We start from the raw sequence: 72,089 nt of genomic DNA, 5'->3' as shown, positions 1-72,089 counted from the left end.
AAGCTGACTGTAAGGCAAGACATCACAGTTCTACCCTACTCTACTGCCGATAAGATGCAAAGATGAAAGTAGGAGTGCAGAAGCTCACAGCTTCTGGGATTTCTTCCTACATTGGGTGGTTGGATCATGTAGGTACATGGGAGTAAAACATCTGCAAGAAAAGTGACTATCATTACTCCAAGCGGATTCGCTGTGCAGGTGCTCCTACTCTTCAGTAAGTGTCAGGTGGCTTAAGAAGTCCATCACCAAGGTAAACTGAATGATAGAAGACAGGTTTACACTGAGTGAAGATTACTGATGGAAGACTTTGCACTGATACCGTTAACTTGCTTTCAAACTAATTTAAAGTAAAGCTTGTGCTGAATGTTGCTCTTGGGTGCCCCTCTTACAGGGAAGGATGATGGTATTGGGTCTGGAGGGAGACAGCTGGACTGCTAAGTGAAATTTAACCAAGTGCTGATCTCACGGGCTAACATGAAAAAAGTAATTTAGAATGGGGTCAATGAGCTCTGTAAAACAGATTAATGCTTTTGAGATTCCTTTCTCTGAATGCGACTTTCCAAATTGTTCAAAAAACTGTAAATAAAAATAAGACCTTAACTGTCGTATGGCCATAAGCAGTCCATTAGGTTTTGTGACTCAATTATTCTTTCAGTAAAATGGTGTTGATTGTACCTACTTGCCTCACTGAAGGGTTGTGAGAATAAATTATTGCTCATAATCACTTTGCAGGCTGGAAAAGGATGCCTTTTAAACATTCAAAAAGGGAAGAGAACAGTTAATGTTAACATTCACAAAAAAAAGAGCAGAGGGAGGAAAAGGTCACAGTTAAAACTTGCTTCCCCAGGTGCGCTTTCTACTGTTTCTTCACCCAGTGTAGTAATCACTTCAAAACAAGCCAGGCACAGGAAAACACTGCTAAGACACTCCTGGCAGAATTTCCAGCGCAGGCCAGCACTGCCGCAAGGTCTGCTCATGGGCTTGTCAGGATCACTATGGGAAATGCTCACAAGAGCGGGGGTTGTTATTCAAGTGAAGGAAGAGAAGGCAACTCATCTGTTTTCTGTTGCTTAACGTGGGTTTGGGCAGTATTCTTCCCAAGCCTTTTTGAACACACCCTGGTACCTGGGTACTTTCATACGGAGCAGTTATGAGATACTGTGGTCGATATAGTTCTGCTACAGCTGTAGCAATATTTATAAACTGCAGAGCTCTATAGGTAGTAATATACTTGGTAACAGGAAATGGGACGTGGTTGCTTCACCTGTGCAATTAGTGAAGCAAGTTTCTGCATGTTCATACGCCCTTATACAAGCAAGAAATGGATAGAAAGATCCTATTGTCACAGGGACATCAAAATGCCATAGAGACAGTAAAGCGTCACAAGGCACTGGGCAAGATAAAAGAGCATAAAATGCACTACCTTCTTACAGTCAAATTCTCTGATACCTGTTTTGCCGTGTAAATAATTACAGCGCTGACAATGCTTGGCTGTTGGCGTGGATGGTATCAGTTTAAGGCACTTCTATCTGTATGGGAACATATATTATTCTCAAGTTGAGATTGCTTTTTGCATCCATACAGAAAGGTTTTCACTTTCTAAAACGTACGTCTCTTCCTCAAGCTGAGGTGCTCTGGGAATGCTGGGCCTCCACCTACAATCAAAATCCAATAATGCCAAATAGATGTAGAATAGTAGAGAGAAGTTAAAATCTTGGTCAGGGCATCTTGTGTCAATGTTTTGCTCATGTCCATCAGCCAAACAGTTGTCATTTCATTTTTCCCAGGCACTGAGTTAAACTGCTTGTGAACAGCATTTCCCCTGTTCCTTCTCCCCTCTGCTAGAGCCAAGGAATTTAATCTGCTTGGAATCAAAATTCACGGTCTCACTGGCCATAAACTTCAGATCAGTGTGGTCAAGTTTTGCTTAAGTACTACCAAATTTCACACCATTCGAATTCATGTTCTCTGACAGTGATGCAAATTAGCTTTTTTCTACAAGCTAAGATTGCAAAATATGTTGCATAAATATGATCAACTTACTTTTAAGAAGGTTTGTCAGAAATCAACTATGTATATAGAAGAGGAAGGCAATGGTTTGCCTTCCACTTATCATCTGGGGCGGGGCTTAGCACGCAGTGAAAAAGCAAGGTCTGGGCATAAATTTGGAAAGCTTTCTTAAAGATATTTGAAGGCATGACTCTAAAGACACACAGACCACATAATTCTAGGACTCAGGTTAATGTTTGTAATGGGGAAAAGCTTCTGTGGGAAAAGCAACTATGGTCTTGGTGATAGAAACACAAAATTCTGTCCTAACAGGAGGATTGGAAACAAAACCCTACTCCATTCTGAACTGGCTGCAAACCAGTACAGCATTTTAGTCCTGTCCGTTGTGCAAAAATGAGTTTTTTCTAGATCTGGTACACTTTAAAAAGACAGAATGAAAATAAAAAAAACCATAAATGAATACAAGTTGGAAGAAAAAGTAGGAAAAACATGTTGAACCTTGGGGAAGGAGGGAGAGGTTTGTTTTCTGCCCCGTGTATTGCTGATGGCATGGTTGGCACTGCGTGCATCGTAATCACAGCCATTAGAGATACGCAAGTGTATGCTGCAGATACTCTCAGTAAAGCTCTTAGCCAGTAATGACTCCTAGTGCTGCACTTCATTACATATCAGCAGAAATATGTAATTCTGTGGGCCAAACATTTCTGCACATTGCTGTGCCAGCAGGCCACTCATTCATTTCGGTGAGAAATCCAGCTTGCAGAACAGTGATCAGGATTTCTCTGTTTGGTAAGCTGCACACACAGTGCTTATTGCAAGCCAGACACACACATGGGCTTTGTAAAAATGACGTGCCCCAAACCCGTACAGCACGTGGCTATATTTCCAAACAATCTTGCCACATATTTTTCTGAATGACATTCTTACAACATATTCTGGTGACTGTCAAAGTTTATGAAGGCTTGCACCTCCCTGACTTGATCCACTTTTCCTGTTGCCTACCCAAGCTGGTTCTGTAACAACAAACATTTTTGGCTTTTTTTTTTTTCAAATCACAACCTCTGCTTTTTGTTTTCACACTTTACCACCCTTTCATTTCATCCTAATTTTTGGTACGGGATCCCTCTTCTGTTCTCAGCTGTGAGGGGTGAGATCTTTGCACCTTTACAGCAGATCTAAGGCAAGAGTGGTAAAAAAAGGACTTGAAAAACTCCTGTATCTAGCCAAGAGAGGATTTCTTTCATGCAGGCACTTCAGAAGACAGATCTCTGAGCCACGGAGCTCCTCAGAAACCCTGCCCTGCAGCAGACCAAGGCTGGGGATGGGGAGGAAGCTGGGACAAGCTGCATGTGCTGAGGAGGGTCTAAGCAGACCTGTAGTATGTAGGAACATGCCAGGAGGCTTTTTGGACTTCAGCTAGTCCTCCAGGGCTAAGTACCTGGAGAGTTTACAGCTTCTCCTTGACCTTCTTTTTGCCTGGCCCAGATGTATGGCAGACAATCTTAAACCCTGTATTTTAAGTATGACTTATGATGTGCTTCATTTTACTGTAATTTTTATCACTAAGGCTGGAGTGCCTTGGCTAGCTCTCTTTAAAAATCAAGGGCCTGCAAAGGGATCTCAAATGGGAAGTAAGAGAGATTAAGTTGGACTGAAATGGAAAAATTACTGGGTCATGTAACAAAGTTTAGCCAGTGCGTGCTCAGGAACACAGCACGAAGCGACTGGACTGCTGGAAATTTCAGCATCAAGCTACAGTGAGCAACGTGAGCACAAGAGTCTATGTGCCGTGTAAACACACATGTAAGGTTCTAAAAGTGAATGTTGGCAATAAGAGAGGTGCTTAGACAGCAGGGTCACTGAGGAGAGGTAGGTCTCGAGGTCCTCCAGGTTCTGAAGGTCAAGTTAGCTGTTTGAAAACTTTGCTCTTCATTCTGATCTCACTGCTCAAGGTATCTACATCAAACACGTCAAACAAACTATGCCAAGCCTCTCTTGCTGACTTTTGGAGTATTCAGGCTCATGTTTTAAAGCAGGCATCTCCTTCCCTCTTATTTCAAGCTTGCTTCTGCCCAGTTCCCCAGGAATAGATCTCCTTCAGCTGTGAGATGGGAGTGACCTTCTGAGGGGAGAGACAGAGGAGCAGGTTCAGAGCATGGTGTCCACCACAGGGCAGATGTGGGGCTGCGCAGCCAGGGGTAGGAAAGCCCTTCCAAGATACACCCACATGTGAAAGGATTGAGGTTCATGAAAAAGAGAATTAGGAGGAGTGCACAGATAGTACAGCACACAAAAAAGAGCAAAGTGTTTGGGGAACACTTATTTTGCTCAGGACATCCCAGATATTAAGGGTAGGGAAGCCAAAAGTTGAACCCAGGGACAGTAATCTATGTATGGCACAAAAAAAAGATGTGTGGCATTTGTGATATCAGTATCTCCTCTCATATTCCCTCTCTACTTTGGGGATGCTTTCCTGGTGTCCCTTTGGCACTGAATATGAGCACGATTCTTGGGTGGAAGGGGTTTTTTAAATGTTGTTTCCTTTGCGGTTCCAAAGAGGATACACAATGGCTCTGAATCTCTGTACATTAGATAGATCTGCTGCGTCACGAGAATGGGGAAGCTGGCTGTTAGACAGGTTCCCATTCAGTAAAATGGGTGGATTAGAAAAGTAGGAGAAGTGCAGCAAGCTTTGGGACTAAAGGGGGAAAGTGCTTGAGATATCTTATGTATATCAGAAAATAACTGCAGTATTTAGGTACTAAACTAAGAAGCAGACCTCAATATAATAGAAGAAAATTGTTCTTCATGGTTTTTTTCACGTCAGCAACTTTCTTAGAAAGTATAATGAAGAGATTCTCTTTTAATGAAAACATTTTGCAAAACACCTCAATAACCTTCAGAATCAGTAAGCAGCTTTGTCTGTTGTAACAAGTATTTAATATTCCTTATGTCTGGAAACTGTTGCTTTGCTGTTTACAAAGTTCTGTGAAGCTGCTGAGAATCATTTCACTGGTCAATCAATGCATCTACTGAAACTGCATTTGCTTTTCAGTTGGGAACAAACAGAAGAGCCCAGTAATGTGCCCAGTGCAAATGGACACAGAAGTTGCTTTCTTAAGAAGGGCATGATTTAAAATTAAGCCCTAATTTAATAGTATGCTAGAAAGTGATTTTGTACCTCTACTACAAAAATACTTTTATAGTTTTGTATGATTTGTATTTCTGAGTATGCTGCTACTACTTCATTCTTACTTGGCTTACTTCAGAATTATCATAACAAAACTGATTCAGCTACTGTGCTTAACATGTGTTTTAAGATATGCTCTTGTATTTTATATTGGTTACATTGCTGTAGAGAAACTATGAAATGGATTTCTGATGGCGTCTCTATACACCACTGTATTAAAACTAACTATAAGTTAGTTATAACCTTAATTTCCCTTATTTATCTCCCCCTCTTTGTTTATTGTCTTTATAGTATCATGGCTAAAATCTGACCAGAAGCTCCTTGAGAAAGAGTCTGGTCTCTTTGTAGTACCACAGACTATGCAACATACTTAGAGTAGAAGTGAAACAAAATTATAATAAAGAATCTAGAAGATTTTGCATGTAAGTAGCTACATGAATTATAACACGATTAGATCACATTGCACATTTGTAAATTGCGTTAATTGGAAATGGTAGCCTTGGGAATGATTTTCCTAGCCCTCAGAAACGTAGATAAAAACTAGGAACAGTATATATAAGGAAGGCTGTTGGTGTTCATTGTGTTTAAGAAAATAATAATCTGTTGAGCAAAGGTTCAGTTCCATGTGTATAGGTAAAGTGGGAAAAGATTACAAACATAAATGAATTCAGCATGATCAGATGTGAAACATCCTATATTTCAGATACTACAGTGAGATTTATGAGAGCAGAATATGGTTTTGTTCTGTTTCAGTCTTTGCACAAGAAGGTACACTGAATTTTCTTTAAAACTTCAGAAAATTTCTAGGATAAATGATGAAAATCTCAGTAACACCTTGGACATGCAGCATGGACTTATTTTACTATCAGGGTTTTTTTTTTAATGTTGGGCCAAGCTTTAGGCTGGTATGGCTGAACATAGCTCCGTTGCAGTCAGGGTTCAATATTCCCCAACAACTGATGGTGTGTTGCTTCAGTTTGGAAACACATTTTGGGACACCAATTACAGCGGGTGCTGACATGCTGCTCACTCTTTTGCTTTAGTCATACTTGGCCTATTCTATATTTAATGCATAATAGCACATATGAACATATCATAGCATCCTATCCACCCCTGAGCCCAGGACCTAGTTAATTGTGCTGATATCTGTCCTTTAAATCAGAAGATATTAACAGATGTGGTAAAACATAGTGGAGTAATTTATTTTGCTTTTCCCAGAATTAGTTAAATGCTGTGAAAGTATTCACAACCATAATTTAACATTCCTTAACCAATCGACTTTGATTGTCACACCTGTTTCACGCTGCCTTGACATTTAACTGCCTCCATAGAAGGTAGAATACCTGTAGGCAACAGATCCAGAAGAATAGTTGGGAGTTGTCTTGCTGGAGCCTTGATGCTAACATAGCTACAACCAGCCAGTCTCTCAGAGGGCAAACTCGTACCCCTGTGCCAAACCCTGCCTGTAGGACACCAGTGGCCTGTGCTCTTACCCCTTACTAATAGGTTTCCCTAAAGATGCTCGGGGAGGTTGCATTCAGACCCTGCCTGCAGGATCTGGCACCTGCTCCCTATTCCCTAGGGATGGAGAGAAGCACTGTGGTCAATCCATCCCAACCTCTTCGGCCACTCGGCCTCTAACCAAAGAGTAAGTTGCCAGAGAACAACTCTGAGAACCAGCCAGAGAAGACTGAGTTTTTCTTTTTGCCTCTTGGGAAAACCGATTGCTTCATGCCATGCGTAGCTTTATTGCCCAATGAGAGTTTGTTTACAGCTCCACTCTCATGAGTAGATAACCGTGAAAAGACTCAGTGGCGAATAAGTTCCTGTTGGAAATAGTCTGGAGTTTCTTTTGAAGCCACACCTGTTCATATGATATAAGCCTCTTAGGTGAGCCTCCTGCTCTCTCATGGCATTGAGAAACAGAGTATGTCACACCCCGGTGAAAAGTAAGGTAAGGCTGTATGGAGCACGCAAACACACATGAAAGAAAACTAATGTCTTTGGACTGCCAAGCAACATTGTCCATTTACCCACATCCAATGTTTGCACTCACACACACACACACACAAAATATTTGTGGCCTGAGTAATATTTCTTTTTGCTTGAGAGGGAAAAAGAAAGAAAGGGCAAAGGCAAGGTTTCCAGGAGGGGGTACATAAAACATTTTTGATTCAACTGTGATGGAGTCAGCTGAAGACAAAACATCTACTGGTTTCTAGAGATGCCCAGGTCCTTAAGGTGTGATACACAGAAAGAGAATATAGTATTTCCATATCCAACTTACCACAATTACATGCCTGAAAAGAACCTTTAACTGCAATAAAAACCAGAGTAAGTCACTAAGAAATGGATGAGAATATACAGTCTTGTAATAGCCCCTTTTGGAGGATGCAGTAATTTGTAGACACTTGCTTCCTACTTATCAAAATTAACCGTCACACCTTACACTGACACCATGGGGTTGGAATACATGACGCAATGCAATGATGACTCACAATGACGAGTACGCAGAATGAACCTGTCCCCTGTATTTCAAGTAATCCACCCAGTTATGATACACTGGTGAGGGACTGAACTTCTTGCCCTTAGGCAAAGGGCACAGCAGCTGTGTCTCCCAGACACGGTGCCAATGCTTCCACAACATCTCCAAGCTCACTCAAGGGAAGACCCATTCAAGAGCAGTTTTGTCTGCCACAGGGCTTTTTGGCACAGACGGATGAGCAGAAGGACAAAATCAAGTGCTAACCCTGTGGCTTTCGCTTTCACGCTCTGGGCTGAACTCTCAAACTTAAAAAGAAGTGGGGGAAATTGCTCAGTCATCTGTTTGTTCACTTTTTTTAATATATGAAACAGATCACGCTCCTGAACAAGGTGAAATTTTGATGCATCCTGCAGCTGTTCCCACTGTTTCTTTCCTGATGTCCAGGTTGATAACACCAACATTGACACAGCAAGCACTTTGTTGTGGTTTAACCCCAGCCAGCAACTCAGCCTCACAAGGCTGCTCGCTCACTCCCCCCTGGTGGGGTGGGGGAGAGAATCAGAAGGGTAAAAGTGAGAAAACTCGTGGGTCGAGATAAAGACAGTTTAATAGGGAAAGGAAAAGCTGCGCACGCAAGCAAAGCAAAACAAGGAATTCATTCCCTACTTCCCATCGGCAGGCAGGTGTTCAGCCATCTCCAGGAAAGCAGGGCTCCATCACGTGTAGCGGTTACTCAGGAAGACAAAAAGCCATTGCTTCGAATGTCCCCTTTCCTTCTTCTTCCCCCAGCTTTATATGCTGAGCATGATGTCATATGGTATAGGATATCCCTTTGGTCATTTCGGGTCAGCTGTCCCGGCTATGTCCCCTCCCAAACTCTTGTGCCCCCCCAGCCTCCTCGCTGGTGGGGTGAGGTGAGGAGCAGAAAAGGCCTTGGCTCTGTGTAAGCACTGCTCAGCCGTAACGAAAACATCCCCGTGTTATCAACACTGTTTTCAGCACAAATCCAACACAGCCCCATACCAGCTACTGTGAAGAAAATTAACTCTACCCCAGCCAAAACCAGCACAGCTGCTTCTACTTCTGTTCCTGGCAAGACTCAGCTCTTACAAATGTAAGCATGTCTGATGACAGACACTGATGGTTGTCAAGGGCAGTTGATTCCAGAGGCAAGCAAGTATATTTTGGGGCATAATTTTGGACACCATTCTGCCATTCATCCATACCAAACAAAATTCATTCCTGTCTGTACATCTTTGTATAACAGTCACTCTCTGGGACAATGTCAAGAACTGAACCAGGAAAAAAACTCCTGATTAAAAGCAGAAGTCACTACATGAAAAGACCATGATGCTAAGAGCTCTAGTAATCCCACATCTCTTCTAACTAGTAGTCCCCAGTATGCACCCAGTTCATACAACACCCAAGAACTTTTACAATAAAGAAACAAAAATATGTTCTGCTTAGGGAAAGGAAAATGTACACAGAATTTTATAAAATCACTATTTAAAAAGCAGGAGTTCTCAGACTTTTCTCAGAGCTGCCTCCTTGGTAATGCATCAAAGCTCAGCCTTCTCTCTCGCCTGCTGTGTGCTTAATTATAAGAATATTCCATTGCAAAGAAATTTAGAAGAGCATTAAACTGTGGGGCTTTTGTAATGGGCTTAAATGGTAACTGACACTTGTTCAATTTCTCCATCAACTTTCCCCACTTTCTTAAGGAGTAACTCATGTCAAGCAGGATGTAACAACACAAGTAAGGATGATCTTTCATTTGCAAAGAACCAAAAAATGCTATGGAAACGTTGAACATTTTTAGAAACAGAAACTCAGATAGCATCGGTTATCTGGAGAGAAACGGAAAACTGGTTTCAAACTGTGCCTGTCTAGACTCAATGTATATTAGTCTTCTGAGCCACTTAACAGCTGCTTCACTGTGAGAGTGGTAATTAAAGAACCACAGCAGAAACACAAAGGACCACAAGGACATCACAAGGAACTCGCAGCTCAGACACGTCAGGTCACCATGTTAGTTACCCGTTGTCATTGCTTCTAACTGGATGCTCGTCCCTGTGTAAAGCCAGAGCCTGTAACTACCGTGGAAAATGGGCACAGCTCAGAATAGATGATCCCTCTGATCTGGGTGAGCACGGTGAGAACATCTGAGGCGCCGCTCTGAAACTCTCTGGGTGAAGGCTCCCCGCTGTTCCAGCTAGTCTCCTTCACCACGCTCTGTGCCCCTCCCAGCTGTGCAGGGGTGGCTACCCAGGGCCTAACGACGAGTAGTGTTGCCCCATTCAGCACGTAATTGTGAAAATGGCTGTGCAAGCGCAAGCCCTCCACAAAAGAGTGGTTGCATCTTTCTGGAAAAAACATTTCTCTGTTTGAAATAGCGGGTCTGAACTACACTACAAACACATTTTGGGACAGTGGAGCCTCTTAGGTACAGGGGCCTGTAACTTGCAACTCCTTTAAACAGCAGGTAGAGAAATGCAGGTACTGCTTTTGCAGGATGTGTACCTGCATTTGACATGGTCAATAAGAGGTGCTCCTGAGAAAGAGTCGGGAAAACTTGCTCAAGGCTGTGGTGAAATATTTGCACAGCAGTTTTTATCACGTTCCTTTGGGTACAGCTTTATTTTTGAGCTTGGTTTCACAAAGTAAGGAAACTGGGATGTCAGAAAGTGAAGTAGTAAGACGGAGAAGCAGCAGTAAAAGCTAAGTGAGCAGCTCTGGAATTATTCATATTTGATTGATTGAAACATTGTATTAACAGCTATTTAGAAACAACTGTTTCTAAAATACTTAACTAATAGCCACTAAAATATTTTTTTAAAAAGCAGCTGTGCTGCTTTTGGCTAGGATAGAGTTAATTTTCTTCACAGTAGCTGGTATGGGGCTGTGTTTTGGATTTGTGCAGAAAACAGTGCTGATAACACAGGGATGTTTTCGTTATTGCTGAGCAGTGCTCACACAGAGCCAAGGCCTTTTCTGCTCCTCACCCCACCCCACCAGCGAGGAGGCTGGGGGTGCACAAGGAGTTGGGAGGGGACACAGCTGGGACAGCTGACCCCAGCTGACCAAAGGGATATTCCATACCATATGACGTCATGCTCAGCATTTAAAGCTGGGGGAAGAAGAAGGAGGGGGGGGACATTCACAGTGATGGCGTTTGTCTTCCCAAGTAACCGTTACATGTGGTGGAGCCCTGCTTTCCTGGGGATGGCTGAACACCTGCCTGCCGATGGGAAGGAGTGAATGAATTCCTTGTTCTGCTTTGCTTGCGTGCGCAGCTTTTGCTTTACTTATTAAACTGTCTTTATCTCGACCCACGAGTTTTCTCACTTTTACCCTTCTGATTCTCTCCCCCACCCCACTGTGGGGGGAGTGAGCGAGCGGCTGGGTAGGGCTTAGTAGCTGGCTGGGGTTAAACCATGACAGCAGTCTGAAAAAGCCAGATGAGTTTTCCTCTAACAATTTTAGCAGTGTATTTTTAACCTCAGGCTACACTGTCCTCAGGTTATTTCAGCAGCACCCAAGTACAGACCGGACAAGTCAAGTTGTCCCTTTCAACCATTGCTACGAATCTGTGACTCTCTGCTACGACAACCAAGCATACAGGTAGAACGGATGTCTCAGGGAGTTCTGGCTACTCGTACATAACATTTCTTTCCATCTTCAGTCTGCATCTCCATTCAAATTCTGGGAGATTGCATGCAAATACTCGCAGATATCAGGAAGGAGATCTCAGCACTCCATATGGGAGTGCAGAGTGATTCCTGAATGCCTGGCAACTGTGCAGCGGTTGGGGAAGACACAAATACAGCTCATATCTTCACACGCGCATGGGACAGAGACATTCCTTAGGGATGCCTCTGACGAAGGTAGTGGAGTATGCTGTAATTCTAGCCCTTGAGACATAAGTAGGAAACCCTGTGAGATGTCTTGATGACTACATTCAATCACAAGAGGTATCTTGTAATCAATGTGTTAATTGTGGACTTCAGAAATTGCCAGGCATTCTGCTTCAAGGTGGAGCTGAACCTGATTTCTAAGCCAGATATCTTTCCAAAGCACATATTTCCTCCACTCCCCTAATACTGGAGTGCTTTGATAAGTAAGGACAAAAACATCTTTATCATTTTGCTCACCTACCTGGCCAAGGCAGTTTTGCTTCCAGGCTTTCATGGCTGTAGTAGTGAGAAAGGACTGGGGGCTTTCCAACCGTTCCTGGATCTGCTTCCACTGAACTCAGGAACCACCTCCCACACTAGCTGCCATTTTTGTACCATAGGTGTCCACTGTTGGGGCCCAGGAGTGCACTAGTTGCCTTCTTAAGGACTAATTTCTGTGTTTGATATCTATGGATACACCTAGCTATATTATTTGTATCTATTCATATCCTTGGACCATCAAATGTTTGTTGATGGAAGCATCAAACATTAATTTTAAATCTAGTGTCATATTCAGTCATGAAATACCACTGCTTAGCTCGCTGCTTCTGTGGACAGAACTCTGTTCTCCCTATCATGGTTTCCCTTGATTTCACCCTTTTTGGCTCTTACTCTCAGCTTAAAAAAGCGTTTGTATTTTTGGTCCTGTAGCCCAAGGGGGCCTCTGATCACTCTGTTGCTCCCAGACCAAATTCTTTCCCCCAGTTCTAGCCCTTGCTGGATGTCTTTGGTTCCTAACTCCCAGAACAACTTTCCCTTTACTGAATCCATTAAGACTTTGAAATTGTGCTCTTGACTGCCCTTGCCTGGGTTAACAAGAATGCAACAGTTTCACAGCAAAAAGGATTGCTAGATGCTAAGAACTGGGAATGTCTGCTCAGGTCCAACGTTTGAAAAAAGAAACTTGACTATATGTTGCTATTGGTAGTATGCTTTTTAACTTGCACTCGGCATTTATTTGTTGGAGATTTTTGTTTGCAAGAATGTTTGTATTGATAGAAACTCTCAGAAACTCTCCCATTGAATGAATGCTTGCTCTTCCAAAAGTCATGCAAGATTTACCTCTCTATCTAATCAATTTGCAATTTTGTTCAATTCTTCTTCTTATCTTCATAAAACTGAATTGTCCATACAGGACATTAACCATTATGAGGTGATGTCAATGGCCAGTTGAGCACCATGAATAAAAAAATAAATTATAGTTAGAGTGAAAAGTCCATGCATAGTGTGTATCTGACTGGACAATGAACAATAAAAAATTTTTTGAACATACTTATGAAAAAATCAAAGTTTATTCTCAGAACTATTAATGAAAAATATAAATTTAAAACATTATCTGAACAGACCTGATGACCTTCTCTTTCCCTCTCTATGTTCATATTCAGTATTTCTCTAATGTGTTTTTTGGTCATAAAAAAAGAATTATATTTTGACATATATTCTGCTCAGCATGTAAAATTCCATGGACACACCTGCAAACAGATTTAGCTCTTAAAGGAAGCTGTTCACTTAATATTCCTTAGAGAGGTGACTTTTTAAACACTGGAAAACAGAGATTATTTTTGAAACAAAGCTTGCCCCCAAAAGTAAGAGGATTTAGAGCTTTAACCCCCCCCCGAGCCTACAAATATATATATACTGCTTCCTTTTGTACCTCAGATATCATTGTCCATGAAGGATTCACATAAATTCCATGGGAAAAACCACAGGTGTGAAAAATACCACAGATATCGAGCCATTTCAACCAGATACTCTCAACCCTGATCACCATTCCTTCTCGGATTCCACGCAGGGAATCTCTTGGCCATCCTCCTCAGCCTGTGGCTCAGCAATAATTGAAATATCACGGCAGGATGGTTTTGTTTTCCAGGAGGTGAGGATAGCATGGTATTCCCCAGAAGGAGCATGTAATTTGTTTATAGGACATTACATTTTTTTAAAAGCAAAAGAAAACACTGGTGTGTAGATACGACAACTTTGTGGCAGTCTGTATATTGGAAAATAATGTCTTTTCCCCTTAGAGAGATTATCCTCATCCTGGAAATCTCACAATAAAAATGAATGGAAAGCAGAGAAGGTAAAGGAATAAAAAAAAGGGCAGATGAAAATGGAAAAAAGGAGTTGTTAACACTTATTAATAACAAATCCACATTGTTCTTGCTCTTTGATAATGGGAAATTAAAAGAAACTCTGGAGTACCTAAGAGAGGACAAAATAGAGCAAACACGTTTTGGGGGTGGGCCTTGGAGAACAAACCCCTGTGAAATGTGGCAGAACATAGTCTAGGGAGCAAGCAGGGATGGAGTTAGTTTGAATAAAAAGAGACTCAGAAAACAAGAGGACAACAAGACTGGGCAAGGCAGGAGAAAGAGCCATTAAAATAGAAGGAAGATTGAGCTCTACTGGGCCTCCAGAGTGAAGAGTAAGAACTTCAAAGGAGAGTCAGGGAAAAGGAGTAAAGACAGGGTACATATTCAGAGAGTATGAAGGAAAAAGATTGAAAGGGCCTGCAAGGATAAGCAAGGGCTCCTGACCAAAATCAAATATAAAAAGGAATCTTACAAGAGGTAGGAGCAGGACAGGCAGCCCAGGAGGAATACAGACACACTCTCCGAGCACGTAGGGAAAGCCACCATCCATCTGGAGTTGAACCTGATGAGGAATGTGAAAGACTGCGAAAGCTTCTACAAGTACCCTGTAGCAAAAGGAAGACCATAGAAAATGTGGGACCACTGCTGAAGGGGGGAGGGTATGTGGTGACAAAAGACATGGAGAAGACTGAAGTACTCAGTGCCTGCCTTAAGTGAAGGAGGATCAGGTTAGGGAATGTTGACTTGAACTGGACACACACGAGACCATTGGATCTGATAGGATGCACACAAGCGCTGAGGGAGCTGGCCGACATCATTATGAGGCCACTTTTGATTGTGTTTGAAAGGTCAGGCAGAACAGGGGAGGTTTCTGAGGACCAGGAGAAAGCAAATGTCCCTCCTGTTTTCCCAAAGAGCAACAAGTTAGAGCCAGGGAGCTACAGGCTGATTAGCCTCACCTCAGTCTCTGGAAAGGTGATGGATTAACTAATCCTGGAAACAATTTCTAAACGTATGAAGAACAAAAAGGTGATTAGGAGTAGTCAGCATGGATTTATGCAGGGGGAATCATCCATGACCAACCTGATGACAGCCTTCTATGACGAAATGACTGGTTTGGTGAACCAGGGGTGATACCTGGATGTTGTGAATCTGAACTTTAGCAAGGTTTTCAACACTGTCTCCCATAATATCCTCATAGACAAACTGACAAGGAATGAACTAAATAAGGGCATGGTGAGGTAGACAGAAGCTAGCTGAACGGCCAGGCTCCAAGCTTTGTGATCAGTGTCAAGCAGTCCAGCTGAAGGCCAGTCACTACTGGAGTGCATCAGGGGTCAATAGTATGGCCAATGCTGTTTGACATCTTCATTAATGACAGGGTACACCCTCAGAAAGCTTGCAGATGATACAAAACTGGGAGGAGTGGCTGATACTACACATGGGTGGACTGCCATTCAGAGGGACTTTGACAGGCTGGAGAAATGGGCTGACAGGAACCACATGAAGTTCAAGAAAGGGAAATGCCAAGTCCTGCATCTGGGGAGGAACAATCCCAGGCACCATTACAGACTGAGGGCCAACTGCCTGGAAGGCAGCTTTGCAGCGAAGGACCCAGCGGTGCTGGTGGACACAAAGTTGACCATAAGCATGTGCCCAAGTGACAAAGGCGGCCAACAGCATCCTGGTTGGCATTATATATGTGTTGCCACTACAGCAAAGGCATGGACATAGTGGAGTGAGTCCAGCTTAGGGCCACAAAGATGACAGAGGGACTGACATCTGACATATGAGGAGAGGCTGAGAGAGCTGGGATTGTTCAGCCTAGAGAAGAGGAGGCTCAGGGCAATGTTACCAATGTGCACAAATACCTGGGGGGACGGGTAATAAAGATGGAGACAGACTCCAAACTGGGCAAACTGCTCTAGTTGACCCTGCTTGAGCAGTAAGTTGGAATGGGTGATCTCCAGAGGTCTCTTCCAAACTCAACTATTCTGTGACTCTGTGAAATTATTTACTTTGGTTTTCTAAACTTAATTCTTCTCCAGGTATTCCATAGTTTAATGCTGACTGCATAATTGTTTTCAGCAGCAATTCTTGGGAGGTGGTTTATTGATCCAGTGTTGACCTGGATCAGTTTCTCAAGAAAAATACCAGGTAACTGAAACATTTACATGGATCTTACAATATTGAGAATTTTTTTTTTAAAAAGTGCTTTCACATTCTCTTACAAAGAGATTTCTGAAGATCAAAAGTAGTGAAGCCTCATTCCTCACAGATTTGTACTTTGAGGTTTCACTGCAAGCTGTAGGTTTAACTTTTTTTGAGGTTAAAGTTAAAATTAGACACCAAGAGCTCTGGTGTCTAATTTTTCTGGTGTTTGATTTGTTGAGGACAAGAAGCAGCTTGCGCTACAGCTAGCCTAGAACTGCATTTGTTAAACCTCATGGGCCACTTTACATATGCTGATTAGATAGCTTGTTACTGCCAAATAAAGATGATACTGGCAGAGTTGTCCGATAAGTTGGGACTCTCTCTCTCCCCACTACTAGACAGACTTTTCCTCAATATTTACAAGTGCTCTAAGACTTGAATAAAATTCTGAACTGACTTAGGCAGGGAGACTAACAGCCATAGATGAATTGCATTCAATTCTATATCAAACCCAACTGACTGCATACTTTTTTTCATAATCTAAACAAAGGAGATTTAAACAAGAGCAAGTTGCAAGACAGAACATTTGTATAAAAACAAACATGCTGAGCAGTATTATACACATTTCTTTGATTTAATTCAAAGAAAAGGAACAAAAAAAGGTATTTTAATAAAAGGTTACTTATACATACCCAAAATCCTGCTTGGCCTTGGAGGCAGACTTTTCAGGGTTTAAATTATTAAAACTTACAACTTCATTTCAAAGACATACAATTCCTACCAATGCAAATTCTCTTTATAATAAGGTATTTTACAAAGCAGTTTCAGAGTGCAGATGCATGAATAGATCTGATCATTACGCACAGGAAAAACATACACTGTCTGTCCCCTTATTCCCGTATTTTCATAAAGAAAAATGCACATAAGCAAGAGAAAGCTAGTTTGTTCTTGCCTTCTACTTGCCCAGAACCTCAGTGATATCATTCTGAACAAAAACAGTAATAGTACAGTGAACTGGGGAGTGTATTCTTGGAAATATTAACAAAGGCATACACAAGCTGTGAAATAGCATTTCAGCAGATTTTAAGAACATTTTTAACTGGTATTCAGGTGACAAACTCTTTAGCCATCTGAAGATGGAGAACTAAATCACAGTTTTCTCTCTCCAAAGCTTATGTAGATGATGGTTTTCAACAGAAACACTGATGGTTTAAGAAGAAACTGAAAAGTCTGTGTAGGAGTTAAAAGCTTCTACTAGTAAGAGAAACTTTTGTGGTTTTGATTTCCACAGTCTTCTCAGCACTAATATCAGTACCGGTTTACACACTAATGTTCTTTTGCTAATGATCTAAACACACATATCCCATTTTATCAGTTCAGAATTACATAAAAGAGTTTATACTGCATCATTTTTGCTGTCGGAACAAGTAGTCTTGTATCTAGGCCATTTAGGACCTTAGGAAGGAGATTTCTATTAAATTAATCTTTTTCAGTCTGCAACAAAGATACACTCAAACACTGTTAACTAAATTCATCAATATTTTGGCAAAATGATGAATAAACCAAGAACAGTAGCTCTATCGCACATGGGAGGGTTGGTTTTTTTTTGTTTGTTTGTTTTTAATTTAAACACAGTACACATTAGCATAAGTCCAAAGCATTTGATTAAAACACCAGGGTGTATCATGCCTCCGAGGCATGATGAGGCATCTTTGAGGAGGAGGCGGATTTGCACCATCTGAAGAACGCTGCTCTCTGTGAATCGTTGCACTCCACACTAACAGCAGCGAGACCAGAAGCACGTCCTCTACCACTGAACTGTCATGGCTCCAGATGGCCCCTTGTACCAGGGAATCTTTACTCTTTCCGTTGCTCCCCCACTAAGCTTAATATACTGGCTTAAAGAATTCATGTGGCAGGGTTTGACTAGAGAAGTTACTGAGGTCGAAGGCCTTACCCTACCTGACTTTTCTCCACCATTCTCCCAAAGAATCTCCTGAAAGTATGTTGGAGCTTTCTATTTTAAACCAGACATCGTCTTGAGTGTTGGGTGCTGCAGCTTTTTACCTTAAGAGAGAAGTTCTTTCTCCTCATACAACAAAGCCAGAAGGACAGAATGCTGTCCCAGAGAGGATGGCAGAAAGATGGGTCCTTTGCTAAACCAAAGTTATTTACACCAGCTTGGCATTTTCCTGCGTAATATTGTTTGAGGACTGCTCATTCATCGGTATGGTTTGCTGAAGTACAGGAGTCAGTGGCAGGTTAAATAACCTTTACTCGTTTTATTTATGAAGAAGCCTCAGCAATGTTTGTTTCCATGGAGCCACTGACCCTAGCTATTGCAAAATAAGCAGCCTGTCAATGTAATCTGCCAGGCAAACACCTTCTAGGACAAAGATTAGGCTTTGCTGCTTCAGCTGAGTACTTTTTCAAAACCAGAAAAAGTTCAATGAACTGTGATTATTTGCTCAACTGACTATTGAAGACAGGCCCTCAATCTTCCTAAATTCACTGTACTGCCATATTTTAATGCAAGATACTGTTTTGCATAGGCTCTTTCTGCCTTGGAAGAGAGATGCAGTCCAACCAGGTAAGGGTTGTATCAGCTATATTCTAACAATTCATACATATCAGCTCATAATTCTGTGGCTAGACTAGCATGACCACTCAAATCATGGCTAAAAAATGTATATAAAGCTCATTGAGGTGATCTTAAGTCAATATAAATGTGAACGTTAGACTCTAACTGCAGAAACAAATAGAAAAATGAGATATGGACACAATCTGTGATATGGGAATTTGAAAATTAAAGTCATTTGTTTTACTTGAAAATTTAACTTTAAGGAAGATTTACTAAGAAAACACTGAAGCCAATGTAAAGGTAAGTTCCTGGCCACCACGCTTTACGTGGGAACTAACATTAAGCGGGAACCAACAGACTACACAGGCAGTATTGGCTCTAGGATGGACTGATACCTCACCTTGTTCTTACCAGAGTTATCAGTAGCTTTTCATTTTCAATTTTAAATTGTGCTTTTAATTTAAATTTAGTCAATTTCCTGCCACATCATGTGAGATCCTAGCTTTTCTGACAGTAAGTTGTCTTTAAATCTCTACATCCTAACTTCTCATACACAACTAGAGCTACCTTGAAATCTAATCCTTCTACAGTTTCAAAGCATTGTGGTTACAAGAATGTTTTAAAAAAACATGATTGAGTTCTGAAGCAGAATCTATGAACACTCCATCTGCATTAATAATTGAAAGCTGTGCAAGAAAAAGATCTATTAGAGAGAGTACATACTCTGCAACGTTCAGCTTGTGCTATTGGTCAAGAGTCCTGAGGTAAAAGCGTACCTTCTCATGTAGAGGTAACCATAGGTATGGCTATGCTTCTTCCAGACTAACCTGCATCTGCCAAGCTCAGTATGCAGTCACAGGCGCTCAAGTAATTTTATCTTTCTGCAGCATACCCCAGATTAATGGAGTTAAATTTAAAACAGTTAATGCAATGCATGTTTGCCTATTACACAATCAGCAGAAGAGATAAATGACGTTTCTGACCCCAGACCCAAAACGCTAGTGTAAACTGTAAAAGCTGAACAGACGTGCTGGGAAGTTTCTTCATACGAATCCCCTCAAAAAGGGAGGCGACATCACAGCAATACGAATTGCTATAAGCACTGTAACGAAATAGGAAAGACTAGATGGCTTAGATGATTAGTAACGAGCAACACTCTCATTAACTGGGCACTAACCCAGCCAAGCCTGGCAGTCACCAGGTTGCTTTATCACTGCATGGGCCGGGCTGACGGCAGCCGCAGCGTGACTGCTGGCTTCTCCCCAGTCCCCTCGGCGGCTGGTCTGACTCAGGGAGGATCAGCACCGCCAGTGACTTCCAGGTGCACACCTACGCTGGAAACAGCAATCCTATCCTGCAGCATTCAAGGTCACCGAGAACGCTTCCAGAAACAATAAATAAAAAATAAGAAAGGCGACTCAGCCCTATCAGCCCATCTGTGCTCGATCAGCTCCCCCGAGCCCCACCTCTGTGGATAAAGGGCTGTGGTCTCCAGCCGCGGCGACAAGGCCTTCGCGGGGCAGGGAGCGTTTCTAAAAGCCGCCAGCAAAGTTTCAGGACAAGGAGCGAGCGCCTCCGCCGCTCCCGCGTCCCTCCTCGGCGGCCGCCGTGGCGGGCCGGGCCGGGCCGCCCCTCGCCCGCCTGCCGCCGCGCCCGTCGCTACCGCGGCCCCCGGCCCCGCGCCTCGCTCCCGCCCTCCCGGTGCCCCCGGCCCGGCCCGGCCCGGCCCAGCCCAAGGTCACGCAGCCGGTGGCGGGCCGAGACTCCGGGCCGGCTCCTGCCCTGAGCTCCGGGCAGGGGAGGCGCGGTAACGGGTCTAACTGCCCCCCCCACCGCCACCGCCAGCCCCGTGACTTCCCGCCCCGCCTCTCCGGGGCCAGCCGCGAGCGGGGGGCGGGAGGGGCCTGCGCCTGACAGAAAGGCGGGGGCGGGCGGCGGCAGGCAGCAGGCAGGGCCGGTGGCTGGTCAGTGCGCTGAGCGGCTGGCGGCGCGGAGGCCGCCGGGCCGGTAGAGCGGCAGCAGCAGCAGGAGGAGGCACTTTGAGAGCCCGCCCGCGGCAGCCGCCGCTCCGCACGCCAACAGGCCGCCAAGCGACCCTCCCTCACTTCGCTCCCGCTCCGCCGCCGGCTCCTGCTCGGGCCGCCGCGCCCCGGGGATGGCGGTGCTGGCCCTGGCCCTGGAGGGACTCGCCATCTTCGGGCTCATCCTCTTCGTCGTGCTCTGGCTCATGCACTTCATGTCCATCATCTACACGTAAGTGCGGACCGCGGCGCGGGGTGGGGGTGGGATGGCGGCGGCGTTGTTCCTCCACCCCACCCACCCGCCATCGCGCCGAGAGCGGCCCCGCCGCTGAGGAGCAGGGCAGCGGGCCTCGTCCCCCCGCCACCGCACCGCCTCCCCCGCGGCCGGCGGCACCTCATCCCCCCGTTTCCCCCCCGGGTGTCAGGCACGGGCAGCCTCCCGCCTTCCCGTGCCCTGGCGTGGGGCCGGAGGGGCACACCTGCGGGCCGGCGTGTTGGGCGCGCCCGCCGCCTGTGTCCTGCGGCCCCCGGCGTGAGGCCCGGCGCGCATCCCGGGCGTCGGGGCGGCTGTTGTGAGGGCATAGCTGGTACCCTGCCCTCGGCCTTCGGGTAAAACCCGTTCTCTGTAGGTTTCTGCTGCCTGCTTTTGCACCGTGATCTTCGCTCCCTTGCCTTTAGCACTGCTAGGGAAGGCTTGGGTTTTGTTGCTTGTTCGTACGCCTGTAAAGCGAGGCTTTTCTGCTGATGGGGGGAGACCAATTTGCACAGCAGTTATAAAATGTGTGCTTTTTGACAGTGTACAGCAGAACAGCCAAAGTAGCGCAGTACCCTGTGCTGACCAGACAAAATTGCAGCTATAAGTACACTTTTTTTTTTTGAGAAATAATGGTAGTACTATTAAAAGCAAGCATCTAAACTATGTCCAGACCCTTCCTGGATAACTCCAAGGAAAAAATGCTCTAAGAGTTTGTGAGGAGTGTTTGCATTTTGGTGGCTGACAAACAAAGCAGATTCCTGCTTGAGCTTGGCAGAGGAATTGTGTGTGGGTATGTGGGGAAAGGATTAAGAATGCACCTCTCTTTCTGTAGATGACCATGTTTTTACTCCTTTAAATAAAAGGCCACTGTTGCATCATTACAGAGATTAGAAAATATCTGAATTTCTGTTTGCTTTGCTTGTGCTTATCTGTTCTCCTTTCTTGCTGTTCCACATGCATCTGATAGGTATCTGTGATAAACCCCAGCCCTTGTGAAGGCAAAGCTCCTCTTGAATTCATGGATGCTAGAGATTTGCTTCTGCTGCCCTTGGTCATGGTTGCCTTGTTCTTTTTTTATATGAAATCACTTAAAGCTCTAATCACTTTTCTGTACTGTAGTTCGGTTGCCTTTAGGTCTTATATTTACTCGGATAATCAACTTTCTTGAAAACCGGCTGTATGGGTTGCCTTGGGCACAAATGGCAGGATTTCAGTACCGGGGAGCTGTAAGGCTGCCTAGTGGGGGAAAAGACCATGGACTACCCTGGGCACAGCTGATTCTGGAGAGCTTTGAAGCTGATGAAAACAGCCCATTGCATGCTAAAACCTCAACCTATCAGATTGTGTGTGGTGGTGCCGCTCATAAATCTTTAAGAAAGAGTGGTAGCTGTGAAGGGCAGGAGACACAAATGGAGATATGGGGGAAGACATACGAGAGGATAAACAGGAGGAAAAAGGATGAGGTACACTAAGAGACATGAGAGGAGAGAACAGAGGAAGGGGATGTTGTCGGGCAGTCCATGCCACAGGAGCTATGCCCTCAAAGGGACTGCCTCCTGTGGAGGCTGCTCACTGGAGCAGGGACACTCCTGAACGGACTGTGGGCTGCAGGTTAGCCATGTCAGAGCAAGTATATATACCCCTGAAGGGACTCTGACCTGTGGGCAACCCATGCTGAGGTGGGGAGTGCAGCCTGTGGGTCACCCACCCCTGAGGAGGCTGCAGCCCATGGCAGATCCATACTGAGGCAGAGACTCTGCCAAAGGGATTGCAACCTGTAGGTAAGGTTGGGCAGGTACACCTGCTGGAGCAGAGTAAAAGCTAAGAAGCAACCAGCAATGGAGGAAAATGAGTAAGAAGCAAGGTGTGGCAGAAAAGCCATTACGCACTGACCCTCGCTTTCAGCGTCGCCTCACTGAAGGGCTTGGGAGGGACTGAGTGTAAGGAGCAGTGAAAACAAGAGCAGTTCAGTCAGAAAGGTGGGGAGGAAAGGTCTCTGACTGAAGCTGAGCCTGGGGAAGGAGGACAAAAGGTGCTTCCGTAAAAGTTTGGTTGTCTATCTTTTTTTTCTCAATACCCAAATCAGTAATTAATTGTCTGTTAATTGACAATAATTTAAAGCAAGTAGAATTCCCTGGGTTGAGACTGTTTTCCCTGTGACGGTAATTGGTGGGGAATGCAGGTAGCAGCTGGACCTGGTGTGGCCTGGGGCTGGAGTATTTGCGGTAGTATGAAACTTGGAAGGAGTTGTGTTTTTTGTTATTAGGAATTTGGTTTGCAAGTGTATGTATTGTGTATGGGGAGCTAATGCAAACAATGTGTTAACAGGTGGAAAACTTGCCAGCTGTGAAGGGGATGGGTAAGAATTGGGGTGGTCTTGTCCCCACCTGTGAGATAGCTGGAGAAAAGTGTGTTTCCAGGAGGGCTCTCGAGATACCATTTCAGCAGGTCCAGAGCCAGGAGCTGACTGTCTTTGAAGAATAATGGGCTGGTGGTAACAGGGGTGTGAAAAGGTGGCCCTTTGGAGGTGAGTAGCTGGTAGCACTGAAGTGACCAAATTGCAAGCTGTGCTGGACTGGGCAGGCTGTTGTGGAGGAGCTGCCCCAGTTACAGTGATTTGGCAGATCTGTGGAAACAGGACTGCCACTCCCCATAGTGTGACCACGCAGCTGCCCTTTGCTTGTAGTGAAATTAAAGAAATGCTGGGCACCTACAGCAGTGATCCTAGGACGATGTCCTTGCAGTGGCTGTGGTGGTACTCGGAAACTGGAGCTGGTGGGATATAGCTGATGGCTGGAGAAAGCACTGCTCTGGTGAGTTTAGAGCTTGTGCCCCTTGTAAGCACTGCCCCGTGCAAGGGAGGAGGGCTGTGGGGTTGTCTGGTGCAATGGTATGTGGAGGAATGGCCTGGTCCTGCAAGTGAGATACCTCTGTGAAGGGAATTAGCAGAAGGAGGTAATCAACTGTGTTTGCTTTGACTGCTGGAGTGCATTTATGGGGAAGGGACCCCAGACAGATGGTGATTGTTAATGCCATGGCCTGAAGAACTCTAGTGGCTGGACACTTATTTACACCCCTCATCTCATAGAGACTGTTTTGTCCTGGACAGCAGGCACAGCACACTGCACCCTTTCCTAGACTACTGAGGTATGAAGGGGTCTTCACTTACAGACAGAAACTCCTTTTGATGTCAGTGGGAGGATGTAGTATTAAAGTAGAATTATGTGATACTTGTCATATACTGGAAACTGCTTACACTGTACCTGTTACAGGAGGTTAAGAAGGAAGGTGAAACTAATTAGTCTTCCTTATGGACAATATTGTTGGTTTAAGATTTTTTAAAGTCATTGGGGTAGGGGCTGTTTGCCCTCGGTCTGCACTACATCTAGCAATGCTGAACTGTTGAGTTGGAAGGGCTGATCTGTGCCACTGGAGTACTAAGATAACAAGCAAAGCTGTTGTGCCTAGGCAGTCCTCCTCCTGTGGTTCCCCACTGATATTTTAGATGTTTGATTTAGCAAAATATTTAGAACATGTCAATTAAGTAGATAAATGGAATTATTCAAGAAAGTAAGCTTTTTTGACTTGAAGTGCTGTCAGCAGTTGTCAAGATTTAAGGTCATGACAGCATTTCAGCCGTGTTGGTTTGTGCTGTAATTGCTTTAAAAGATGTAGGGTTTGGATATCTAAGGTACTATACAAGGTTTCAGTTGAGGAAGAATGTCTGTTCTTCCATACTGCATTTGCAAAATCTGGTTCTTGCCACCTCTTTCCCCTACTGCCCTTCCCCACTTTGAATGGTTTTGATTTATAAGTAAGTATAGTAGTATGGATTGATTTCATACTCCTTTAAAATAAACAGGTGGGCTGAAGCAATGAAATGCAAATAGCAACACTGTTAAGTCAAAAAGCCAATCTTTCTAAATTGTCTAATGTATGTGATTATGAAATGGGTTTTGGTTTGGTGCTCTCTCAGTAATACTGAGAAGTAAAGTGAGTAAATCCAATAAACATGGCCCAAATAGCAGGTTTTTATAGCTAGTAATTAGATAAAGTGCCGTTTACGTATATTACTCTGCATAGTAAGGCGGTGATATTTGACCTGTTTGAGTTGGTATTCTTTATACCCAACTCGGGACCTTGACTAAGACCCTTCCTTGCTTACATGTAGGCTCTTTCAGTTGGAGTTGAGCCACCAACTGATCCAGTAGGAAGAGTTCAACATTGGAGATTGTCTGATACGCTGACTCTGAAACCATTTGAATTTGTGTAGTGGTATGGACAGCTAAAATGAACTTTCAGAAGTAAAACTATAGCTCTATCTGAAATGGAAGACTGTGTGTATGATGTGCTAATAAGGAAAAAAGATTTATAGTATTGGCTAAAGTGTTGTTCAGGAAACTGAGGAATATATTTTGATATTTTAGCAGTCTATTAAAATAGTTATTTAATGATCCTTACTAACTTCCATTCTAAGGATATGCAAAGAGCGGAAGAGAAGTCTTGTGAAATCAGGGAAAAAGTAAAAAACAAAACAAAGCAAAAAAAACAACCAACCAAAAAAAAAACCACACCACAAGACCCAACGAAAAAAAACCCCAAACCCAAAAAACCCCCAAAACCAAAAAACAAAAAACCCCCCACAAAACAATAAAAAAAACCCCCAAACAAACAACAACCAACAAAAAAACCAACAAAACCCAAACACCACAAAACTAAAGCTGTTTTCTAGGGGTTTATGGCACTCTAACACATCTTGTAATTCTGAATTACTGGCTAGCAAGATCCGTGCAGTGAATTTGCTGTTTTAACTGTATTTCAAAATAGATGGTTCTAGTTTAATAATGATAGGAGCTTTCTGAACATGGTGTGCCTCTTGCTAAAGTAAAGCTGGCGAGCAAAGGCAGCAGAACCTAGAAGGTGCCTTATTTAAGCATAATCAGTCTGATCTATGTCTTCAGACTTCACTCTGAAAATGAATGAAAGGTTTTATATTTTTTTCTCTGAATAACTCTCTCCCTTTTTGTTGTTGATGATTATTTCAACTTGAACACCAAGTAGAGCTGTGTATTGTAAAGTTATTCTGGGACTGAGGAGAGGCAATAGAATGACTTTTAAGTTGAGGAAGTAAAATTCAATCTTTGGTGACTTGCACTCAACATTGCTTCTGCCACAGAGTGCCTAGAAAATGTTTGGTAAATATCTTAAGCTGCTTATATCTTGCTGCTTTATTTGCCTGGTCCACAAAACTGAACTCAGGGAGTCACATTCCAGGTTTTGAGTCTCCATGGTTCTTGTAACAGTTGTCAGTGGCAATTCTAATTATAGCACTTAACGTAAATCACTTTCTTTAAGGCATCTGCAGTCAGTTGATACTGAGGTTGTTCATTGTCTTGGTTCCCAGGTGTAAGTGGGAAGGATAGTGCATGTCATTGGATCAATAAACATATTGCTGGTTTTAGCTTTTTAAAATAATTTAATTGTCTGTAAGTTACAGTAGTCAGTGAAGAAATAATGAATTCTGCATTCATGTGGCATTTGAATGTAACTGGGCCCATTGTACCTTGTCTGCTGGGTGAAACCCAAGACTTTCAGAAACATAAATGTAATAAAACATCTAAACGTAGCTAAAAGTAATTAATAGCCTTAGTGTAATGCATATGCACACAAGGAGGAAATTCAGTTTGCACAGATGCATACAACTCAAGTTTCCTGAAGTACTTCTGCAATGTTGAAGAGCTTTCTAAACATGGCTTCCAAACCTAAACAAAAAACCCCACATAGCCGATGTTTGACTTCTGTTTTTTGTTATGTGAAGTCATTTTGATCTTTTGGTTAATAATCTAGTACTGTACAGTAATTGTGACCTTTCATTCTTAAAATAAAATTCTGTTTCTCTTGGCCCTATTTGATTGTCTTGTCACCCTGTTTTTCTCTTCCTCCCTCCCTTGTTGCTCAGTCCATAATTTTGTGTCCAGGCTTACCCTGCTCTGTCCTCTGACCTCTCTGCTTGTCTTCTGTCATCTCCTTTTGACCTTTTTGCTTGTTGGTGGGGCTATCTCTTCCTGTGGGCTGTCTTATATTTTCCACTGTCAATAGATTGGCTAAAGTAGCTGTTAAGAGCAGCAGTAGTAGTTATTCACTTTGTCTTCATAGGGTTGCATTTTTTTTTTGTTTGTGGAAGTGTTTCAGAGGCAGTCTTGTCACAGGTAGGAGCCAGGAGGGGATGTAGTGTAGATCTCTAAAGATGCCTTTTAAAATTAGAACTCGCCTGTTACTATCAAGTGTTACCAGGCATAAGTCAACTAACGTTTTGATAGACTTTGTTGGAGATAATGCAAATACTCGTTTTTGAGATTAGAGGTACCCTTCTCTCTTGTTAATAATCAAACTCCAACAGAAAACTGAGAACTATGGTTGTACTGGAGCTTCTCCAGGAAGTGGCTGGAAGACTTCTAGCACGTGCAGAATGCCACGTCTATTCTTGGGTTTGTCTTCATTCCTTAGTTGAATCTTTATTGAACTTGAACCATTTACGCTGAAATTTTCCATGCAGGTTGTCTACCTCAGGGTAAATAGTTTTTCCAGATATGTGACTGATGACGAGCTTGATGTAAAATGTTGGTAACTTTAACAATAGATTGTTGTCTGTGATCTTGTATATGTGGAACAGGGAACGGAGCAAGCTCACGATCTGTATTAGCAATCTTCTTCTACAAAAATTCTTAGAGGGTTAAAAGCAAGAAAAAAGGACTTGGGTGTTTGACCACAAACTGGAACATTGGAGAAGCATGGAAAGCTATCTGAGGCTTCTGTTTGATCTTGGGTAACGTTTTCATATTCCTGCTCTTTCTCTCAGAATCCTATCTCCAATAATCGGTACATTGAGGATGGACCCTACTTTATGCAGAAACTTTAAGGTACTTGCTGCGGGTATTACATGCGTACAACTTGATGGGTTGCTTTTACTCAGCAAGTGAATGACAGCATTGTAGCAGAGGCAAATCTGAAGGATAGCAATGCAAAGAAATGAAATCAAGTACAGTTACTGGGGAGGAATACAGGAAAATTACATGGTATGGGAACACACAAGTGGCTGAGACTTTTTTCTAACAACTTAGAGGCAGAGGTGAGAGTCAGTTTTTCAGCACTGTGAAGGAAATCGGAGTGCTTCAGGCTGGAAATGCATGTTGAAGGTTCAGTTCCAACCCCCTGTTCAAAGCTGGACCAAATTTCAGCAGTTTGCTCTATGCACAGTGCATAGATAGGATAATAACAGATTGTAATAGAAGATGGAAATCACTGAAGGGTTGCTAAGTTTGAGATGCACAAAATCATCAGGGATCAGTGGTGGGGCCAGTAGTGTTTGACATCCTCATTAATGACCTGGAGGATGGGACATATCCGCAAGTTTGCTAACAATATAGAATTGGGAGGAGTGGCTGATATACCAGGTGGGTGTGCTGCCATTCAGAGGAACCTGGACAGGCTGGAGAAATGGTCTGACAGGAACCTCATGAAGCTCAACCAAGGAAAATGCCAAGTCCTGCACTTGGCAGGAATAAACTCCATGCATCAGGACTAGCTAGAAAGCAGCTTGGCAGAAAAGGACCCGGGAGTGCTGGTGGATGTCAGTTTGACTATGAACAGCAGTGTGCCTGTGGCGGCAAAGAACGCCAACGGCATCCTGGGCTGCATTGCAGTTTGAGGGAGGTGATCCTTCCCCTCCACACAGCACCATAAGGTGATGTCTGGAGTGCAGTGCACAGTTTTGGGCTGCCCAGTATGAGAGACATGGATATCCTCGAGCAAGTCTGGCTTAGGGCTACAGAGATGATGGTGGGACTGCGGCATCTGACATATAAGGAGGGGCTGAGAACTGGGACTATTCAGCCCTGTAGAAGGCTCGGGGGGATCCCATCAATGTGTGTAAATACCTGATTTTTGGGGGTGTGGAGGGGTGTGAGGAAGACAGGGCAAGACTCTTCTCGGTAGTGGCCAGTGACAGGATGAGAGGCAACAAGCACAAATTCAAATGAAAGACTCTAATTTAAAACAAAAGAAGACTTTCATGGTCGAACAGGAACAGGCTTTCCAGGGAGGTTGTGGAGGCTCCATCCTTGGAGGCAGGAAAGGCTGACTGGATGCTCCTGGGCAACCTACTTTAGTTAACCCCACTTTGAGCCAGAGGGTTGGAGTAGCTGATCTCCAGAGGAGCATTCCAACCTCTGTTGTTCGTGATTTTGTGAAAGATGACACCCAGACTGCTGTCTGGGCTGTTATGGAGTGCTAGACTGAGAAGGAGGTTGTGTGGAGGATGTAAGTTGTGTATGTTGCTTATTTTAAACAAGTGGAAATTTACCTGACACTGTGTAGTCACAAGTCACACTTAAATTTAGGTAATCCTTAGGGGAAGACAGATCTGGAGAAAGCAGAAGTTAATTTTTGAATTATTTATACTACGTTTGTGGTTGAATGAGTTTCTGTATTACAAGATTAATAATTAGGGAAAGCAAAACGGTGCAGAACCAGAAGTCTGAGAATGATAACAATGTGGAGAAAACCACTGTTGGAGGCAGTTAGGGAAAGCCGATTTCTTAATAGTGTGAGTCAGGAGGATAAGATACAGACTATAAACTTTGGGGTGACAGTATGGTAATAGCTCTGAACGTGAATGATTTAACAGAATGCAAGGAACCAAAGCCCAGATTAAAGACTGTCTAGGGTAGATTTAAAGGAGAGGAATTGTGGCAGACTGGATGGTATGCTTATGTTGAGAGGAGAGAAGATGGTGCAATAGATGTGACAAGTGGGATTTAAAAACAAACCACATCTATTTGAGTGGTTTGTGTGGAAGGGGAAGATAGAAGACTGCAAGATTTAGAGTATGTAAGATGGAAATGAAATGGGTTAGGTTACAGGAGCAAGTGGAGCTCTTGGAGGACAAAAAAGCATTCAGCCTTGTATGTCAGCTGGAGTGGAAGAAGCTGAGCAGTGGGATGAGGAATAATACAATCTTTTTGTCAGCTTTTGTGAGGATATGAAGATTTCAAAGAAGTTTGAAGAAGTTGAGGCTTTACATGAACCATGTTTCCATGGAGGTATAGCTTTTGATTAAGGTGGGTGAGTAGAGTGGTAGATAATACTAAGTGACTTTAAAAATTAATTTGTGAAATTTCTATCAGAACTGCTCTGTGGCATGCTAAGTATGTAACTAGTTTTACTGGTTTACTAGAGCACCCTTCAGTATTTGTGACTATCACTCCCTGGGAATTGCATAATGCCAAAGAGTGGTGTCAGAGTTCACTGGGATTTTTTACTTTTTATTTTAACTGAAACGAGGTTCTGTGTTTTTTTCACGCTTAATATTGGTTTTGCGTTTTACTGAAGACTATGATTTAAAAGAAATGAGTAATTAATTTATTGTGAGAAATGTTTTGCTATAGATCAAAAAAGCTTTTCATTTTGCTAATTGCAAGGTGAATAGTTTTGCATTTTTCTTAAATATGTTGCTTTTAATAATAGTTGGTGAGGACCTAGACTAGACTATGCCTTATAATTGGCCTGGGCAAATTCATACCTTGAGTCAAATTATTGAAGTTGTAGCATACATAAAGGAAGTCTTACGCTGTCCTTTGGACAAGTAAGGTAAAAACACGTTTACAAGTGTACACAAAGATCGAAAGCCAAAGTGAAGCATTGTACTAAGTGAAAGATTAGGACTACCTTGGCAGTGCTACTTGTAACTTTTTGCTTTGGAATTGTATTTCTTAAAGCAGTTTTGAACACTTGATAGGTGCTTCTAGTGGACCAATCTTTTTTTCATTAAAATAGCAGGATAGCTAATAACATCTTTATTGCCAATTTGTGCTGGTAGTTGGTTTGGTCTGTTTTAGACCACTTGAATTATTGCCCCCCTATTCAGAAATACCTCTTTGTAAACCAAAGACTGTTTTGGTTTGTTTTTTTTTCCCTTGGTAAGGCTCATCTCAGCTTTGTCAGCAGTACAGTCCGTGAGAAGGAATCTGTAAATGAAGTTAAATGTTCATTTTTATGTTGTTTGCAAGTGTCCTATTTTTATTAAGTGCTTGTCTTGAGGTCTTGGTTCAATATGCCTGCATAGTAATGACTTCCCAAGTGACTGTTGCTTTGGTTTGGTAACGGGTAGTGTGCTACACTTCATTATGAAGCAGAAAAAGTATTTCTCTGGTCATATGCACACCGTGTTAGACAAAGAATAATCAAGCTGCTGAAAATTAGATTTTGGTCAATGTACTGAGCTGTTATTGAGGAGATATCCTAAGCACTTTCTACTGAAATACTTTTTTAGCTTAAATCAACATGCATTTTTCTTGCAAGCCTTGCTAAAGTAAGATTCTGGACTAAAAAGAGGTAGAAAACTTTCAGACTCATCTCCTTCATGAGAACATATGTTTTGAACTATTGAATGTTAATAATAAGAGGCGTAGCCACTAGAAAGTGAGAAATTCTTCCTGCCTTCATCCTCACAGATCTCTGGGAGGAGGGAGTAGACAGGATTTTCAGTCTGTGGGGTTTTTTGCTGCTTTTTCCCCTGCCTGCTATACTGACTGCACAGAATGAGGTGGTACAGTGGGTGGTTGAAATACAGTGTCAAGGGTTGTACCTGTTAACCTTTTGAAATACTAATGAGGTGTTTCAAAATTAAGATACTCCACACTTCCTTTTAAGCATTTTGGAGAGATGATACATATATTTTGTAACAGCATTTCCAAGCAGATTGGTTCATATAGATTGTGTACTGGTGAGAGAAGTAAATGTTTTTTTGAGAGTCTATGAATCAAGTGTTGTGTTGTTTTTTTTTTTTAATAGAGAAGACAGGTGAAATTTACCAAGTTAGTTTTTCTGTTTTGTATCTGTTGGAAACATAAAAAAAAAAAAAATTGCTCTTCTGAAGTGCTGTCAAATGTGGTGTTGAGTGTAGAAGTGTTACTTTAATGTAATATTTTCTTTGGAAGGTTTTTTATAATTGCTTTCTTGTTTCTGATGTTCCTTATAGGAGACCTATTGAAGGCTCTCCAAGGCATTTGCAGCGTGAGGGCAGTGATGCTGTCTCGCTGACAATTGTGTAGTCCAGACAAGGTTTACAGCTTTTTTTATTACCCCAACTGTGGGTAATAGGGCCTGGGACTGTGTGTTCAAACTTGTGTGAATTGCTATTTGAGTAAAGTTTCTACTTCAGTGATATGCTGTTTTGTAGTCTGGAAACACTTGCAGCTGAGTTAATTAAATAACACATGGTGTGTCATCCACTGAAAATTAAGAAAAAAATATTGACATGGTATCTGCTTTATGATTTGTTAATGTCGTTTCTGTTTAGTCATTAACACAATTCTATTACTGGCAGTTAACTGCTTTGGAAGCTTTTAGGGAGAAGAAACTGGAAAATCTTGATGGGTGGCAGGGATCTTTGGCACAAGGGGAGCAGTAAGGAGCAACCTGGGGTCTGTAGGAAGCACGTTATCTAATGCTTAGCCACTGATGTTTTCATTTAAACTTGTGCCTTATGAAATGAATAGGACTGAGCTATTTTAATGCTATAGATTTGCAAAATAAAAGTCAGAAAAACAAATTGAATAGTCTCACAGTGCAAATGTTCTAATGCTTTGTTTTTTAAAAGATCCCATACTTAACATTGAGGCATTGATCCTGTACTACTCTGCTGTGGTTGGTTTATCTGGCCCAGAGTTACTGCCATCCACTGGAGATGCTCTCGTAAATAAAACACAAATCATGCTGGATGCAGTTATCTGAAGTTGCATAATGTTTTTTTGCAAGGAGTCTGTATCAAAAAGCATTTCTATTTCTATGCCTCACTGGCTCTTGATTTGATGCTCAAAGGGATAATCCAAACCCCCTCCTACCCCTACACCTTTCTAAACATTTCTGTCATTCTAATCTGCCTTCAGTGAGCATGTGGCTACGTGGTGACTCAGATCAGCAAGCTAGCTTTTTCTGTGGGATAGTTCTCTGTTTGATCAGCAGGCTGATCCAATTTATCTTGTGGCGCTGACTGCTTTATAGCCACCGGTAGGCTGAGGGTGTGGGAAAGCAGAAACAGGGAATGAATGGCTATTTTGGTGGCAGCCTGCAGATAGACTACAAGAAAAAACTGTGTGTTCATTTTAATGCTTACTATGATCCAGTAATGGCTGTGTTGTAGGCAACTTGCTGTGTTTTTGTTAAGCACATTTCATTCAGCACATTGCTGAATTGTAAACTATCTAGGATTCAGGCAGAAAAAGGGTTCCCATTACTTCAGGTTTAACTACAATCTTGTATGGGTAGCCTGTTTGTTTCTCTTGTCATGCAGGTGGGGGGACAGGGAAGGGAGTAGGGGATGAATTTCTAGATTTAAAAAAGGGAGTGTTTGCTGGTTTTAATTTGAGGTCTACAGTGTTTGCTCTTTCTTCTTCCTGAAGGAAAGATTTTTTTTCTACTTAAAACTCCAAAACATGTTTTGAAAAAAGTTTAAATTCTGCCCCTCTTAAAAAAAGACTGTATCAAGTTATGGATTGCATCTACTGAATGTGACTTTTGTGATAACATTTGGAAGATGCTTCTTAAAGGATTTTAGCTGTGTATGAAGATTTCAAATTCAAAATGTCAAATAATAGCACTAGATAGGATTTCTACTGTTCCGCATTATATGACTTTATTTGTCTTTATTATTAGGCACTGCTTGAACTACTACTTTCCAAAACTGGAAGAGCAAATTTGATGTTTGGTTTTTGAGAACACATCCTTTTGAAAGATTACAATGATCGCAATCTAGGTTCTTTCTCACTCAATTCCGCCTCAAGAACTTTGACTTTTTTTTTTTTTTGGTGGGAAAGCTTTGACTCTTGCTATTTTGGAGCTCATTTTAAGGTGTTTTTTTAAAAAATCATTCCTCTTCCTCTCCACTACCCATCATGATTTCAGTGCATTACATTCTAAAGTCCTTTTTTTTTGTCTGTGGGATATGTGTAGTATCGGAGAAAATATGCATTGAAAGTAAATGAAATGTTTGGTCTGCCTTCTACCCTCAGCTGGCATGTGACGAAGCACTAACCAATTGCAGCATGCTTTTCAACATAAACTTCTAGTATGCAAACAGTAGAATTACACTTTTTTGTTTTCAGGTTTTTTGCAGGCATGCAAAAGTGACTGTTTCTTTGCTGGCAGACAGACACAAGAAGTCTGTACTACAAAGTGGGCACCTGAGTCTTACCCACCATTTCCTTCTTTCAGACTTGTCTACTTCCATCTATCTCTGAGGATTTTATCAAGGCCAAGTGACATGTTAATTGTTTGTAATTGCAATTGGTGTCATACTAAAAGTGCCATTAGGGTTTCCTCTTAAGTCCTTTCCACTTGTCCCCAGCTGTGCATTTCTGCTCCTCTGTGGATCTGACGTTTGTGTAACTCTTAGGTCGGTGGGTGATTGGATTGACTTGCCATGTGTCCATATGGCCGTTGAATCAGATGTAAGCAAGGGGCAAGAGTGGAGGATGGGGAAGACTGCCTATGTGAGAACATGCTGGTTGTTTGGTGGGGTGGGTTGTCCCCAGCCAGCAGCCAAGCAAAGGTGTCCTGAACTGGCACCAGCACACTTCTATGGGGCGATGCCTTCCTTTCAGCCAAGAGAGGTAGAGGGCTGGCATGCCTTAAGTATTAGTGCAAGAGTCACTTGTGAATGCTGGCAGTATTTTCTACTAGTAGTCTGGTTAGTTGTTTCTGGTGGGCAAATAAGGGCAGGGGGCAAGCTATAAGTGAGTGAATGCTGTAAAGGAAAACTGTGGTGCAGAGCTGGTTGTGGAAGAGTTCTTAGGGGACTGACCCTAATCCTTGTGTATGTTTGTAGAGGAAGGTGTTATGCCCCTGATGCTTCCTTTGTGCTGCCAGTGGTCCTCCACTGACTCCATGCTGCTCATGGGCAGCTCAGCTCTTCTGGAAGCCCACTGAAGCCTGAGGAGGAAGGAGACCCTATTCTTTCTCTTCTCCTGTGATCTTGGCAGCACATTCACAGCCACCTTCTTGAACATGCTCTGGAACTTCTTGCAGCCTTCCCTAAGGCGCCCTAACTCTAATTTGGCAGAAGAAAACCTGAAGTGGGAGGAAAAAAGCTAGATTTAACTTTCTGTTAAGTGAGTTGAAGGAGGATTGTACGGGCATTGGTACTGCACAATGTCTTGTTTGGCTGGTGTTGATGGCAGCACAGAGGAAAAGGAACACTGGGGGATTGTTGCTGCCAGTGAAGCTGCATGATCATCTTGCCACATCCTTTCAAACTGTATACTTGCTAAGTTAAACTGACAAATGGGGAATAGTTAGTGGTGGTTTAAGTATCTCAGCTACGTCATTGTGGGATCAGACAAGTCAGCACCACTGGGAAGCACAGCACATCCCAGAAAAAGAGGGAAAAGGAGGAAAGACAGAGTGCCTCTGAGCAGTAGCCTATAGTTAAACTGGTTCAGGTATGTTGCAAAACTCCACTCTAGGGGAAAAAAGGGTGAAAACCAGATCAAGGTGTTTAGTTCTTGCTTTAAGAATAATTCTGTCCATTTGCTGGGAGACCTGTGGCCACAGGTGATCTTGGTTTTTGTTTGATCTGTTTTGCAATTTTCAAATCTGTCTGAAGTCTAGGAGGTCCCTATAAAGGAGTTATAGTGTAGTAGGCCTCTTAAATGCACAGTAGTATACCTGTGTGCTTAAATCCGCGTAGAGCAGTATGAGAAATACGTACTTGATAGTAGTGTCTTACTCGGGCTTAATTGTGTCTCTGCAGAGAGTCCTCTTGTGCTTCCCTCTGCCTCCACGCCCAAGTGTCTTGTTCTGCTTCCTGGTGGGGTGGACCAGAGCTATGACAAAGGCTGCTCGTGCAGACCCCTGCCCTCCCGCCTTCACAGGCAGGCAAAAACTTGCACTGTAGCTCCCAAGCCAAATGCTGTCTTGAATTCATGACTCTGATATATAGAAATAAAACCTTATTCCATCTATGAATATATAATTATGCATATATTATTTTTTATATATAAAAGTACAGTCTATATAAAAAGTGTTCTTGTTTACTTAATTGTAAAATGGTGAGATGACTGTATAAAAAGTTACTGCTGTGAGATACTGAAACTTATTTGGTGGTTATCTATGCCTTCTTAAGTGGAATTGTCTTTATACTATTACATTAGTATAGTTGGATTTTAAATGGGCTAATATTAGTCTTTGTGAAGCAAGGGTGCTGTTAACCCTTTCATCAATTTAGGGGTTGTCTGTAACACTTTTTGAACTCCTCTGATCTTTCTTTCAGTTGTATTTAATGCACTGACCAGTGTAGTGTATCCGTAGCAAATTTCATTTTGTCTTCTGTGTATAAAGGTACCTACTTCTGGAAATCTTTTAACACAAGATATATATATAAAAAGTAAGGAAGATATGGGGAGCTCTTCCCTTTTAGCTTTCTGTTGCCAAAAGAAACAGGATGATCTTACATTTTATTTCTCCTGTTCGAGCCGAGATCTCCTGTCTATTACTCCATAGCAGACAAACACTCCACAAACACCTAGGTCAGATGGTTCAGCTCACTAACGTGAAAACGAACTGGGTAAGGGGGGTGTGTGTGTAAATTCAGAAGTAGAAGCAGCAAAACAGCCCCTTTCAGAAGTAATGATCTGCTAGCTTATCTCAATAGCCTCTGGAGCCATAGCCTTCAAGGGTTGTCTTTGCTTCCTGCATCTTGTTAGTGCTGTCTTGCAATCTTTAGCTGTTACGAATTTCTGACCAAAAATTACTTACCTGACTCTAATAGGATAATTCTTTAAGTAAAGTAGCTGCTAAGGGAAGGTTAAAATGAGTGAATAAAGAGTGTTTAGGGTTTTTTCAGCTGCTTTTAAAAGGCATATGTTACCATCTCAGCTGAGAGACCCAGCAGTCTGTCTACTGTAGCAAGCTTTTTGTTTTTGCTAGAATACTCTCCTGCCCTTAATGAGGTGGGGGGGAGGAAATGTAGCGTTGGCCTTTAAGAAAAAAAAAAAAGTTTTGTTGCTTAATTTGATACAGGTTAGCAAGAATTCATCATGAAGTATACTGGGCAGTGGTAACTCAGTAGCCTGGATTTTGTCTTTGGAAATACTTTTTTTCTTCTGCTGAAAGAAGAAACCTAGATTACAGTTCCTTCTGTGGGTTAATTGTTACTATGTTAAGGAACTAAGTTTGAGAAAATTTTACAGATGCCTTTTACATGATATAGGATAGTTGAACTATGGCTCCTGACACCGTTATGCATCCTGCTGCTTTTTTCTTTCCCCACCTACCTACACCAGCACCAGACTGCTTAGAAGGAATTTCACAGTTTCACTATCTAGGGATTGCAGGCTGATCCATTAATATATGTAGGTGCAAAAGTGCTTATAGATAACCTGGCTACTGGTCTTTCACACACAGGATCTGAAAGTGCCTTTAAATAGTGCTCTGTCAGCATCTATTTTAGAGCTCAAAGTTGTTATACATTCCTTGGTGTAGCGTTTTTCTGCAGCTTACTGCATTAGGCAAGGGTAGGAAAAAATGCGTTAAGCAGGTACATGTGTATAGTTAGTATTTTTGACTCCTTTGGGCTACTTTCAATGCAAAATAATATATAATATTCTATACATGATACAAACTCTGTGAAAGGATTGCTTTCCTTTATCATTTTGAACGGTACGTGTCATGCGTGCTCCATGGTAATGAAGACCACTGTGATCACAACACCTGTCTGAGAGAACTGAACTACCATAAGCACAAATTAGTGCTCAAAAATACTAACCTACTGCTTCATTTTACCTCTACTTTGGAGACTTTGGTGCATGTTCTGTAACACACAACTTCATTTAGAACATACCTACATCAACAATGTTAATGTTGTTTAAATTTAGTCTATTTTTACTTCCATGTTAAGTGTTAGCCTTAATTTGAATATTGTAACTTGTTTTTTATAATGGTTGATCTGTTCCTCAGGTGATGGTAAGTTTCCAATTGTAACTTTTTAATTCTTTTTCAGAATATGCCACTTTACAAATAGTCCTTCTCAGTGTAAAATGATCTGGTTTACTGTTAATTTGCCTCTTGCTCCATAGAGTCTAACAGAGCATTGCAATTACTGGTGTGGAAATTGCTTTACCTTAGTGTCACAATACCACAGTGCTTTCAGGATGGCAGGCTGCCACTTTTGTGCAGCGTTATGAATAGAACATGAACTGGAGTCTTATTTTTAAGATCACATGTTAGAGACAGTCTTACCATACTGAACCATACTCTCTCAAAAGTCTCAGTGTATGGTGTTTCATAGCTGAATAGATCCTGACAATGCTGCATGTCTCATTTGCATGTTTTCCAAGGTTTCCCTCTCCTACACCATGTGTAGGCTTTTCCTGATGTAATTCAATCGCCTGCATAATCCTGTGTGTCAGCATGGTTTGTAATGTGATGCCTTGCAGGATTCTGCAGTTTTATCACTTGGTGCTTATTCTTTATCACAGTCCTGCCTCAAGTCTGCCTTCATCCTTTTTCTCCTTACCTTTTTCCATTTACTCCACTTCCTTCTCTTATTTCCTCTTCATCAAGGCTTTTGCCTCTGTACAAAGCTATGTGCATTGCTACAGTCGGGTTTAAATGGAGTACTTCCCCCGCCCCCCCTTGCATTATCTACCTTTTGTCCCTCCGGGTCAAAGTTGCATTCTTGAGACTCTCCTTTCTTACTGGCACTAAAGCCCTTATTTGCTGTTATGTTTGTGAAAATCGGTGAGGAAATCTTTTTCTCTCTGTGGTAGGTATCTGAACTATTTCTTTTCTTACTTTGGTCTGACTGTCCTTTGGCTGTTAATTGCTCAGCAAGACTATTTCAGTTTACCTCTGCAGTGCCCAGGCTTGGAGTCAATAGCAGTACAAGGACATCATCTGCTTTGTCCTTCTGTCTTTTTAGTGAGCCTGTTGTTTATTCTCTGTAACAGCATTATGCTCCTGGTGTCCAGCTGCAAACCTGCCTGAAAGGAGCGTACTGGGGAGGGGCAATGAGGTAACACATGTAAGGGAAAAATAACTCTAGAGACCTACTGTAATCTCTTCTTAGTGGAGCTCCTTCGTAGGTCAGTAACTTCACATTCTTCAGGAGTATGCTTCCTAGGAACTGGACTTTTTTTTCTTACCATTTAACCAGGATGAAGCACTCCATGAAGCAACTGTATTCCCATTTTGGATTTTTTTGAGGCAGCATCTTGTGAATTTTAAAGTGTGAAAGTTTTTAAGTTAAGATTGATACCATTAGGTACATGCTGCAATAAAATATTCATTCAATCTGACTACTATGCATGTTAGAGAACTACAATACGCAATATATAAACTAATTTGCAAATTTTAAGTTTCAGCAAATATTTTTTCTCCAGTTATTTAAATTATATATATATATTTACTTGATGCAGATTTGATTGTATACTGGCCCATCAAGCTTTCAGAATTTAATTTTGCATTAGTTAACACAGGAGTGTAGGATTAAACATTCACGTTAGTAAGTTGTGACATGATCGTCATTTACTTTGTATATTCATTGCTGAAATACTAGTGACTGTTTGGAATTGTGTTCTCTATATTGTGTATATCTAGGCTTCTGACTTAGCCTGATGATTTTTATACTACAGTTGATTGATCCTTATCCTTTTTTTGCAGGTGTTTGTTAACAAATTGATCAGTAGAATCAACTGTTTCCCCTGTGCTTTCAGTTTGCTTTAAGTTTTGCATAACTTAATGCACGAAAAAGCACCTGACCCTTCTCTTTTTTGCATTGTTTACAGTAAATTGGTTTTTCTCATTATCCTGTTATAATACTATGAGTTTTAATGCTATGGAGGAAGGCAGAAAAATCTTGTCTCCTGTGTAGTTTGAAAAAAGTGATACTCTTGTTCAAAATGCATAGTGCAAAATGCATTAATCTGTAATGTCTAATAAGTTGAGTAAGATTAAATTTAACCTACATACAATGCTAAGTTGTTTTCTTTTAGGCATTGTCCCTGACACATCAACTGTCAAATATAAAAATAGCTGTTGTTTCTACAACCAAAACTAATTTTTTGCAGCAGTTTTAACTCCCAAGCTTTCTTGGTTCTGACTGTATTTTGAATGGAATTCTGTAGCATATTTTCTTTATGTGGTGGTATGTTATTTCTCCTCACAGACGCCTCCACCTCAATAAGAAAGCCACAGACAAACAGCCATATAGCAAGCTTCCTGGTGTTTCACTTCTAAAGCCGTTAAAAGGTGTGGATCCTAACCTGATCAACAACTTAGAAACCTTCTTTGAACTGGATTATCCGAAAGTATGTATACTATTTAGTGTCTTTTTTTTTTTCTCCCAAGCCTCCAAAAGTCATATCAGTAGCTTGGGCTAGAACTATGCAACCTGATTATGTCTTGGATTGTTCTTCCTTCCACAGGAAACGCACAATTACACATTTTACATGTTGCAAACAAAACTTACTGTTTTTTAAAAAGCTGTCTATAAAGGAACATGATCAAGGCTTAGGAACAAAACATACTCTGCACTTCACTAAGACCTACTTAATCATTATTCCAGTATAGTGGTATTCGTAGCAGCATGAAACCCTTCAATCTATAAAAGATCATTTGAGAGGCCAGATACCCTCCCCAATTAACTACTTCTTTGTAGATCCTCTAAAAGGGAGTAAAAGAGATTCTAAAGGATTCTCTTAACTGATAGCCTGAAACTTTCTGGTGGTTCTTACTGATGGCTCATCTAATGAAGAATTGCTCAGTGATGAGGTGGTGTACCTCACCAGTTGTTGCTAGGTAGGATAGTTTCCCAGCCACTTATCGGTGTTGGGAAACAAATAGTTAATAAAAGTTTACATTTGCTCTTGACCACTATTTGACTTTGTATATAAGTGATAAGTAATGTAAATGATAAGTGTGTCAGATCCTGTCCTTGCTCTAAGGAGCTTACAACTCAAAGGAGAAATCTGCAAATCCTTGCTGCATATTTCACTACTTGGTGTATGCTCCTGTGGATGGAAAAAGGACCACACTTTCTACTGCATATCTCCTGAATTCTAAAACTTGTAATTTACTTTTAATAAAAAATCTTTTCTCAATTCTTCTCGAAACTGCTTCTGACACTGTGGCTTCAGTTGTAAAAGGTCAAAGGTATGTGTAAGCTTTACAGCAAGCTTCCTTTGTATATTCTGACTGAGAGCTTTAAACTTACTCCTAAGTAGGCAGGGTAAAGCAAACAAAAAAACCCCCACTGTTTGAAACTTAATAAAAGTTGAATAGTTTTTCTGTAATGAAGCTTGGAGCCTTTTGAAAAACTTCAGGCATGAACATTAGAATCCTTTCAACTCAACAAAAGTGCAATAAAGATTAAGCGTGGCCAAGATAAATTTAAAGCGTACTTGAGGCATGCTGTGTACGCCAATATTGCAGACAGTGCAAAGAAGCTGCAGCAATATCTTAAGCTATTTTATAACTGTAATGAGCATCAAAACATCATGCAGCTGAAACATTTGACTACAAATACAATTTGCTTGAGAATTCAGAAAAACAGCTATGCTGGATCTTGCTTTATAAAAGATAGTCTCGACTGTTACTTCTGATAACTTACACATCTGGGTGACAATCTTAAGACGCTGCTACTCCACACAAATCTGAATTTCAGATAACAATAGTGACAATCATATTTTTTCCAAGGATGAAAGTGGGAGGTATGAATGCTTTGGTTTACTGGGGCACAGAACATGCAGTACAAGTAAGATCCCCAAACTGTTTGAAAACACTTCTGTACAATAACTACAAAAATACTTAATTGAAAAGATTGACATTACACCACAAAAATTAAAACAACAGTGCTGCCTGGTATTCAAAGTTCAGTTGTCCAGGGAAGAATTATTAGGGAAAAAAAATCTTAAACTTGTTCCAGTGAAGCTGAGTTCAACCTGCAGCGATACTGATTCTCTGAAACTCTTCTGTGACACCCCATGCATGAAATAATCTTGTCTTGCATGGAAGCCAGTTATGCAGTTTCTAAACTACAGCACTTACACGTAATATTTTTATCAGTGATCAGTTCTTATCTACTGTGCATATCATAATTTTGGCAGAAATCTTTCTGTTCATGTTATGTCCAAATGAACCTGATTGTAATGTTTATGTAGATAAGCATCTGTGTATTTCTTCTGCTTTAGTCTTACATTTTGTTGTTCTTTACTTTGTTACTGCATACAAAGGCCATTTACTGTAAATTTTTCTGTTTTCAGATATTGCAATGTCGGAGTTTTTTATTATTTCTGGTTGAATTTCTTGGATAAGAGGGATATGGAAGTGTCATTGCAACTGTGGATTGAAAATTAATTATTACTAGCAAAAATACTTGTTCTTTTACATATTTAATTGGATGAGCAATAAAGAACTAATTTCTTCAGTTGGTAATTTCTGTGGTGTTCATGCTGTCAGGATTGTTCTGTTATGGTGGAAAGACCTGTCTGCTTAATGAGACAGGTCTTTTATCCTTTAAATTCCATTTTCCATGCTGGTAAAATGATAGGAATCAAATACTGCTCGCTCTTTAGGCAAATTGGCTTTGAGTTTGGCAAATTGGCTTTGAGTTTGCATTCTAAGAGGTAGAGATGTGTTTGTCTGATAGTTTGTAGTGCTAGACCAAGTCTTACCAACTCCCATTTAGTGGTTAAAGATTTTAAGTCTTCACAATATTCTGAATGCAGTTAGAGTTGTTGGGGTTTCTTGTGTTTAACAATACCATTTTGTCTTGAAAGAACATATTTATTTAACTTAATGTCTTCTGTTACCTTATCGAACAAGAACATCAGAGATTGTCGTCATTGAGCTCACAGGTAGCTTTTGAAGTTCAGATTACTTTTTGCTTAAGTAATTTACTGAAAATAAAGTTCAGTGAGGTGATAGAATAGAATAAGGGAGAGTAAGAACTGTTTTGATCACTAGCTGGGACTCTTATTTACAACTGCTATACCAAATGAGATCCAAGAAAATTGTTTTTGAGATTGAGCTTTTGAATCTTGGTCTGTAAAAATGGCTTCTGGGTACCTTGATCAGAAACTTGCATTTTCTGAATTTTATTCTTTGTATTGGAGCTCTGATAACTTGTTGTAATAGTTCAGTAATCTTATCAGGGAGAGAGGAAGGTTATATCAAGTAAGGAGTGTTCAAGGAATTTGCTGTTAATGGAGAGACAGAAATACCTCCATCAAAGCTTGCAAAGCTGTATCAAAACGTTGAGTGATTCTTAAAATGCTCTTTCCTCACCCACTGTCTGTAGCTCATGTGTAACAAGCATGTAGCTTGATTGCTAAAACAGCTACAGTTTTCCCTTATCTCTTGTTGATTGTTTAACTATTATTCTATTACTGAGGAAAATACATATATATTACATATGCATATACATGTTCCTGAGCTTAGCTTTATTATACAATTAAGCGTACATATACTGGTCTCTGTGGGTTGTATTCTAATTCTGTTCTGCATATGCATCTACAAAGTAAAGGAAAGGAAGGTGTAGTTCAGAGGTATGCAGTCAAGTGTATCATAGCACCATTCCTTTAATATTTTGTGCTGTGATTTCATTGAATATAAGATTGGATTTAAGATTCACATGTGAACAAATTTTACCTTGTGTACCAGGATGTCTTGCTTCGTGCCTAATAGAAACCTTTCTTGATAATAGGAAAATTAATGTTCCTCAGTACAAGAGTTTATTGGGATACAGGCTTGGTTCTTTTTTCACAAGTACTTGGTTGTGCATTAAAAAATAGTCTTATTTAGCTGTAAAACAATCCCCTTGGTTTCATTTTTAATTCTGTAACAGTGCTCTTTATTTTTTCAGTTTGGTACACTGTTAAGCTTTATTCCCTAGACCATATTGATATTAAGTGTGTGTGTGAAAATATACGTTTTTTTTTTACTAGTATGAAGTACTACTCTGTGTACAAGATCATGATGATCCAGCTATTGATGTGTGCAAAAAGCTCCTTGGCAAATACCCGAATGTTGATGCTAGACTGTTCATAGGTAAGCAGTGTAACTTGAAGGTGGGACTCTTACTTGTAAAATGTTTTTAGGGCTTCGACTCCATATACAGTGTTCTAAAATAAATAGCCATCTTGTTTAGCCCATGTTGGATCTGTAGCTTAATCATCTGTTTGGGGTAAAGAAGTAAATTTGTAGTCACAATCTGTGACATCAGTCCAAAAAAACTCTAGGAAGAATGTTTTATGCAACCCCTGCAACTCTTTCCTTCCAAATCTGAAATACAGCAGTTTAAATCCTGTCTTTGCAGTGAACTAAATGTGCAAGAATGGAGATGTGGCTGTATTTGAACTTGAGGTCCTGCAGCAAACGTTTTTCATCAGCTTAGACTGTAGGGCTCTCTTCGCTTTACATTTGAATTAGAGGGAAGGAATATTAGAACTAGGTAGTAGAATATCATTTTTTTTCTCTGACATGAAACAAACTGAACCATTCTGTCAGTTAGGAGCAAAGGAGTGTGTCTCGCTTTATTCTGCTCCTTTTTGATTTTTCTGCTAAAATTACTGTGGAGTATAATGGTCATAATCCATAGTCTTAAGAATTAAGAGGTAGAGAACATTTGCCTTACAGAACATAGTAATAAACTTTGTAGTTCTACTGCCCTTTAAATACATTAACTTTGTTACCCTGCCATTTTGAGGAAGCATTTAAATATTTTTTTCCTTTATAATTCTCTGCATAATTGTAGTAAGGGCTAAAATATAGAAGTGAAGGAATACTTAAAATTTAAATCCTTTTCATAAAAGTGGACTTCAAGAATTGATGGGTAAACATTTACTGTTCTTCAGTTAATATATCTAAATATTTTGGGTATCGAGTCTGAATTCTAAAAAAAACCCCATACATTATTTGTGTATGATGTTTATATTTTTTAGGTGGCAAGAAAGTTGGCATCAACCCCAAAATTAACAACTTAATGCCTGGCTATGAAGTTGCCAAATATGATCTCATATGGATTTGTGATAGTGGAATCCGAGGTAGGTGTGTGTTGTAATGTGCTGACTGTTATATTGCTCTTACTCCCTGTAGGCAGGCAGTTGTTGGAAATTATTTTGACTGAGAATACAAATAGAAATGGAAGTTAGAAATCTGGAAAAAATATTTTCATGGTATAAAAATGTTTAATCTCTAATTATAGGTGAAAATTCCATTTAAAAAAATACTGTTCAAACTGTTTCCATTGTATTTGTTGTTGATCATAATAATGATGTTAATCACTGTTATTATTTTTCTGAAACTTTGCTCCAAAATACTGTGCATCAAAGTATATGTGCTCTTGATATTGGTAATGGAGCGAGAATTAGTGTCTCTATACCGTAGCCACCTAATGACAGAATTGCTCGATGAGCTGTCTTTTTTTCATTTGTCACTCAGTAACGCCAGACACACTGACAGATATGGCCAATCAAATGACTGAAAAAGTAGGTTTGGTCCATGGGCTTCCCTATGTCGCAGACAGACAGGGTTTTGCTGCTACCCTTGAACAGGTGAGTGCAATGTTGTCTTTTTTTTTTTTTGCAAGACCTTGCTGACTAAAAGTTGTATAGTGTCTCTTGCACCTTTTGAGTGAAGAAATGTTTATTTTCAGCTGCAGTCACACTTCAAACTATCTAGGATAATTTTTGAATGCTCCAAAATTTTACAGTGGTGCTCTGAACAGTGATTCAATATTTGAGTTTACAAACAATAAAGATTACAGGATGAAAATTATGGATTTTATTTAAAAATTTATTAAAACTGAAGAACTCCTTCTAGTGCTTAGTCAGAAAGGGCCATTAATTCTATTTTGATGTCTGAAAAGGAACACAGAAATGGCCATGACAAATCAGAGCAAAGCCCAGCTCACACAGTATCTTATTTCCAGCAGGGGTTATAAGCAGAGCCTTTGAGGAGAGTAGAACGCAAGCAAGGCTTCTATCCTGTTTTCATGTAATACTGTCTCAACTTTCTGCAATTTTCAGCTGAGAGACTTCCTGAGCAGGAAGTAGACTTGTTATATTTACTAATCCTTAACATATTACTATTTTAGCAAGAACAGATTTCTTACATGAACTTTTCCATTCTTTCTTTGAGTCCATATAGATTTTGAACATCTATAACTGTCTTTACCAGGAAGTTCCATAGATCTACTATCTGTTACAGGAACCACCTCCTTGTTCATTCTGACCCTTGTTCTTCTATAGTGCTATTTCATGTCTCCTAATACTTGTTTTGGAAGAGAAAGTGAACAGTTGATTCCAATCCACCATCTTCATATCACTCATTCTGTCCTATTCTCCCCTCTCTTCTTTCTCAGTAAGTTCTCTTTTGTAGAATGAAGAGGTTGAGTTTTCTTGTTTGTTCCTTGTGTCTCAAGGCATGTAATTTAATAAACTATCTTTTATTCTAAGCTGGCATGTATAAGGCGTTGTGGCCCCAAGGCTAACTGATGTGTGTCAAAGGCAGAAATGTGAGAGATGAAAGTGCAGTGAAATTCCGTACTCCTTCATTGCATGGAGAGAGGGGAGCTCGTGTGATTTTTGTGACACGAAGTCTGAATTTCCTCTTACAAGAGAAGAGCAAGGAGTATAGCACAAAGCTCTTAGTACTGCTACATGCTAAAGTAGCAAGAATTAAAACTCCTGCTTCTATATTCCTAGCAGAGCTTTTCGCTTCCAGATCCAGTATACTGCAAGATAAGCATGCCTTTTCTTGAATGAGTTACTATATTAGTAAGACCAGTGTGAAGGCCATCTATAGGAAGAATAGTAGTGAGAGGTGCTAGCACTCCCACTGTCTCTTTATAGGACACTCCTAGTTTTAAGCTATTGAATCTTCTAAAAAGTCTCACACACAATCTGATTTTTTTCTTTGCTATTTCTGTTTGCAAGTACATTAAGTAAACAAAATTCCCCTGCTTCTGTACAACCATATAGTAAGTTTCTAAGAACATGTATGCAGTAATGCAGTTAATCTTTATAAGAGGAAGGAGACAGCATGTCTATCAGCTATCACCAAATAATATATTAATCCTAGTGATTAGTAAGTTCTTAATGGATTTTTAATATATGTATTCCCTGAAAACAACCTCAATAAATTAGAAATTAAATACCAAATGAAATATGGTAGTTTAATATGTGGATTTAAAATGCATTTACAGATTTGTAAAAACACAGCCAATATCACCACTAGATTTCTCAGGTTTGGTGGTAGACTAGATTTCTTAATTGGTGGTAAAGATCTTTCCACATAAACAGTCATAATTTGCCATGTCTAGCAGTTTTTGCCCTCTAAACATTTCTGGAGGAAAAAGTTGTCGGTGAGTAGTACTTGCGTAAATATATGTAGAGTTTTAAAAGCCTTATCTTGTTTTGGCAGGTTTATTTTGGAACTTCACATCCAAGGTCATATATTTCAGCCAATTTAACTGGCTTTAAGTGTGTAACAGGAATGTCATGCTTGATGAGGAAGGATGTCTTGGACCAAGCTGGAGGACTGATAGCTTTTGCACAATATATTGCTGAAGACTACTTTATGGCCAAAGCTATAGCTGACCGGTAAGATGACTCTGAAGTAAGCTCATTGCTTTAAGTGCAGTTTAAATCTTTTTAAACACATGGTACATACTGTAAGTATAGGTGTTCAGATCAGCTTCACATGTATACAGTAAATATGCGTATGACATGTGCTTTGTCCTATCAATATAGTCTTTTGGAAATAATTAAGCCATATAATTGTCAATTCCTTTAGAAAAAAGTTTCTGATAACTTGGTTTAAGTATTATTATGTCTTTTTTCCAATTAAGAGACTTGATAAAATACACTTAATTTTTTTACTTATACCATTGTAATAATATGGCACATATGCCAAAGAAACTTTTGAAGCCTAGTAAAATTCTTGGGTGTTTGTTCTGTAATTGTTTTTTGGATCTCTTATTTGCGTGGTTTTTATAATAATCATTCATTTTTCAGGGGCTGGAAATTTGCGATGGCCACACAAGTTGCAATGCAAAACTCTGGTTCATATTCTATTTCTCAGTTTCAGTCCAGAATGATCAGGTAAAATCCTTACTTCCTCTCCCACCCACCCCGTCACCTGCTTCTGATGTGGATAACCTGATAATGAGAGGGAATACATTTTCCAAGCTAATTTGATCTAATGTCCAGAATGCTGAAGTTCCAATGCACAGCTTGATGCACGCTTCTTGTTAGTGTTGGGAGAGAGGCACTAACTTTCCACAGAAGTATGACTGATACAAGTATTAAAAAAAAAACTAAAAAAACCCCGCTTAGTGCCTTTTAAATGCTATGTGCAGTATCTTTGAAAGGGAAAATTTCTGCAATATTTAATTTGGAGGTGTAAATTAAATGAGATTAAACTAACATTGTCAGAAAAAGACCATGGTGGCCCATCATTTGATGAGGTGGGGGAGGAGGATATAAAGAATAATGCAGAGTCAGAACTGATTTGTTTGTCTTTTTCTAGATGGGCCAAACTGCGAATTAATATGTTGCCTGCCACAATAATTTGTGAGCCAATCTCAGAGTGCTTTGTTGCCAGTCTAGTTATTGGATGGGCAGCTCATCATGTGTTTAGATGGGATATAATGGTATTTTTCATGTGTCACTGCTTGGCATGGTTTATATTTGACTACATTCAACTAAAAGGTGTTCAGGTACGTAGCTTCTTTTTTTTTGGAGGTTATTAAAGTTACTAGTGCCATCTACTTCAGCAAAAAGCTAAGCTTAATTAAACAACAAAATAATTCTCTTAACATCAAGGAAATAACAGGTAAAATCCTGTTAGTTCTCAGTTTTCTAGCTTCAGTTATAGTAGCACGAAAAAGAGTAAGGGTGCTTGGTTGTAATTTTGTTTTCTATAGGCACCTACCTCTACCTAGGTTCTGAAAGTTTGCATATCTCTTAATCTTCATGTTCCCAGTCCGCTCTACCTAAGCATATCTAGAAATTTTAAGCTTTTTTAACAGTACAAGAACAGCAGCATTGTGGGATTTTGTTTTTTTTTCTTTTATCTTAGTTCTCACTTTATCTTGTATTTATTGAGGTGTATGTGTACTCTTACGTACCTTTTTCACTCTATTTTGGTAATAATGGACTTACAGCACAACTGTAGCCTACTTCTAAAAAGAAAATCTTCCCATCACAAGAAGTGGGGCCTCAAAAAACTTTTAATATACAAAGATGTCACAAATCAGAACAGCATTTCTTCTTCTAATGCTGTAGGAACTATTTTCTGCTGTGACCATATTCCACCCAAATCTGATCCATAATTACTTGTGTATTCAAACTTATAAAATAGTTCTCATCATACTGAAAAATATTCTTTTATAGTATTAACACATATTGGAAATAAAAAAAAAAGTTAGGCTTTGTGTTGATTCTGTAGGACTCCAGTTTAACAGTCAGCTTTCTGATTACTCTTCTCACCATGCAGAGCATGTAAAAGAGCTTTGTGCCTGCTCTTCCTCTTCTGAAGCCTGTTCTATTTCCAGCTCTGCATGTAGCTGGAAATTCTCAAAGGAGCAGAAAATATAGAGAGGCTATAAGCTTTTTCCTTAGTCCCACTTTTTCTATGCAATGTTTATTTGAATTTCAGTCCTCTGGGAATGTGCAGGAGTGTTCTGTCTAGATGCTGTTCTTCTGGGGTCTGTGGCAAAAAAACAGTGTCTGCTTGAACACAGTGTTACAAAGCTTCAAAAAGAAAAAAGTGAATTGTCACACTTTTCCTTGCCTTTTGCTTTACATAGAAGTCTCTTTTCAAACCTTCTGAGTCATTCTGCCAAGCTCCTCATGTTTAATATGATCTTGATACAGGAAAATATATCTTGAACAGGAAAATGTTCTTGGCTCCTAAAAAAAAAAAAATGCTATTAATATGTAAATCTGTATAATAAGCTTTAAAATAGATTTATCTGTAACACAAATGTTTTAAATTACTTTAAAATTCCTTTTGAATAATCAGTATGTTGAAATACATCTTTTTTTTTTTTTTTTAATATTCCTAGGGTGGTGCTCTGTGTTTTTCAAAACTTGATTATGCAGTAGCTTGGTTCATCAGAGAATCCATGACAATTTATATTTTCCTATCTGCTTTGTGGGACCCCACTATTAGCTGGAGGACAGGACGCTACAGGTTACGTTGTGGAGGCACTGCAGAAGAAATTCTTGATGTATAGCCACAGCTTTGTAACTGTGAATGTCAAAAAGAGAAGGGGGGGAAGAAAAGTATTATAAATTGTTTATATAAATACTTTTAAGAAAATCTACCTTCAGTAGTTTTATTACTTGTATGTTTTGGTATCTGTTCTTTAATTTATTTTGCATGGCACTTGCATCTGTGAAAATACATCTGTAGTCTTGGCCAAATGGTACCTTGCTCCTATGTACAAATAGAAGTGGAGAGAATTGGTCCTGACATCTACTTTCTATATGAATGCTCTGCAGTTAACTCTTTTAAAAAAAAAAAGTAGTATCCTCCTGGATATGAACAGCTTCTTACTCCATGGTGTGCTAGCCTAGCAAAACTAGGGTTCACATCGCTATTTTCCAGCTGGATTATACAAGGTTGTACCAGAAGTACAGCTCATTTCATTTTTATCCCACTACATTGAGCTAGTAACAGGACCTTGGGAAAGAAGCTTTTAAATGCTTTATGCCTACCTCTTGTAGTTGCTGCAGAACAAAACGAATGGAAAGGTAAAAACGCTTTGCAAAAACAAACTAAAGTAAAGCTGGAGTCTTGTCTTTATATATATATATATGAAATACTTCAGTCGTTGCAATGAACCAAAAGTGGACTGAGTTTGATAGAATGAGGTGGAAGGAATTACTGGTCAGGCATGTATTGTGGGCATCTTTTGGCCAACTCTGATCTGGTTCTGTCTTGAACCTTGTTAAGCACTGTGCTGTAACTAGCCAAGCTGGTCCCCTTCAATATTTCCATCCTTTTTTAAGGGGTGTTTGTTTTTTCCCTGTGAGTGAATGCTTTGATGGGGGGGTGGGGAGGGCATGTATGTGTGGGACATAATAGGTGGTAGAAGGGAGCAGAAATACATTTCAGAAACATTTCACACATGAGCTATTTTCTTACACAATGTCTTAAGAATGTAATTTCATGATGCAGGTATTTAATATCTTTTTAAAGTGAACCTACATACCTACTAGTCATAATTAAGTATTCAATTGCAGTAGATATTGTGAATATATTAAAAGACCGGGTGAGTTTGCTGTTACTGATTAAAATTGTAATCTTAATTTAAATATCAAACTAAGTCTACTGTTGGCTTTTTGCCTTCTACTGTTAGTCTAGCCGTTAAATTGGACTTTTGTAGTCCGGTGGTATGACTAAAAGGACTAGATTATAATGCATGCCGTGTTTTTCCCCTCTCTGCTCCCTGTAGCTTGGTTTCCAATCTCATTGTGAGACTTCCTAATTTGTGGTGAACTGGACTTGTTTTCTTTGAACGCTTTTTAATTAAAACACAGCAAAGCAAGAGAGGGATGTTGCATAAGCCTTTTGTTTTCATAACTGTATTTATGCTGCTTTACTTTTCTTCAGATGGAATAGCAATTGTCACCATGAATGTGAGCTGCTAATTACAAGGCTAATGCCAATAAAGCAGCTTTAAAAGTTGGATGATAACGTGTAGCATATTAGCAATAATGACATGTATTTATAAAAATGGACATTTTTACCTTACTGAGCCAATCCCTTACTTGTCATATGCTACACAAGTGTAATGTGTATGTATGTTCGTAAAATATGCTCTGGGCCAAAATGCTTCATCCACCTTGATATCTCTTTTGCCTTATGATACCATGGAATTATTTTAATGGGCATTTCTGTATGAACAAAGGCTTTTGATGCATGCTTCATTCTTTTCATATGAATCAGGAAGAAGCACTTTTCCTGAGGAAAGTTGCACACTGAAAGCTAGTCTAGTTGTGACCCACGAAAACATTCTGGTTTTAATATTGTTTTTTACATGGTTGAATTTTGCTGACAATGTTTGTATTTTCAATTGTTTCATGAAGTTTGGTGCCATTCATTGCACTGCTAAAGTGAAGCTTAGCTTGCAACTTAGCTTTATGCTGATTTCTATGCAGGCAATGGAACAGAACCAAAAAAAAAGAAAAGGCTGAACAGACTTCGTTTTAAAATTAGATGGGGATAATTGTTTAACAGGTGCTTTTGTATTAGTAGAGCCATCTTTGGTCACAAAAAATAAAGCTTCACTTAAGCAAATAGTTTCATTTGGGTATTGTTCAGTTGATTATGAAATGGAAACCAACACTGTCAAATGTTGTAGAAGATGCTGCAACAGAACTTCTAAAAGTTAAAAATGGCTAATGTAAAATTGTGTTGATCTACAGATGTGTAGAATATACCATGTTTATTTAAAATCATTGTCTTGTTTTTTCTTTTATTTAAAAATAAATTTTTAATACAATCTGTTTGGAATTCGGGGTGGTTTTACCCTTTGTTCAATGATGCTGTAACGTGACAGCTTTAAGTATTTATGGCAGTTTTGATAGATTTGATTTCTAATTAGTCTTCACAGCAGTAAATGGATGTGCCTTTCTTTTGAGTTTTTACACCTGGACCATCTGTTTTGGATTTTATATTTTGCTGAAATTAACTCACATGTGCCTAAATCTGATTTTGAGTTATCCTTAGTTTTTTAGAATAACTTCAGTGTACAAAAACCTCACAACTGAACACATAGTTCCCTATCTATTATAACTAGTCAGCCTAGATTCAGATTTAAGAGATGGATATCTTTGCCACAAAAGATGTTGAAATTGAGGAGTAGCATTGATACTTTGCTTTGAGGTACTCTACCAAGAAAGCACCCTACTTGCTCTGTCATCTGACTTGGCTTTTTTTTCTCTTCCCTAACACTTACTAAGATTTTCATGCGAAATTTAGTAAGAGACTGTGTGTATGATAGTTATTGGAATCTGGGAGGCATGGCAGAAACAAACACCAGTGGAATCACTTGAAAACTAGTTATAGAAACCTAAATATTCCTGAGTGTATTTTGTGCTCGATACATCTGCAGCCGCACAGCACAATACCTAAGTCCCCTTTCCTGAGTCCTTTTATTGTTTTCCTGCCTACTATTAAGTAATGTTTTGATTTTATTCTGTACTTTCAAATGAAATCTTTCCCACTTGAATTCCTTTCATTGCCACTCTTCTGTCTCCTGATACTGACTGCTGACTACCTGGATTTCCTCTGTCTGATTTGTCAGCTGGAGAAGTTTGTCTCCGGCTAACTACCTGCTTACATATATCATTTCTGAAAGCTGTTTTGCTCATCTTTAAAGGCTTTTTTTAATCCTCACACCTAGTTTCTGATCGTCTAATTTTAAGGTGGGTTTGAGCTCCAGACCATTCTGAATTGGTCCCCCAACAGCTGTGATACTAATTCTGGCTATTAAGGCTAAGGAAACCTAAAGTTTTGTATGGCAATAGATAAACTTTTTACAATTATACAAAGTGACTTCAGCTTAAATACTCTCCAAATAATAAATAATAAAACTTGGGAGAGAGGATGGCAGTGTATAGAATGGCAATAATTTCAAACTTAATCCAGGTTTTGGGTCTGAGAATGCATAAACTGAAGTTTCTAACTAATTGTCTGCTGCATGATTATGCTGCATGGGTCTACAACTTCGATGTTCAGAGTGAATGCACAAGTTTAAATAAAGATGTTTTCTTAGCTCTTAAAATAAACTAAATTTCATGACAGAACTGCCCCACAACAATAAGTGCTGCATATCTGGGCAGATGAGAACTTCCCCCAGGAAAGTCACCTCCACCTTCATGTTGGCTTTGGAGAAGGCATGTATGATTTCTACCTTAGTCTTGTAGAACTGCACTGTAATTCAAAGCAGTGATCTGGGATGTGCTTTTAACAAAAAAAAACAACCCCACAACAATACACAACCCCAAAAACCCCACAGAACCAAACCCCACTGGCTTTGTGTATCCTGTAGATCCTGAGCATTTGAAGTCGGACTGCTTTAAAGGTTGTTTCCTCTCCTGCATTGCAGAAACAAATTTCCGTTGCCAGCTATCGGATGACTGAGAACAAGTGATAATTCTTATGGTTAAATTCCTCACATTCTGCTTTCACTCCTTATTTGTCCGGTCCTTAAAGTTTGAACCTTTCAGTAAGGAAGCAAAGTTTAATGCAGCACTTCAGGCCAGTTTAGCCACTGCCATGTTTATGTTAAAGAGTCTGGTTACCTGTTTCATGTAGAAAGTTGCCGTTGACTATATTGCAAATCTTTCCTGAAAATGGTTCCTTTTTTGTAGCAGTTTCTACTGACAGCTGGCTCTGTTTTCAATTATAAGTGCTACAAGCAGATCAGTGTCCAGTTCTCCCTTCAAATCCATCTTGTTTGACTACAAGCAAACCATCCAGTCTCGTCGATCCTAACGCTTTGTCAATGTTCAGCTAGAACCTTGCAAGGTTATGTCCAGTGTGCTTCCTGTTCAAAAGCAGTTTTAGATTAGTGTCTTATAAATGTTCTTCTAACTGTGCTGAAGCCCTGCAGTCTGTATATGGAAAGAAGCGTGTCTAACTAGCCTGTTCAGTGGAAGATGTTTGTGGTGCTTGTCTTTGCACTTAGCTTAGGTTAAAATAACTAATCAGCTTATTCTTGTAAACTAAGAGACTGTAAAAAAAAGAAAAGTAGTATTTCTAATACTGTCCAACACAGCTTTTGGAATGCTTTTAAATTCTCATTAGGTCAAGAGCGGGCTGCTGCTTACGTGTGGTTCGTGCTTCTGGGGAGAGTATGCTTCCTCTTCTTGATCTTAATCATCTCTAAGTATTTTTGCCTAAATGTTGGTGTGACTGTAGGTGATCAGTTAAGAGGTGCAAACCAGAGAGCTCTCAATGGAAGTTTGTGGATTGCTGCTTGTTTCTGTCTCATCCCTCCACACATGCTCCCAGCTTTTTCCCTGTTGCTGAGACAGGAAGGAAGGACCCCAGCCAAACCCATGTGCCAGCTGGAATTAATGGCTATTTTATATGCAGCCAGCTTATGGGTGAATAGGAGAGGTCAGGCTTGTGTGCCTGTGCAGGAAGCCGGTAAGCTCACTGGGAGCATGAAACAGGAGCTGTCAAAAGAAATCTCTTCACTGGGCTTTGACACGAAATGAGTTACTGTTCTTGACTTGGGCTTTGCATCCTCTGGGCCTGTGTTAAACTAAGATCTGCTCACAGTGTTGCAGTGGGCTCAAATGAATCTAAAGCTCTGCTAGCCTTCCCCCCTGGCCCTTACTGTAGGATGAGTAGCTTTTCCTCTTTTAAAGCTTGCTGGTTGCCTGGAAGAGTGTATTTTTACGTATTCAACAGTAGCTTATTTTTGGTGGCAATGTCTCCTTGCTTTCTCCGATACCAAAATACTGGGGGACGTGCTGAGAAAACAGAATACCCGTATACAGTACACATGTAAAATGCAGTAACACATTCAAAAGTGACACCCTAACCCTGTGGGAATAAGAAAGTATGGAGAAACTATGAAGCCTTTGGGGGATTCTGTTAGTATATATAATTAAGTTTATTTTTCTACTTGCACCTACATCTAATTATATATATAAATTTGTAAGTGCATACATTTTTATATATGAACTTTTATATATAATTATATATGTACTAATACCAAAATAAAACCTTGCAAGAAGCCTTGAATTTGACAAGCCTGTTCTTTTCTGTAGGTGGACCAGACAGGTAAAATAATGTTTTTCTAATATAAAAAGCCAGCAGCTCAAAGTTTAAATAAATCATGAACCATTGAGGCTAGTATCCCGTTTCATTTCATCTCTCCGTAAGCAGACAGAGGAAGGTTCAAAAAAGTCAGAGGGTTTTTTCTGGACTCTTTACTTATAAGCTTGAACAATGTCTTACTCGTCTGGCCTTTTGGGTCATCTCAGTAACTCCTCACTGAGGGAGAATTCAGAGACTCTGCTTCCTTACTTGGCAGCCCCTTAAAATCTGCGCAAGGTAAGGCACATATCACTTGCCTCCTTTCTGTTCAGTTTCACTGGTTTCTGCTCTTCCCTCTTGGGACAACTGTTTTGTCCCTGAAGGTCTTTATAAAAGGAGTTTTCCCCTAGGACAGAAACATGCGGGAAGGAGAAAGAACAGAAAGAGAGAGAGAACTGCAGTGAATGCAGTGTTAAATTTGTCTGTGTCTAATGCTCCAGAGTGAAGGAGCATGGGCAAATCTGGGCACTCTTGCAACATGTTGAGTAATAATGAAGGGTATCATGGAGGTGAAACCTTAGAAATATTTTTAAGGGCTCTTGCTTAGAGAGAGGCTGAGACCTCTGAGATGTTCCTCAAGGCTACCTCTCTAGAATAACTCTGTTTCCCTTTAATTTTATGGGGCTTTCAGCAAGGTCTGCTTTAGGGTTATGTCGTGTGGTTGGAGGTCTGTAGCTGGCAAAGGAGGAAAGCAAGCCAGGTCAGTAGCAAGACATGAGAACTTGCAAACGTTGTGTCCTGGTTACAGACCACTCAGACCTTCTCATTTTGGGTCCCCATGTCTTGGAGCATACAGTTGCATGCAAACTCTTGCATATGGCTTGTAGGATAAGGACAACTTGTCATTGTTGGACTGTTGGCTGAGCAGGGAGGAGCTACAGCTGGAGCAGACATATCTGGACCTTCCCCAAGTTTGGGAGTGTCTGCAGCCATGGGCTTTATTTGAGATGACAACATTTACTCTTGAAATGGCTGCTTGTGGATTTCCCTACCATGAAGGGTCACTGCCGATGCTGTAGGACCTGAGGAGTCCATTTGTCTAAAGCAGACAGTGTATCAGGGAGGGAGAAGGGAGCTGGCAGATGTTTAAAGGAGCGTTGTCCTGTGAGTGCAACCTGTCTAACCCTGGTAGTATGGACTAGCAACCCTCTTGCTTTCAGATACTAGAATAGCACAGACTTAAAATGTTGGTGTGTTTCAGGCATCCTCCTGCAATTATGATGACAATTAAGCAGAGTATGTAGCACATGGTCAATGATGACTGCATGTGAATATAAAGTGTATCTTATCTGTATGCAGACTGACACAAACAATGATCTCATCATAATGCATCAGCAATATGCTAACTCTGCTAGGAGTGAACAGTCATATTTGACATCCAGTGGTACTTTCATAAATGCAGTCTTTGTGCAGCCAGGGCACAACGGCATAATATTTTCGTGCTTTGCCTGCCAAACAGATTGCTTTTGTATGCAGCAGGTGATGGCTAAAGAGATGATTTCATTTTGCTTAAAGCCATAGCTGAAATGAACACCAGAAGTCAAATCTGGCATTTCCAGCCCTCTGTTCTATGATTAACAGAGAAGCTGGTGCATTTTTGCCTCAGGCAGTCTGTTGCTGTTGAACAGTGGATCCATTATCAATATATAAAGTAATAAAACCAAGTCCGAAAAGCAGGAAAGACGGCACTTGTGCATGGGGTCTCTCTCAAGGCTGGTTTTTGCAGAGTCTCAGCGAAGTAGCCTGAGCCCAGTGGCAGCGGCATGCTCAGAGGCCACGTACCCATAGAGCTGCTCAAAGTAAAAGCTCTACAGCTAACCCAGGTAAATTGCCCTTCAAATAGCTGGCATGGGTGGTGATAGCTGTTTCGCAGGACCACAGAGGCCAGTTTGCTGGCCACAAAATTATGCCATTTCGCACTGCATGAGTAGCATTTCCTGCCTTTAAGTCTGAACACAGGTCACATTCTAAAGGAAAGTATCTTACAGACTAAAGGAGGCCCTTTTTACTAACCCCTTTAACCCCTTTCCTCCACCTCCAAAACCCAGTAGCTTTCCCCTCTAAAAAAAACATTGTAGAATTAGTCAATTTATTACTCCCAACATCACATTGTTTTTGCCCCCTCCTGGCTGTGAATTGTTTTGAGCTTCTCACTCCCCAGGAAGTTGATGTTCTTATCATAAACAGAATGGACACCTTTTTCCTCCTTTTTTTGGGCTGCTGGAGGTGGCAAGGTGTCTGAAGGGACTGAAGTTCTGCCATTTCATGGCTCCACACCCGACCTTCCCTGCTGCGTGCCTTCACTTGGTTTGCACTGCAGCCACCTCTGATGTCTGCTGCATCTGTGACAGCCATTTGCTTCCATTGCAACACTGCCATGTTTCACCTAACCAAAGGAAAATTACCATCTCCTCCCTGCTGTCAGCAATGGATGAAAATCAGAGGGCACTCAAGGGCTCACTCGAGTCCTGGTGGGTGAATATTATCTCCGTGTACCACAGTGTGCAGTGGTGTCAGTCTGACACAGCTGATGCTTGGCAGTCCCTTGCTGGGAACTGGTTCCTGCCAAGGTGGCAATAGAAAAAGAAAAAAAAGGTAAGCCTTCGCTTAGTATTTATTCAGAGATAAATAGGTTATTTGAAGAGTCTCACTGTAGTATTCCCATGAAAGACAGCAGTTCTTGCAACCCATCTCCTTAGCAATGTGTCAGGTTCCTGTACTTTTCTCCATACTTAGCTGAAACCTATTGTTTTGGGGGCAGAAAAGTGCATCACTGCCCACCTGAGTTTGATCAGATTGACTAAATCACAGCCATCCCTTTCCCTCTGTCTGCCCAATTGATAGATCCTTAAACGTTTTTTCCTCATCTGTTGAAGGCTTTTTGTTACAGGCTCCCTTTGCATAGTTACTTTCTGTGCGTCCTTTAGAAGTACTCTACAGATGTCCACAAGTCCCTAGGCAATGAATCAGAAGACACAGTCTAAGAAAACTTTGTGTGGCAAAGAAATCTCTATTCCCCACCTGAGAGGGTCCATGCTGCCTTAGGCATCCTCTCAGTAAAACTGAGAATCGGATTCTTCAGTGGGAAGATAGATATCACTGCTGCTGCAGACAGCACCAAATAGCCCACCGGGAGTATCCTTGTAGCACAGGACCTTCCTCCACCCTTGTCCATCCAAGAGTAGGTGTATGTGCTGCTGTCGGGGAGCTGCAGTGCAGTTCTCCCCACAAAGAATTAGGGATGAATCTCAGACTCACAGAGTAGCTGAGGTTGGAAGGGACCTCTGGAGACCTAGTCCAGCCCCCCTGCTCAAAGCCGGGCCAGCTAGAACAGGTTGCTCAGGACTGCGTCCAGTTGGGTTTTGAGCATCTCCAAGGATGGAGACTCCACAAACTCTCTGGGCAACCTGTTCAGTCATTCTCATAGCAATAGTGTTTCCTGATGTTCAGAGGCAACGTCCTGTGTTTCAGTTTGTGCCCATTGCTTCTGGTCCTGTCACTGGGCATGACTGAGAAAAGTCTGGCCCCATCTCCTTCAACCCACCCTCATCAGCTATTTATACACGTGGATAAGATCCCCTTGAGCTTTCTCTTCTCCAGACTAAGCAGTTCCAGCTCTCTCAGCTTCTCCTCATGCGTCAGATTCTCCCATTCTTTCATCATCTTTGTGGCATTTCCATGGACTCGCTTGAATTGTGGCCTCACCACAGTGCTGAGCAGAGGGGAAGGACCACCTCCCTCAACCGGCTGGCATCACTCCTCCCTGTACAGCCAGGACACCATTAGCCTTCTTTGCAGCAAGGGCACACTGCTGGCTCATATTCACCTTGGTGTCCACCAGCACCTCCAGATCCTTTTCTGCCAAGCTGATCTCCAGCCAGTTGGCCCCCAGCATATATTGGTGCCTGGGGTTGTTCCTCCCCAGGTGCAGGACTTCTAACTTCTCCTTGAACTTCATGAGGTTCCTGTTGGCCCATTTCTCCAACCAGACTGGGTCCCTCTGGGTAACAGCACGACCTCCTGGCTGTCATATGTGCATCAGCACCCTGTAAAAAGGGAACATGTATGCCAGGGTAATGCATAACGTAATATATTTCGTATCTCTGATAAAAACCCTTTGTAGGAAGTGTATTTGAGCCTTCTTGATGGCAAGTTTTAGTCATACAAATCAAGTTGTTTTACTGGCTCCTTCTAAGTCCCCACAATTTTCCTTTATACAGACTAGGTGCATAATGTCTCCCAGTTACATTTCTTTAACATTTGTGCCCTACGTCTGCCTACCTGGCAAGCTATCCCAAGCAGCTGTTTAAAGCATCTGAATATTTGGGCTCTTGCTTTTGCCATGTTAATTAATTAACTGTAAGTAAAGTTGGCTGTAGGAGAAGCTGGGTGTTTTCTGATACTTCCTACCATCAGGAATCAATGACTATGCAACCTTTCATTTTTGCACCAGATTAAAAAAAAAAAAAAAAAGAGAAGTACACCAAGTCTGGATTTCACACACTTAGTTTCTGGCTACTGTGTACTGTTTGAGGGTCTGACTGGAGTTGGGCTTTTGAAGACTTTCAACTTCTGCTGGTGAGAACTGGAACTGAAAGTACTCCAGGCATCACTAGGCTGCCCTAATAAGGCTCTCCTGCCTACACCCAGACTTCATGTAAAGAATACGTTTGTTTCAGGAGTGTCATGGAGGCAGTCAGGGCTGCCAAATCTTCATGTATGCATTATGCATTAATAAACAAATAGGTGCATTCAGCCAGGGAGCAGCATTTGAGCCTCTCTCCCAGCATTCGGATTATTAATCTGAAATTATTTCACTTCAGTATAAATAGGGAAAAAAGCATTCTATTACTCTGAACTAAAAGCAAATTATCTCCTTCTTCGTCTGAAATGGAAACAATACAAATGGATTGCTGATTGTAATCATTGGCTGTGACTGCTGGCTCCATCATTCATTCCTGAAATAACTGGGTGAAAAAAGAAAATAAATGGGGTTTGTATACCCCTTATGTATGTATCTGGGCACAGACTCTGAGTGCATTCATTGCATTTTGGATAAGAGTCATCTTTTCTGCGTAAGGGAATCAACAAACTGTCCTTCACATCAAGCATTCCTCTTTGCCCCCGTGCCCCTTGGCTCTCTGCCAGGCTTCCCCCTTCGCCTGCCCAATCTTCCCACTGCCATCGTCTTACCTCTAAGTTTGCTCTCTTCCTCTTCCTTCCCATTTCTTCCCTCCCAGCCAAGGCTGCTGCTCCCTGCCCAACAGCATGTCTATGGGAATAAGTTGCGTGTCCTCTGTACGCCTGGTGCAGGGACCGACATTGCTTTCTCCACCTTTGCTCTTCTCCTTCGTTTCCAGGAGGTATCAGTTCAAACAGAAGCCAACCACGCATGTGCTGCTGGTGTGCGCCCTCCTGGAGGACTTGCATGTGGGAAGCGAGCCTGCTGCTCGCTGGAGGACAAATGCGGAGGCAGCCATGGTAGCTTGACGGCCACCATCATACTGACCACGAGCTGGTCCTGCTGCTCCCGTGCTTGGAGGGGTGGTGAGCGGTGGGAACGGGCAGCACATGTGGTTGGTGTAGCATGGCCTTCTGCTGGGTTCAGAGTATGTCCTGCCTCTGTGCCAGAGCCCACTGCCTGAAACCTGGTAAGTGGAGACAAGGGCTGTTGGAATGGGGTGCTGGATGCTCTGGAGATGCTTCAGAGCAGTGAGGAAGGCAAGTTGGGGAATAAAACAGAGGGTTCAGCTGTCGTCTGGGTGTCCTGGCTCGTGCTTTTGTCTGGCATTCAGAAAGCTGGTGCAAAGAGTTGCTGTGTGTCCGGCACCTATTGTGTGTCACTGAGAAGTGCAGCTCTCTTAGTTTAGACAAACGTGCCTATGGTCCTCCAGTGGGTTGAGGCATGGGTCGTGGGGTCCACAGCTTGACAAGACTGTGCAAGATGTAGGCATGCCTTGAAACAGAAATTTGAGCACCTGCCAGCTTCAGGCGCAGGCGGACAGAGGCCATGGAGGTCGAATGGTTGCTGAATGCCCCTCCTTTGCGCTGGCTGCAGCGATTGCTAAATGCTTTGCAAAGCTGTTTCAGCAAACTCCAGTCGCAAAGCAGGGGAAGTAGTCGGGGTTGGGGTTGGGAGGATTTGTGGGGGGGATTTTTGTTTGTTTGTTTGTTTGTTTGTTGCTTTAGGGGTGGAAGAGCTCAGTGAAGGGTCTGGTGGCTGGCAGGAGAAGGGGAACCGCAGCAGCCAGCACCACCACCGGTACAAGCTGCGGTGGGCTCATACCCTCAGACAGTGACGCCTTTAATGGCTTAGCCGAGGTTTCAGTGCACATGCTGGTTTTTGGATGTTGGGCTAAGTGATTTAGGTTTTATGAATGGCCTTAAAGCATGCAGCTTAGTCATAAAATGTATTAAGCTGTGAGAATTTGAGTGGCATGTTGGATTAGGTTTAGCTTTAAGTTAGCTAAGCAACATTAAGCATATGCATATTGTATTTATATGCAATACATTCACTTTCAAACTAAATATATTGACTTTCATATTAACTCCTAATTTTTATTCTTTAAGAGGATGTATTTTATGTAATTTTAAATAAACATAAGGCACGCTTGTTTGTGCAAATGTTTGTACATGTAAATAGAAAAAAACAGAAAATATGCTGTTAATAAACCTCCTCCCCTTTATTTTCTATTAAATACATAACATTTTTATGTTAGCAAATTTAAAAAGTTTTTGATTTGCATGCTTGCCTGCCTGCTGTCTGGAGGTGTTTGCACTCCTACTTGCTAGAAAAACCTTTTGTTCAAACACAGTACTTTTTCAGCAGGGTATCAGATATTACAGAAATACAAGCAAAGCGAGATCTTAGCCTTGAATTTTTCTGCAAGGTGGTACATCCTATTCCTGAGAAGCTTATTCTTTATCTAGCAGCCACAGGGCTGGATTCCTCACCGTCTCCGTTTGTTCCAGTGCAAAAGAGAGGGGAAAAGTATAAAATGCTGCCAGTTTGAAATCTAGTATCTTCTACCCTCTCTATTGTGGTTTGACTGACATAATGGTGCATAAGGCAGTGGATGTGTCCTCCTTGTGTCTTGTTTGAATGGTTATACTGGTATTTGCAAGCAGTGTTATTTGGAATTAGTCTTTTTTAGCTGTAACTGCTGTTTCCTAACCAATGCCTTTATTGAGACTAGCATTTCTCAGGTCTCTGTGTTTGCAAATGTCTCCTCTAGATTTAAGTCATTGTGTGGGTACCTTGGACTTGCTCTTTTCAGGCCACATTGCCTGCTCAGGAAGGAGCACAAAGTTTTGTGGCTGCCCTCCCACCAAAACGATGCACAGAAAGTGCCATACACTGACGAAGTCGGACAAAGCCCCTGCACACTGCTGCAGGGGAAGATGAACATTCTTTTTTTCCGTGGAAACACATGTGGCAAATGCCTGCATACCTACCGCAGCACTGCACTCATGCCTGGGACAAGGGATAGTGAGAAAACCGTGGTGTGGTATTTGCTGTGTGCCCACAGAGGTGGCTGCAGGGAGCCAGGGACCGGGCTCAGGTCCTTCAGGCTTCATCGATGCCTAAGTAAATGCCATGAAGACCCAGAGCCTCCACTCTGCATCATCGTGACCCATGTGGTGTCACTTACTCCTAACAACCTCAGAGCTGTGACCTGAGCAGAGGCAGACTGAAACAACTTTTTTAACCAGTGCCACATACCATGTTGGTTTTCCTCTAGGCTGCCTTTAGCATTATCTTTATTCTGGGTATTTACTGGTAATCCCCATAAAAAGGTTTTGAATTAGCTTTTGGACTTTGATGAGCTTTGCAGATAGCACTGTTCCCTTGCCTGTTTCTTGCATTGTTTCTTTGATAGCTGAACAGCTATTTAATACGGGAAGGCTTTCTGAAAGCCTGTTCCAGTAACGCTGAATACCATTGTTTTTCTCATTACCAGCCCTTTTCCTGTTCAGCCAAGAGCACAGCCCCGTTGTTGGCTCTGCGGTTTTGCTAAGAGCCGAGTTTGGGTGGATGAAAGCTGACCCAGGGGAGCGGAGCCCGTGGGACACGCGCTGCTGTGGCCAGCGCGGTGCTGGGGACGCGGGCACTGCTGACCGTGTGGCAGGGTGCGTGGCTTCGGCAGCCCAAGGCAAACAACCCTTCCTCGAGGTGTGCCGCTTCGACGTTGAACTGTAGTGTAAGCCTTGTGTAACCCGCAAAGTTAGAAATCACGGGGACAGTTTGTGCAAACCTATCCACAGCACCAGTTAGACTGAGCCAGGGGTAGGTCTGAGGATGCCTTCTGCTATTTTGTTATTCATCCTGCCTGATTTCTGAGCAAAGGAGACTGCTGTCCATGAGTGCATGGACTTGGCTGGGATCAGGCTTCTGCTGAGGAAATAACTCCTTCGCTTAGAGGTGGTGCAACTATTTGGCCCACTTCTGAGCAAGCCAGGACGGGTGGCACAACATCATACACACAGCCAGCTGTAAACATCCTACTGCGACAGCCAGGTAGCATCTGCAGGCAGAAGCCGGGGGGAATGGGCTTTACAGCAAAGTCAGAGAAGGGCAGTGAGGGTGGATGGAGCTGGGAGGGCCATTTTCTCACCCGTAAAAGCACGTGTGCCTCTTCCCCTTCCTGGGGCTGGGAGGAAGCAATTTGGAAGGGTATCCTGATGACTCCTTGCTCAATGTTGCCTGAGTTATTGCTGGGGAAAATGGGGAAACGGAGGTGGGTGGCTCCCTGCATCATCCCTCTACGTCAGTGGTGCAACTGAAAGCAAGTAGTCAGCATAGCCCATTTTCCCTCGTGGTGCTGCTCAGGTGAGCCTCTGCTGTGGCCCATGGTGTGGATTTTGCTGCTGGGCTCTCATGCCAGAGGAGAGAATATGAAGAAGCAGAAATAAGTGGCAGAGCTGGCACAGTCCCCCTCTGCGGCTGGTGCTGCCGGCTCCACTCTCCCCTCAGGACTCCCAAGGCAGGATTGTTTAATTAGTTTTCCATTTCTCCAAGAAGCTACTGCCACAGGAGTCTCTTTGCCACCCAGAGGTACGGTGCAGCACCAGCTCCCCACAGCCTGGGCAGCGCCAACCCTTTGAGATGCCTTAGGGGTCCCGCTTGTCCCGGTCCCCCTTGGGGCCGGCGGTGTGGAGCAGCCTGTGGGAGGTGTGGGCGACACTTGGGAGATGAGCTGTTGCCTAAAAATTTTGCTAAATCTGGGCTGCAGACAGAGGCAGCTGCCTTGTACTCATGCAGGGGGCAGGATCCTGGGGCTAAATGTTGGGAGCAACATGTACCCCTGTTTCAGAGGGTACCCTTTCCTTATTCTGTGCCCACAGCTACCCTATTGCTACCTCTGATCATCTGGGGATGTGAAACAGGGACCTCTGCAGCCTTCGTAGCTGCCAGCAGTGCTGCACTGCCTGGGGCTCCATTTGTGGTGCAGCATGCTCCCAAAAGCAGCTGCCCATTCTCTGGGGGTCTCGACAAATGGGCGATCTCCTAGTGAGGGGAGTAAGTCCCTTTGTTAGCCACCCTCATCAAAGTGCTCTTGACTTTTTCATACTGCCCTGGTTGCGGCTGGGATAGAGTTAAATTTCTTCCTAGTAGGTGGTGTAGTGCTGTGGTTTGGATTTAGTGTGAGAATAATGTTGGTAACACACTGATGTTTTAGTTGTTGCTAAGTAGTGTTTACTCTGGTCAAGGACTTTTCAGCTTCTCATGCCCTGCCAGCCAGGACAGGTGACCCAAACTGGCCAGCGGGGTATTCCATTCCATACGATGTCATGCTCAGTATAAGCTGGGGGAGTTGGGCAGGGGGCAGCGACCACTGCTCGGGGACTGGCTGGGCATCGGTCAGCAGGTGGTGAGCAATTGCATTGTGCATCACTCTTTTTGTATATTCTTTTATCATTATTATTATTATTATTTTCCCTTCTTTTTCTGTTCTGTTAAACTGTCTTTATCTCAACCCATGAATTTTACTTTTTTCCCCCCATTCTTTCCACCATCCCACTGGGTGGGGGGGAGTGAGCGAACGGCTGTGTGGTGTTTAGCTGCATGCCGGGTTACACCACAACACATGCTCTTGGAGGTCTCTCCTGTGAGGCTGGGCGGGGGAAACAAGTGACCTTTCCTCACAGCAAATGCCGTCATGACATTGTACAGCCTTTGCTACAACTGGTTCATTTCAGAGAAATCACAGCAGTGCTAGATATTCAGTTGGCACACACTGAATACCACAAAAGTCTGTTTTGCTTTTTCTCGTTTTTCAAAAAGGAAGCAGGTGATACCATTTCCAGACAATGGGGCTTTCCGAAGCATACTGAAGAGCGTAAGGTTTGTGGCAATAATGCAAGACCTGGCAGTCCTGCCATTTAGGGGAAGCACATGAACAATATTCTACATCCTCTGCCCAGCTGTTTTGTTGTATACACATTATTCATCTCCTCCTTGTAGTCCGGATAGAAAATAGCAATGCTCAGCAGAGTTCATCCAACCCACTGCTAGATAGCACAGCTGTTTTGTTTGAGCCCAGTTCTTCTAAAGCTCTGTGTGTCTCCAGAGAAGTGCCAAGAGCCCTTAATCCCCATGGCTGGGGAGAAGGTTCACACCTCTCTGGAGCTGCTGATCAGCTTGCAGGATTTCTCAGACATTATAGACTTGCATTTTGGAGCATGAAAACTGTTTGCAGATGCCAGAAGAAATAGGACATTATCAGCACTAAGAGAGACGGCACCTGACCACAACCTGGAGGTCAGGTATAGCTGTGTGAAGCAAATGTCTTGTAGGTGTGGTTTCCCAGGATGTCTATTGGGCTGGCACCTGCAGGGCAACCCCAGGAACCTGCTGATTACCAGGAGAGAGTTAAAGCCCAGCAAACTCATGAGCATGTCAGCTGCACTTGCTGGCTGAGTACTGCCCTGGTAGCAATGTTGTGGTACAGCTCTTCTGTCAGTGAGCAAGTGGGTTGCTGGCCCATCACTGACGTTGCCTTCTGAACACTAGCAAAGGGGGCTAGGAACACAATAATAAGTTTTCTAACCCTCGTGACAGTCAGCCAGGGGGCCAAATCTGCTCACTATCAGAGCTTTCTACAGGCTTCTTACTGTCACGGAGCTGCTTTCCTGTTTTAGCTGCACAGAAATGCAAAACTGCTAAGCTTAGATCTGAGGCTCCAGTATAAAGTAAAATAACTCTTTAAGCAGCGAGCCTGGCTGATGTAAACTGATGCAAGTCCATGGCTGGTCATCTCTGTTGCCTGCTGGATTTCTGTTTCTCTGGCAGCACTGATTGATTGATTTCACCTTGCTGAATAGAGTACAAAGGAGAAGAAAAGGCAAAGAGAGAAAAGCTGCCTGAGAAAGGAAGCAGCCTGCATGTCTATATCTTTAGTGCCATTTGTCTTGAAACCCTCCTCTGCCTCGTCCTACTGCAGTTTCACAGTGTGGTGGGGCATAAATGCAGCTTTGTGCAAGGGATGAAAGTAGGAAGTATGTGAGATATAGAGGCATGGATGCTACCTACAGCATGATTCCTCAAGCTGAGATAATCTTACAAGGAAATTGTTTCAAAGAAATATTTCTACTAATGCACAAAAAAAGCACAAAAAGCTGCAGAATCCTGGAATTTCCACATGAAACCAGATCTGTCAAAAACCTTTGGACTGCAGCCCAAAAGGAAACTCTTGCATACCAAAGAGTGTCTATGACCTGGGACAAGCCTATGGAACAACACTTAACAATTCCATGTGGTAGAGGGGCATTTAATAAAAAAACTTCCTGAGAAAAGCCATGGGTTGACCCAAAATATCTCTGGCGGTGGATGCGCAGTTTCAGCGCATGGATTTTGTTCAGCATTTACTGTCGGGAAAACCTGGGCACACTGCAGGCAGATCTTGGGACGTCTTGCTCCCATCTCTCCTGGATTGTAAATAGCCACACTGTTGACAGTCTGAGCTGCCCGATCAGCCGTGTGGACACTGGCCCTTTATTTTGTGCTGCAAATGGTGACGGAGGGTTGTTTTCTCTTGACATCCTGCCACAGACAAGATCACTTCAGGCAGGCAGAAGCCAGGCTGCATCAAACAGCCTAGTTTTGGTTTGCAGGAAGGCCTCTGCAGCACCGGATGGGCTCTATGGGGACAGGCAGGCAGCCTGCCCTTTACTGCATTGGCACATCTTTGCAAACCACTCAGATATATTCCTTCCACACGTTATGGTTTGCTTGTATGCGATGGCTATGGAAAAATTTGTAGGCGGTGCAATTTTCTAATGGTTTAACCATCATAACGTTGGTGCCTCGAGGTGGCTTACTATAAAAATGGAGAATTAGTATTTTTATCTGCGTGTCGAAGCACAGTTGGGGTTTTGCTGGTTTGTAAGAGAGGAAATACCTTAGCGTCCTTGTGGGTTTTCTTCCCAAGATTTCTTCCTGTGAAGAAATGATCACGCCTAAAATTCACTGCGGTGAGTAATTTAACAAACGGTTTCACTTAAAAAGAGAAACAAAAGCATACTTATTTTGGAGAGGAGTTGGTAAAGTTGCCCTTTTCCAGAAGTCTTGAAATTCCCTATTTCCCTCACCTCACTCCAAAGGTCCAAGTAAAGGCAAAGCACTTAGGATAACTTTCTGGCCCTGAAGAGTTTGAAAAAGCATAGCTGGAAAGATCTAATTAGATGTAATCAGAATTTTGACTTAATGAAGTGGAGAAAATTGCAGCTCCAGAAACACAATGAGAGATCTGCTGGCCAGCGTCTGAGGATGACCGATACGAGGGGTAGGAGGGATGTGCAGAGGGTGAATCTCGCAGGGTGGGCAAAGCCGGTGGGAGGGAGCACCAGCACGGGAAGCGCTTCCCGCAGTGCAGCCCTGCACCGTGCTTCCCCGAGGAGGAGGGAGAATCGGGCTGCAACCCTCAAACCCAGGACGCAAAGACCTTTGAGCCCTTTCACTACCGACTTCCAGACCTCCTGCCTTGGCGTCATCATGCTTTCCGGTAAATGCTGAAAAAAAATACATGTTTTTTTTTCTGGATGAGGCTTTCTAAGCACGGGTGGGGCCGGGTGGCCAGGATGGCTGGAAGTGACTCTGCTCAGTGGGGGTCAGGGTCCTGGCTCTGCCCCATGGGACTGGGGGCACCATGCACGGATGCAGTGGTGTACTGCAGCAGGTACTGACCCTCCTGCGGGGCTGCCAGCTTTGAAAGCAGCCTCGGCTCATCGCCTGGCTCATATGGAGGTCCAGGGTGTGTCACACTGTGTGTTGTCACATGTTGTCACATGGAGGTGGCATGTGCTCGAGGAAGGTAACTAGGACATGTGCATTTGTCTCCCTGAATTGCCTCTTCATATTTTGGATCTAACGGGAGCTTATGCTGTGGTTTCACAGTTTTGGTTGAATAAAAATACCTGGGTCTGGGCGAATTACAGATCATGTGGTGTTTGGTAATTACAAACAGCATGAGCTGGTTGTCCTCTGGCCTGGCCTTCAGAGGTTGGTCCTTGCATGTGTCCAGCGTGGTCTCAGGGTTACTGATTCATCTGCAGAGAGGTGCTAGAAGTGCTCAGAAATGCAACGGGACTTCAGAGCACTCACCGCTGCCATCTGTTACTGAATATCTCCAAGGATGGTGACTCTATCACCTCAACCTGTGCCAGTGCTCAGTCACTCTCACAGTGAAAAAGTGTTTCCTGATGTGCAGGCTGGACCTCCTGTGTTTCAGCCTGTGCTCATTGCCTCTTGTCCTGTCACTGGACACCACTGGAAAGAGCAGGGCTCCATCCTCTTTGCACCCCAGTCGTGAACGGGTGATTTAGATTACTTAAAGAATCACCATCAAAGCTATTGGCAAAAGTGGTTTTAATATGATGTTGTAAAAGTGCGACTTAACAAAGTTCGATGGCAAGGTTGGCTCTATTACTGTATGGCACAATCATTTAAACAACGATTCAAAACTACCAAGGCACAATTTAAAGTTACCAAGACAAAATGAAAGTTACCAAGGCACAAATCAAAGTTACCATACTCAAGGTTATGCACGATATCAGTAGCTTACCAAAGATCTGCTATTGATAAAATGTCTCTCTGCCTCGAGGAGCAACCCTGAGAGGCGTCCCAGCTCGAGGGGAGATGACCGCCATGCAACCACACTGCCTAGCAGGCAGAGCTCAAAGCAGGCTCTCTTAGGCTGTCATATTTATGGGATAAAGTGGTTGGCTCATAGTCAAATTACATGCCATGGGAAAGGTATGCATGAGACTCCTTCTACCCACAACTTTCTTTCTTCCTTGATAGGGGAGTCTTGGAGAAGCCACCTGCTATTCATGTGTTAATCGCGTGATCGGTGTTCCAAGCTCATATGCACCAATGCTCATTGTGTTGCTCTACTCCTTTGTGAGTTTTTAGAGAACAGAATGAAACTAGACGATTTCTTGGCCCGGCTATGGCTCAGGCCTTTACCTCCTTTGGAGCCTGTACTTGTTCGGTTAAGGGGTTGAGAGCATCCGTCACAAGCCCCGGGTTGTGTGCAGGTATTTGTACACCTTGATGAGATCCCCCCTGAGCCTGCTCTCCTCCAGGATGAACAGTCCCAGTTCTCTCAGCCCTTCCTTATAGATGAGATGGTCCAGGCCCTTCATTATCTTGCTGGACCCTCTCCAGCATGTCCATGTCTCTCTTGTACTGGGAGCCCAGAAAGGAAAGGTAACTGCCAAAAGCATGAACCAACCAAGACAGCAGCTGTGACCTTTTCTTCTTTCAGTCCAGTGAAGGGGATTCAGCAACGTGATTTTTTGGTTTTGATTTTAACCTGCCTTTCCTGAATTCAGTTAAACCTTGCATGCTTGGAGAGTTTCACTCTCAGTGCACTTTCACCATCCCATTTGCCAGTAAATTTCAGGTTGTGGTTTCTGTGCTGCTCTACACTGAGCTGGTGGTTCTCAGTCTGCTAGGCCAGCAGGAAATAAATCAGTGGAAGAAACGTATTGCTGAAGACTTTCACTTGCTGGACATAGGTCCCTGCCTCTGTCAGAAAATCTGGAAGCTTTGGAAATGAAAAACAAGTTGAAAACCACCACTGTAATGTAGCTACTATAATTCCAAATCAAGTGCCAGACCCAAGCGTCAGCACTCAAGTCTTGTGTTCAGAGGCATAATGGTGCTCCTTGGTGAAGGGGCTCATCAAAATGCAAAACAAAGAAACACTTTTGCTTAGTGAGGCAGTCCTGGTGTGAGGAACTTCATCCTGGGCAGAGCACTATGGGGGGCACCAGCAGTGACCCACAGCTGGGACAAGGGCTGTGCTTTGGTCTTTCTTCCATAGCGATGGGAATAAGACTGAAGAAGAGATATAAACGCGTGGTGTGTTTGGTTGCCTGACATCCTGAAACACATCTGAAATGCAGAAGTTTTTTGGGCTGGAGGAAGTAAAATGTGCAGCTGAGACAAACATTATTTTTACAACTAGCTGACGCAGCTGCGTTGGCACAGCTGCCAGCCTGGCTGCAGATATAAGCCACTCGTGAGCGTTATCATAGCTAGTCTAACTTGAGACACACCTGCACAGGTGCAGCCAATTTTGTATTTAAAGGGATTGGTTTCAATTCACTTTATCGCAACCAGTTATTGCCTTTGAAGTGTCACCCGTCCTCCAGAACAGGGCTGACAGGAGCAGCAAGGCTGGCTGTCACTATGGCAGCTGACCTACCTTACTGAGATGCACACTAAACACCCTCCTGTCGAAAGCTAAATCCCACGCTTGCAGGCTTGTCCTGGTCTGCTCAAGCTAGCTCTAATGTACTTGAGAGTGGTTAAGAAGCTGAATGCTCTGAATTCAGTGTAAATCAAGATTTCAGTTCATTTTGATTTTGTGGGTTTAAGGAAGCTTTATGTCTGTTTCACAATATCAGTTCGGGAGTTTTGCGCTGATTTAATTACATGATTTTTAAATCACACTTTTTTTTAATCTGCAGTGACCTCGAGTAAAAGAAGGGCTTAGATCTTCTGTGATGACAAGCCAAAGAGCAAACCGAAAATGCCATGTCTGATATCTGGAAACGTGGAACACACAGGGCTGTAGACAACGCAATCTCCTTGGGAAAAAAAAACCCCTCAGGAAAATCTATCTTTTGCAGTTGACGCCTCAATTTGCAACTCTGTCGCTGGGCGTAGTATCTAACACGTGCCTCACAAAATTCACGTGTGGTAGCTAATTTGCTAATTTTATGACCACAGATGTCATTTGGTTCATTTCAGGAAAGTGCTTGCCCTCAGTGTCTCGCATTTTGCTTTTAAATGGTCAGGAATGTATATACAGGCTGCCGTAACAATGGTTTAAATGACTGCCCTTTGTCTGATTCAAGAATGACTGTTTTGTCTAAGTGGAATTTACACATTTTCATTATGTTCCTTTAGAATACGTCACATTTGTGCTGGATTAGC

The 72,089-nt window shown here is 42.0% G+C and overlaps 1 protein-coding gene across 1 annotated transcript; it reads left to right on the top strand.

The window, feature by feature from the left end:
* The first annotated feature begins 20,386 nt into the window (after positions 1–20,386).
* UGCG (UDP-glucose ceramide glucosyltransferase) lies at positions 20,387–50,314 on the top strand. The gene is made up of 9 exons (XM_075136544.1): positions 20,387–20,716; positions 39,963–40,104; positions 43,741–43,843; positions 44,737–44,838; positions 45,236–45,348; positions 47,219–47,397; positions 47,812–47,898; positions 48,326–48,515; positions 49,866–50,314. The coding sequence occupies exons 1-9, from the start codon at positions 20,619–20,621 to the stop codon at positions 50,034–50,036; spliced, it is 1,185 nt and encodes a 394-aa protein (XP_074992645.1). The 5' UTR covers positions 20,387–20,618; the 3' UTR covers positions 50,037–50,314.
* The last annotated feature ends 21,775 nt before the right edge of the window (positions 50,315–72,089 follow it).

Source organism: Calonectris borealis, chromosome Z (assembly GCF_964195595.1).
Source record: "Calonectris borealis chromosome Z, bCalBor7.hap1.2, whole genome shotgun sequence".
In the NCBI taxonomy this organism is placed as follows: domain Eukaryota; kingdom Metazoa; phylum Chordata; class Aves; order Procellariiformes; family Procellariidae; genus Calonectris; species Calonectris borealis.
This window is presented reverse-complemented; position numbering and strand designations above follow the sequence as displayed.

Coding starts and splice junctions, on each gene's coding strand:
- UGCG (XM_075136544.1), top strand. CDS start 20,619: ATGGCGGTGCTGGCCCTGGCCCTGGAGGGACTCGCCATCTTCGGGCTC. Junction 44,839..45,235: donor TTGTGATAGTGGAATCCGAG/GTAGGTGTGTGT, acceptor TTTGTCACTCAG/TAACGCCAGACACACTGACA. Junction 47,398..47,811: donor GCCAAAGCTATAGCTGACCG/GTAAGATGACTC, acceptor TTCATTTTTCAG/GGGCTGGAAATTTGCGATGG.